The sequence below is a fragment of the Benincasa hispida genome, chromosome 6 (assembly GCF_027475165.1).
Source record: "Benincasa hispida cultivar pf3 chromosome 6, pf3_genome.v1.1, whole genome shotgun sequence".
Taxonomy (NCBI): Eukaryota; Viridiplantae; Streptophyta; class Magnoliopsida; order Cucurbitales; family Cucurbitaceae; genus Benincasa; species Benincasa hispida.
The window spans coordinates 43,260,477-43,331,085 of NC_143483.1; the positions used below are offsets into that span (position 1 = coordinate 43,260,477).

Consider the following 70,609-nt stretch of genomic DNA (forward strand, 5'->3'; position numbering starts at 1 on the left):
CTTAAATGTCATAAATCATGCACACTTTCGATCAAGAGGTCAAATGTTTGAATTTTTTCACTCTCAAATTGTTCTATTAAAAAAAAAATATTATGTGTTATAATGTTTTTATGTGTTATAGCATAATCCCATAGATCGAGTAAAAATGGACCTAAATGATTCAATCATGGGACCTAATTTTCTTTAAATATAGAAACACAATTTAAAAAGTTATACTACTAAGATTTTTCTCCACTTATAAACTAAAAAAAATTACCATAAAAATATCTCTCTAATTGAAAATCTTTATGAAATCATTACTCAAACTTCATTTTTAAGGAAATTAGAACTATATCATATCTTCAGATTTCTTGTTAAATTGAATGTTTGTTATGGTCCGCCCTCCACAATAAATACACGTGGTAAGTTTATCTATAAAATAATGGCCATAATTATATTTTAAAAAATATAGGGACCAAATGGATATATTTAAAAATTATTTTCAAATATAGGAAAATGAACCAAGTTATTTATAAATATAGCAAAATATCACTGTCTATCCGTAATAAACAATAATAGATATTGATAGATATTGGTCTATCACTGTCTATCACATCAATGGTATTATGTTATATTTAAAAAATATTTCTAGCAGTTTTATTATTTAAAACAATTACCCTCTATTTTAACTCTAGTATATACTATTTTAATTAATATATATGAAAATTTTCTTAGATAAAAAAAAAATGTCAAACTATTTACAGAAATAGCAAAAGAAAAAAAAACATTAATAAACACTGATAGATTTCTATGAACATCTATCACATAGTATCAATGATAGTCTTCTATTAGTTTCTATCCGCCTCTATCAAGAGAAAATTAAATTTTGCTATTTTGTGTTAATAGTCCTCGTCGTTGTCGTCTTTTTTTTTTTTTTTTTTTTTTTTTTTTTTTTTTTTTGGAAAGCTTGTAATATATAAACTTTATCCAAAACATACATAATTTGAACTGAATGAAATCTTCTCAAAATAGAAAATTATTTTGATGCTCACCTAGTAATATTTTTCATCTTGAAAATTATTTCTGTTTCTTCCATTTTAAGACCCTTAAATTGAAGCAAAACAATTTTCCCATTTATGAAAATAGACGAGAAAGAAATTGCCCCTTGGAATGGAAGGAAAATTTTGAACAACTATTTTGCTTGTAAAAATGTCCTTTTCTTTTCTTAGCAAACTTTGATATAAAACTTTAACTTTAATGGATATCCCCTTGAACGTAAAATTTTAGCTACATTTTCTTTTTGTCATACTCAAACTTGATTTAGTACCTATATTATTTTTTTTAAAAAAAAAAATCATTTATATCCATTGATTTACCTAAGTTGGTAAAACATTTTTTAGATTTGTATTAATGTATCTAACGTATACAAAATGTTGCTTGTCATTTCAAATTGAAATTCAAATATTAATTCAATGTACATTATTGTTCATTTTGACCCATTCAAAATGGCATTTCCTTTAATGTTATATCTTTTAAATTTTAACTTGACTAATAGTGTGACCTATGTTAGATGCATGCTAAAGTTTAGAGTATGAACTTGCATATTTCAAGACTATCAAAAATATACCTTAATAAATGTTCTCATGTATATATTATATACACACAATGTACCTTAATAAAAGAATTGAGACAATAATAATAAAATAAAATTTAAGAAAAAAATTAAAATGGAACTAACATTAATTATATGTGAGGAGTAGAAATATTATTTACTAAAACCTTTTAGGGGTTGTTTGAGGGCCCTACATCCTATATCATCTTAGTATTTGGAGGCTCATTATCCTATCTCACCGATTTTAATTGTTTGTGGGTCAATTTCGAAATGTGTTTGTATCTCACTGTCATTTTTCTTCCATGTATCGTATATTATCTCAATGCTTGAACATGCTCGATCATACTCGAATAGAGCTCTCCAAACATCATAACTCTCCAGACATCAGAACTCCCCACATCCTATATCGTTCTACTTCAAATTTTTTTTAATATGTGAAAAAAAGTTAATTTATAAGCTTAGTTTATGAACTTTTGAGTTTGTGTCTATAAGATATTTCAACTTTAAGATATCTAATAAATTAAGGTCCTTAAACTTTTAAACTGTTTAATAGTTTTCTAAATTAACAATTTTGTATTTAATATATCATAGACATTGACATATAGTTACAATTTTTTTAAAATTAATCAATCTATTAAATATAAAATCGAATTTTGTATATAATAATAAAGGGATTTTCAAAAATAGAAAAAGAAGGAAAACTATTTACACAAAATAGCAAAATTTAATCATCTTCCTCCTTCTCCGTCTTCCCCCTTCTCCGTATTCTTCTTCTTTTGTTTTGGTCGATCTCGATCTCTCTCTAACCCACACACTTTAATGTCTAGCAGCCATTGCACTCATGCCCAACTGTCGAACCATCGTTGTTTGGGTCTATATTGCAGATCTGATAGTACGTCGTCATAAGTAAACCGATTTCCCTTTATCTACCCTATTCACTCTCTCTCTTCCTCTAACTCTTAGATCTGTGGAGCCCAATCCTCGTCCTGCTATCTTGTCGCCGCTAACGCTAGAGTTCGCCAGATTTTTGGTCGTTAGAGATAAGATTTTGAGCGTTTTGGGTTAATTTTGTTTGATTCTTGAAGACCTGTTAAGTTTTGGTTTCAAAATTGATTTACCCATGAAGTTCGATGCTAGATTTAAGTTTTGTTGCTTTTAGATAGTTGTGATACAGATAGATGCTGGCAGATAGACGTTGATAGAAGTTTATCAGTATTCTTTTTTGTTATTTTTGTACATAGTTTGACATTTTTTCTATTTGTGAAAATTTTCTATAATAATATTCGAAACCTCTAATTCTAAGTTCGATAGGGTCTGGAATTTTTTTTTTTAAAAAAAAAGTGTTGAAAACATATAAATTGGATCTACCAGATATTTTTGGAGTCCATGACTTAATTAAACTCCCCGTTAATCTTCCATTACTTTTTCAAATGTTTTTTAAACGTGACACAATTTTCAAGGTGGATGCGTTTGTTTTGAATCAACACATTATTCTACAAGACAAAAAAAATGAAAAAAAAAAATCATATTTTCCTAAATAGTTTGAAATATACCCCTTTTGCTTAATATTTTTTTAAAAAATTACCTTATTCTTCTAATTAACCCCGCGAATCGGAAAGGCGTGGAATATAACTCTAATTAAACCTATTAAAAAAGTTTCGTGAATTATATAGGCAATAACACAATTTCGAAAAGTAAAGAGACTAAATTGCAAATAAGGTTAAAATTATAACAACTAGTTTTTGCTCTGCTTTAAAACCACCATTATTTTCGATTCGACTTCTCTACAGAATTTTGGCGATAGATGAAAGTTAGTGTGTGAATTTAGATTTAGCGGACGAGAAAGCTTTGCTTCAACCTTTCATTTTGCCTTCCCTTTAATTTAACCCTAAGCCTCTTTCTCCGCCGATAAAATCCCGCCAGAATAATAAATTAATTAGAATCATCCTACTCTGTTTCTGAATTATAGGATCGGCCATGGCGATTTCTTTAACCAAATTCTTCTCTATTCCGCTGATGCTCACAATGTGTTCGACGATTTTCCCCTCTGGAAATTCGAGTGGATTCGATTATCCAGCAGTGTTCAACTTCGGCGATTCGAATTCCGACACCGGCGAGCTCCTCGCCGGCAAGGGGTTCAGTCTCCTGTTGCCTTATGGAGAAACTTACTTCGAGAGTCCTTCGTCTGGAAGGTTCTGCAATGGCCGCCTCATCATTGATTTTCTCAGTAAACTTCCCTCCTTTTCATCAATTTTGGCAATTGGCCTCTTTTCCAAATATAGTAACAATGAGCGCTTATTTACAATTACAGTAAAAAGAGACCGAAATATTTTAGTGTATTTGTATTCATTTTCATTTAAAACAATTATCCTCAATTTTATTATACAAATATACCAGTTTCTTTTCTTCATTTTAAATTGTTTAGTTAAAAAAAAAAAAAAAGTTCAAAAAACATATTTAAATGGACAAATAAACTTTTTAAGATTTTTAAACTAGTTAAGATGTTTTTATTTATATTGTATTTACATTAGTGTGATAATTTGTTGTTAATCTTTTTGTGTTTAGTAAAATTTTTTTATGATATAATTGAATTATTGATGTCAAACCTATGAAAATATCAATAGTAATATCGACATGTTGACAGAAGTTTAATATTCGATTTTTCTTTTGAAAAAACAATATTAAGTTATTAGCTGAAATCATTCCTAAATATTCCAAAGCTATTATTAGAGTAAAAATTTGTTAAATCATTGGATGAAAGTTTAGACTTAAATTAGATGTAGTGGAGAATAACAATGAGTTGATCCAATTTTCATCCAACATTTAAATTTTTTTGTCCTAACATGCATAATGGTTTAAAAACTTTTATGAAATTTAGTTCAAATAGAGTAATAATTATATTCGACAAAACAAATATATCTCAACTAAATAGTATGTATTTGTGATCAAGAGGGTATGTGATTTAATATGTATTTGTGATCAAGAGGGTATGTGATTTAATTCTCCCTTACTCTAATTAGTAATTATACCAGAAAAAAAATCAACTTTTAAAGGATAATTGATATTTCTTAAACAAAAGACAAAAAATAAGATTTATTATTCTTATTATTTATTTGTAATTTAGGCTAAAAAAAAAAATCCTGTTCTTTACTTTAACATTTTGTTCAATTTTTCAAATGTCCAATTTTAATCCATATTATTAATAAATCTTAAGTTTAGATCCTACTATTAGTTTATAATTGGTTTTTTTTTTTTTTATAAAACAAAATATTTACTATATAAAATTTGAAAATATATTCACATACGATTTTTTATATAAAAATCATTATTCTTATTTAACAAATTTTTGATAATCTTTAGCTTTGAGAAACTAAATTTAAAGATTTATTAAAAATATTGGGACCAAACGGATGTTTTAACCTTAAATATTATATGAAATGATTTAAAATGGGTGCAGTGGAAGCAATGGGGATGCCATATTTGAGGGCGTATTTGGACTCAGTGGGAAGGCCGAGCTTTAGAAAAGGGTGCAATTACGCAGCCGGAGGTTCCACTGTTCTGCCGGCAACGGCAGCTTCTATTAGCCCATTTTCCTTTGGGGTTCAGCTCAACCAGTTCCTCCATTTCAAAGCTAGGGTTCTTCAGTTTCGAGCGGAAGGTATAATTGAATCATGATTCATTTGATAATCATTTCGGTTTTTTTTTTTTTAATTTTTGAAATTGAAGTTGATGAACACTTCATTATGCTTATAAATTTTTTGGTTTTTGTTATCCACACCTCTAGTTCTTACCAAGGATTTCAAGAATTAAACCAAGTTTTAAAAATTAAAATCTTGTTTTTGTTTTTGAAATTTGGCTAAAAATTCAAGTCTTTTACTTACAAAATATGTGAGAAGAAATAAGCGTTTAATTTCAAAAACCAAAAACCAAATAGTTTACTAGATGAGACCTTATTTATTCTTGATTATGGTCTCTCTAAATAAAACAAAAACAACTATCATCGTTTGTATTTGATGTCCCAGGTGATAAGAAAATCGACAAGTTCCTGCCAGTAGAAAAATTCTTTAAGGAGGGGGTTTACATGTTTGATATTGGCCAAAATGACCTTGCAGCTGCGTTTTACTCGAAAGCTTCTATGGATCAAGCAATACCCACCATTTTAACTGAGTTTGAGATTGGACTTCAGGTTAATTCACACTCATTCAAACAATTTTACTTTCTTTTTATTATATATATATTTTTTTCGAAATTTTCAAAAATAGAAAAATAAGAAAAATTATTCACACAAAATAATAAAATTTTAATATTTTTTATAGAGAGTGATAAAAATCTGATAGACTCAATATTTTTTTTTTTGTTATTTTTGTAAATAATTTGACATTTTTTTTATTTGTAAAGTTTCTATTTTTTTCCTACCATTATAGTTTTTGGTTTATGTTTATATGCCTAATTTTAAGCTAAATTTAAACATTATTTTTTTTTAAAATTTAGTTTCTTCTCTTTTTTTAATTAAAAAACAAATTAAACAAGGGATATAAAAGTTGAGTTATACTCAAGTTTGCTTACTAATTAATCATATGGTTTTGTATGGTTTGACAAAGAATTATCTATTTTATCTCATGAAAGGCTAGTAATTTTTTTTTAATACAAATTGGAGGTGGAGGATTTGAACACGGACCTCTTGGTCCTCAACACATATAAATACTAGTTGAGCTATGCTTTTGTTGGCTGAAAGACTAGTAATTTAGTACATGCAATCATAGTATAAAACTTTTATTGAAACATCGACATTTCTATCGATATTTTTCAGATTTCCATGAACTTGATTGACATAGTTAGTGGTGAATCGACATTTTCATTATATCGTAAGAAAAATTTTGAAATATAAAAAATAAATAACAAAATATTACTAATACGAATATATTATGAATGATAAAATGTTCATTTATTAATTTTAATTTAAAAAAAAAAACTAAACAAATATTTTTTCTATAAATATCTATGATAAATCAAGATTTTATTGATATTTCCATTGACATTTCAATAAAATTACGACTTGGATATTTTAAACCTTGCATCCAACATATACAATTCTAATGGTTAACATACCAATATTATATTTGACTATTTAGTTTTGTTTTTAATTTATTGAAAGCACATTTTTATTCAATTATACCCTTTTTTGTTGGTCAATTTTAACATTTTATGTAATAATTAGAACTTCATTTAAAAAAACAAAATCAAATACATAAGGTCTAGTTTGGCAATCATTTGGTTTTTTGTTTTTGTTTTTGAAAATTAAGCATATTTCATTCATATTTCTTACCGTTATTTGCATCTTTCATAAGTACAATGATTGAATTCTTAGTCAAATTCAAAAAACAAAAATAGGTTTTTGAAAGCTATTTTTTTTAGTTCTCAAATTTTGACTTGATTTTTTAAACCATTGGTGAAAAGTAGATAACAAATGAATAAATTTGAAGGTGGAAGTAGTATCGATAGACTTCATTTTAAAAAACAAAAACAAAAAACAAAATAATTACCAAACCAGGCCTAAAAGATCAAAGTGAACCATAGAATAAAAACTAACTTGTAAAAAATATGAGTGTGTGTATATATATATAACCCTTTTACCTATTTTCCAGAGACTGTATGACAATGGGGCAAGGAATTTTTGGATCCACAACACTGGCCCCTTAGGCTGCTTGGCTCAAAATATTGCTACATTTGGAACTGACCCATCAAAGCTTGATGAATTTGGCTGCCTCATTTCACACAACCAAGCTGCCAAACTCTTCAATTCACAGCTTCATGCTCTCTCTAAAGAACTACAAACCCAATTTGCCGATGCCACCATCACATACGTCGATATCTACACGATCAAATTTAACCTCATCGCCAATTATTCGCAGTTAGGTCAGTCACACTAATTTAAGATCCGTTTGAAATGACTTTAACAAAAGTGTCATTATTCTCATGACTTAAATGATTGTTTTTTTTTACATCGAGGTAGGTTTTGAACAACCTATTATGACTTGTTGTGGATATGGAGGTCCTCCCCTAAACTACGACAGCCGAATCAGCTGCGGGCTCACGAAGATGTTGAATGGGGCGATGGTGACAGCGAAAGGGTGCGATGATAGCTCGAAGTATGTGAATTGGGATGGAGTTCATTATACAGAAGCTGCAAATGAGTATGTTTCATCACAAATACTCACTGGAAAATATTCAGATCCACCCTTCTCATCAGATCTCAAAATGCCTTTCTTTCTCAAGTACTTCAAGTTTTAGCTAGTAATTTTTTGACTTGCTATTTGATTAGATTGATATAACTTCATTTCTATCACACATCCTTATGATCATAACCTGGTTTGTATTATATATGGTAAGAATAATTCAATTGAGGATTATATTTGAAAAACTATGATCTCACTACTATGATATATGATCAATTTTAAATGACATGTCAAATCTACAGTGGTACATCCATAGTATTAAATTTCTAGAAACATATAGATATTTTCATTAATATTTCATGTTTCCATCGGTTAATATCAACATAAGGGGTGAATCGATATTAATTTCCATTATATTGTAGAAAAATCCACTAGAAACAAAATAACACCGACGTAAATATAATAAATAATATATATGTTAACTTGTTCCAAAATTATAAAATGTTTATTTATTTCTTTAATATATTATTTGAATTTTTTGTTTTTATATATATATTTTAAAATATCTATCAAAATCAACATTTTATCGATATTTTCATAAAATTAAAAAGTCGATATTTCCATCACTGTTGACATTTTAAACCTTGGTTACATCTAAAAAATTATCATTTTCAATAAACATGAGTGGTTTTTAGATTGTTAAATTCATTTTTGTCATATTTAAAATCATTCTAAAACACAATTTTGAATCATAAAATAAAATTAATGTTTAATTTTATATTTTCAAATGCAACTTTGTAGCATCAAAATTGATATTAAATGATGAAAAGTATATTTCGAAATAGTTTTGAAGAATGACAAAAATGATTTTAACTACTTTAAAATCACTCCCAAATATTCTCGAACTATTTCATCAATAACTAGCTAGCTTGATAAATTGTGATGATATGATATAATTTATGTTGATAATGATTCATTTAATATTAACAAATGATTACTAACTCAAATGAAAATATTTTATTTTAAAAAATTAATATTTAATATTTAATAAAAGAAATAAAAGAGTTCATTTACAAAAACAAAGAAGCATTATCAGTAGTGTAAATCGAGAGAGAGAGAATAATAATAATAATAAAATACTTAGATATGCAACCCAGTTTTTTCAACCATGGTATTCGTAGGAGATTTCAAGAGAAATTTATTTCGTGGAACTTGAACTTTGTATTTGTATTAATTTTGTGGAAAGTGGGTATAATCTCTAATACATAATATTTTGATGCTTTCAAAATAAACTATAGTTTTTAAGTTGGTTGATATTCTTGAATGATCGGTTTTTGAGCTTGTTGATCTTCTTGGATGTTCGGTCTTTGGGCTTGTTGATCTTATTGAACGATCGGCCTTTGGGCTTAATGATCTTCTGGGACGACGGGCCTTTGGGTTTGTTGATCTTCTTGGACGACCGACATTTGGGTTTGTTGATCTTCTTGGACGATCGACCTTTGAGCTTGATGATCTCTTGGACGATCGGTCTTTGGGCTTGTTGATCTTCTTGGATGATTAGTATTCGCACGAGGCTTCCGGAGAAACTTGTTTCGTGGGTTTGAACTTGAGTTGATGTTGATGTTGATGTTGATTTGATGCGATGTGGTTCGATCTCTAATACTTGATCCTCTGATTCTCTCTCGGTTCACATACGCTTGATGTATAGAAGCGAGGCGTGTGGATGTTCTCGAGCTTCGAGTCTTGGAAGAATGCTTGTATCTTCAAAGGACTTCAGTCTTCAAGCGTGGTCAAAATGCTTGTATCTTCGAAGGACTTCAGTCTTCAAGCGTGATCAGATTTAGGAGTCAGTCTGATTGTAGAGAATTTCCTTTATCTGGAGCGTACAATTGATGACCCCCACAAATGAGGAAAGCGTCTCTATTTAGAGAGTTCTCAGGTGAGTTTCATGGGCTTAGGCTTGGTTGGTCCATAGACTTGGTCCATGCGCCCAACTAATTGGATTTGGGCTTATTTGACATTTGGATAAAATTAAGTCTATTTTTGGGCTCAATTGAACTTTTAACCCAAATAATAATATCAAATTGGGTCAAATTAATTCTATCTAATTCAACGATAAAACCATGTGGCATTATTGAAATTTATCTTCAACTTCAATTTGAGACACGTGTCACCTCCTAGTTGGTCCCAAATTTGATGATTTGGAATTTCGTCATTAATTAAGTTAGTGAATGACATGATAGTTATTGGTCCAAAATTTCTCATTCAACAAATGTTCTTTTCGAGATTTATGCACATATATGGATGGATGAATCTCGAACAATATAAAGTTAGAATCAAAATCCAAATATATCTTGATGTGTCAATCAAACTATGAATTTAATACATAAGTTTAACTCGAATTTGGGATAAAATTTGGAATATGACCAAATTTAATAGGAGATTTTACTATTTCAATTTGAGATAAAATTTGGGATGTACCCAAAGTTTAATAAAAGATTTGAGATTTTTTTTTTTTTTTTTTATCTAAACTAAGTTTGGACAACTTGAATTTGGAATAAAATTTGGAATATGGCCAAATTTTAATTTGGATTTTACCCCATTTTGATTTGGATTGAGGGTAAAAGCTAAACTTGAATTTGGAATAAAATTTGGAATATGACCAAAATTTGGATTGAGGGTAAAAGTTAAACTTGATTTGAATTTGAGATAAAATTTGGAATATGCCTGATCTTTAATAAGAAATTAATTGAGATTTTTTTTTATCTCCATTTATTTTGATTGAAGATAAGAACTTAAGTTGAATAATTTGACTTTAGAATAAAATTTAGAATATGACCAAATTTTAATTTGGGATAAATGTTGTGAAATGTCAAGATTTCATGATTTTATGATTTGAACAGAACTTGAGACTCCATCCAATTTTCTTTTGTTTTAAAACTGAATCCGAATCTTAATATGAATTGACTCTTTATTGGGCTCTATCTTGAAATCAGGATTTCGATATGCTTGAATTCGCCATGAAATTTGAGAATTGATGATAAAAGGGAAGTTACTTTAAACCATTATTTTGATTTAACAGATTTCATTTGAGTTCAAACCAAATAAAATCTCTACTCAAATTAGAATATCTTCTTTTCCAATTGAATCCCTATTGGCAACTATAAATTGGAAAATTGATAAAAATAACCATTTTCAAGTTTTGATTTTGACTTTTGGATCAATTTTAAAATGTTTGTTTTTTTGACCCCCACAATTTTGAAAATTAATGAAAATTATCCTAATACCCTTCACATTTCAAAACTCACTCAAACCCTCCAAACCCTCCAAACTCTCACTTTTCTTTTCCATTTTCACTCTTCTCCATTTTACTCTTCCCCTTCTACATGTCCTTGTCATTCTCCTTTTCATTAAAGATCATTTGGGATTTTTCAACTAAGGTATGAATTTTCATTTTCTTTCACTCAATGTGTTAGTTTATGTTAGATGTTCTTGTGTGAATATTTGAAATCTATGTTAGGTCTATGTTGAATGTTATTTTTTTCCTAAAAACATTATGTTCGGCATTTTCTAAATAAGTTTGAGCCTAAAATGTGTTTCTGGAAATTGGTCTTACCCGGCCGGGCTTCATACCATTGTGATCGGGTATGTGACCGAGCGGGCAAGTTTGAGGTTGCTTTGGGATAGATTTGGTGAAGAGGGGAAGATTGTGCTCGGTGGTTGACCGATCGGGCCGTATGTGTATTAAGGGTATGGGCGGGAAAGAGAGGAAAAGACGAGGGGGAAGGGGGCACAATCGGGTAGAGTAGGTGGTGCTCGGTCCTGGCCCGGCTAGGTATTGGACCGGGTAGGGGGAGGGCACCGGGTAGAGACGAGGCACGCATAGGAACTAAACGATACGTTGAATTTGCTAAACAATGACACTACACGATCTTTTAGCTACGACGCGTGCTAAATGATGCGATGAAGTGCTATGCGATAGCATTGAACGATCATTTATATGTAGAGCTAAGCGATCATGGCGTGTGAACTAAATGATACGTTGGATTTTCTAAACGATAGCACTACACGATCGTTTAGCTACGACGCGTGCTAAGTGATGCGATGAAGTGCTACGCGATAGCGCTGAGCAATCGTTTAGATGTAGAGCTAAGCGACTATGGTGTGGGAACTAAACGATACGTTGGATTTTCTAAACGATGATACTACACGATTGTTTAGCTACAACGTGCACTAAGAAATGCGATGAAGTGCTATGTGATAACGCTGAGCAATCGTTTAGATGCAGAGCTAAGCGATCGTGTAATGCCATCGTTTAGAAAATCCAACGTATAGTTTAGTACTAAGCAATCATAGCTAAGCGATTGTTTAATACTAGGTGATGGTACTAAGCAATCATAGCTAGGCGATCGTTTAGCTTCAATAAACACTAGACGATAGCTGTGTAGGGGGAGGGGAACCGAGTAGAGGGGGGGCGGGCCATGTAGGGATGTTTCGAGAATTTGGCCCAGCCCGACCTAGCTGGGTATTGGACCAGGTAGGGGTATTCTGTTTTTTCACCCGGCGCCGTACTCAGTCGGGTATGGACTGGGCCATTTATTTATTTATTTATATTTATATATAATTTTTTTGTTTTTTTAAGTATACATTGATGATAATGATATGTTGTCTTCTAATTTATCTATTTCATGAAAAATGTAGGTTATAATAGAACTAGATATGAAGGTTTATCCTAATGACCATTTTCCTGCAGCCCTTTCATGTTGAAATTAAGAAAAAACTATCTCCGACACAATTAGCCATGTTTAGACAAAAATGTTTTGGTCCTCTCCTGAACACAAACATCATCTTCAATGGACCACTAATTCATTATATTTTTCTTCGGAAGGTAGAGGAACCTAGTAGAGATGTTATTAGCGTTAATCTTATGAGGAATAAAGTATTCTTCAGCCAAGTAGAGTTTGACTTTATCACAAGATTAAAACATCAAAATAAAAATGTGAGGGGAGAAAATTCTTTTGTTAGACTTAGAGCTAAGTATCTAAACGATAATGAGGGCATGAAGGCATACGATTGGACTCTATTTTTCCAAGTCTTGAGTTTGAAAACGATTTTGATGCAGTAAAAATTGCATTGTTTTATTTTATTAAGTTTTCTATGATGGGTAGAGAGAGGAAAAGGCAAATGGATTTTGAAAATTTAGTGATCATAGAAGATTGGAATAGATCTTGTAATGAGGATTGGAGCAAGAAAATTTTTGCCAATACAATTAAACGATTCAAATAAGGATTGAAAGATAAAGCACAGGCTTATAAAGGCAATGCAGATGGAAAACAACAGATGTATAGTTTTTGGGTTTCCTCATGCTTTTCAGGTAACTTAATTAGTTTGATTTAATGAATATTCATAAAAGTACACCATTGATATACACTTACATTTCATATAGGTATGGGCATATTAAACAATTTCATCATTATCCGGACGCATTGCAAACAGATTGAATGATAATGCGATACCATGCATTTTGAGATAGCCGTGCTCACATTTTCCTCCATATGGAGTGATTAGAGATGAAGTCTTTGGATTAGATGCAGTATGTTTCTTCTTAATTTTTTTGGGGTTAGAATTATTTTGATGATTATAGCTTCTTAGTTTATTTATTCATGATTACAATTTTTTGTAGGTGAGGATTACATTGGAACTCGTTCCTTTTGAGGAAGAGATTCAGTTTATGAATCGTGTTATGGAGCCACCCATCCTTCCATTTGCACCACCTGCACCACCTACACCACCTGTACAACCAGAACCCACAAATGATGGCGATGTTGTTGGACCTTTGAACATTAAGGAGGTCGATGACAGTGACAATCAACAAAGACATGAAAGGAAGTCCCAGAAGAAACGGAAGAAGTACCCCAAATTGGTTAAGCTAGTCAAATGTCTTGATCATCGCATGGAAAGTTTGGAACGTGACCTAAAAAGCATTAAGAAGTACTTGCGACGATTATCAAAAGTAAGGATATACCATTATGATGCTTCCTGTATGTTATCTTCATAACTAAGCAATACCTAAAAAACATTAATAACTATGCATGCAGGGAAAAGATGTTGATTGCACTAGAGGTGAGAACCATGGAAGTACGAGTGATCATGCTGTGGCCAACGATGGTGATAGGGATGGTCATTCTCTTGGAGTTGTAGGTGTTGTAGGTGGTGATATTGTATCTGTGGCGATTCCAGATGGCGATGTTATAGATGAAGGGTCCGCCATTGATAGACGGAAGGACGAGGTATGACCTCGTTGAGAAGTTAACGACCAAAACTGTTGATGTAATATTGTCATTCAGAAGTTAGGATATTTTTTCATGATCATTGTTGTCTGTTCTTATCGTCTATGTTTTCCTATTTAATATGAAATTTGGAAGTTAGGATATTTCGTCATGATCATGCTATGACATCCTATTGTTGTAATAATCATTTTATTCTTTATTTGATTGAACAACTCTATAATTGACATAGAAGTATAGCCATCATTGTGTAGGTTGATCGAACATCACTATTCTTATAAGTTTACTACAAATTTTATTGTGTAGGTTGTCGATATAAGTTCATAAGACACAGAAAATGTAAATGTAATAGAAGGTTACGGTGGCTGAATGAGAAAAAATTCTTGGAAATTAACTACACCGTGGAAGGATACAAGTATGGGAAGAGGCAAAAATGTATCAGAAGTATGATCCCCTCGTTGACATACCTGAAGATCTTAACATTAAATTTCAAAAGTGGATGGACAACGTAGACCCTGCTGCAATGATTCAGAAGAATGAATATGCTCAAATGGATAAAAAATGGTTTAATATTTTGTTAACACCATCCCAATGGATGAATGACGAGGTATATAACCTTTAATGTAGATTCTCGTGTGTGTATATGTGTCCCTATTTACTTAAACACTCTTATCGTGCAGGTAATAGACACATTGTTTATGTTCATAAAAACGAAATGCAAGCCCAACCAGGCTTGTGTCATCGAAAATTTGCTATAGCTGACATTATAGTTATGGTATATTATCTGACATTGTAGTTATGCTACATATTAGGCCATTGTCTGACATTTTCTGATTTTCTCGTTGCTTTAAAACTTCTTAAGACGTGATCGCCATACTATGGATTGGAGTAAGGCGATAAACGTATTAAAGTACGTTCATGGTAAACACACTGACTACGATATAGCTTGGAGCAACGTCGATGCTGTTTACATGCCTTTCAACCTCTTTAGGATGCACTGGGTGCTTCTTTGTGCGGACTTCCAGGTCAGAGAATTAATTGTGTTCGATTCATTAATCGCATTACATTCGAATGCAGACTTAGAACATGAAATGAGATCAGTGTGCGAAAACTTTCCCGGTCTACTTATTGCTGGTGCGGTAATGGAGTCTCATGATCTTCTAATTGATCGTTGGACTCTACGCCGAGATGCTTTCGTGCCTCAACAACATGAGAGTGGTGACTGTGGTATGTTCACATGTAAATTTTTTGAATATGATGTAATAGAGTCCAAAATGGACACCTTAACACAAAATAGAATGCAATATTTTCGTAGACAATATGTCATTTAGATCTGGGCAAATAGAGCGTTGTTTTAGAACTTTGTAAACTTTTTTGTAATTAATAGTTGAAGTGATGAATGAAAATTTATACTTAAAGTTTATAGTCAGGAGTGGTTTGCATTATACCAATTCCCGGTCGGGAGCATGCAAATTGGCGCCAATTCCCGACTGATGCAAATATGAAAAAATTATACAAATTCCCGACTGGGAGCACTCAAATTGGTGCCAATTCCCAGTCGGGCACATGTAAATATGAAAAAATTATACCAATTCTCGGCCGGTCGCATGCAAATTGGCACCAATTTCTGACCGGATGCATGCAAAAAAGCAATAAGAATATACCAAATTCACAAAAATCTCATCTAAATTCACAAAAATATCATCAAAATTCACAAAAATAGAGTATACCCATGAACAAAGAGAGGTAAGATCAATATTCCGAACCCTGAATGCAGTAATGACATGTGAACAATGGATTTCATAATAATCAAACTTGTGACAAGTGCATGTTCTTGCGTGAATATTGACACGGCCTCCCAAACCACACCGAAGATTAGCTGAACTTCTTGTTTGCTCGCTTTGTCCACCGCATCACGAATTATTTCCATTGCATAGTTCGACAGTCTTGACGTACTGTTTGATGCATCCGTTCGACGTCTGTAATACAAGTCCTATAATCAACCTCTAATATGGTCTAGAAATGAAGTGATCGGTAACTGTCGTGCATCTTTTAACACTCCGTTTATGCACTCGGCAAGATTTGTTGTCATTTGATTGTATCTTCTATTACATTGGTACACCCTAGCCCACTACTCAAGACCAATAACTTCTAGGTATTTGCGTGCACCTGAATACCCTGCAAATTGACTCCAATGGTACTTGAACAGAGACTCACGACTTGCCTTGGCTGTTTTGTTGAAAATGTCCAAAATATCTTTATTCTTAAAGTTAACTAATAAATTAGCTTTCAAATGATGGATGCAGATACCATGAAATGCTTTTTGGAAGACCGTGATAATTGCCTTTGTTATGTTAGGGTGTTTATCTGATACGATAACCAAATCATGAATTTTCCCTATTGCACATCTTAATTACTGAAGGAACACACCGAAGATTCATCAGTTTCTCCATCAGATATACTGAATGCGACTGGGTATATTTGATTATTTCCATCGACTCCAGTCGCAAGCAGGAGTTTACCACTGTATTTACCCCTTAAATGTGTTCCAGCTACAATTAAAACAGAGCGAATGCAGTTCAGAAACCCCCTAATGGAAGCACTAAGAGCCACAAAGACGTGCTTGAAATATTTATCTTCTTGCAGATCATATTTAAAGGCTGAACCAGGATTTTCAATTTGTAAGGCTTCATCAAATTTAGGTAACTTCTTGTATGATTCTTCTGGTGATCCCCAAACAAGCACTAACACTTCTTCCCTTGCCCTCTATGCCTTGTCATAACTTAAACTCACACCATACTAACAAATGGAGAGAAAAGGTATGTGGAAATACTTTCTTATTACTTTCACTTATTGTATTTACATACTTCAAGTTCCTTTTATAGAAGAACTTGTTAGTTTGCTTGACTAACTAACAGCTGGAAAATACAAACAAACTCAAACAGAATTAAACTAAAAAAAAATCTTAACTGTTGTAACAAATAAATTGTTATAACAGAATGTAACAAATAAATTGTTGTAACTAATAAACAGAATGTAACTGTTTTACTGTTGATACTCCCCCTCAAGTTGGACGATGAATGTCAATGATGCCCAACTTGGATACTAGTTTAGACAAAACAGATGTAGGCAATGCTTTAATAAACATGTCTGCGAGTTGTTGACTAGATTGGATAGGGAGAACCTTAAGGAACCCATCAGCTATCTTATCCCGAACAAAATGACAATCAATTTCTATGTGTTTTGTCCTCTCATGAAACATTGGATTAGAGGCAATGGCAATAGCAGCTTGATTGTCAAAGAATACAGTAGTGGGCTTTAGGATCTTAATCTGAAGATCTTTGAGGAGTTGAGAGATCCACATTAATTCAGTAGTAACTGAGGCTAGTGCCCTGTACTCCGCTTCTGCAAAAGATCTAGAAACGGTGGCTTGTTTCTTTGATTTCCATGATATGATAGATGCCCCTAGGAATATGCAGAAACCAGTAATGGATTTTCTAGTATTAGGACATGATCCCCAATCAGCATCCACAAAGGCTTTTAAATGAAAGGAAGTGATAGGGCTGATTAAAATGCCTTGTCTAGGAGACCGTTTTAGGTACCTGAGTAAGTGATGAGCGGCATTGAAGTGAGCTTTAGTGGGGCTGTGGATGAATTGGCTTAGCCGATGAACAGCAAAGCATATGTCTGGCCGAGATATTTGAAGATATATGTCTGCCAATCAGTCTCCTATAACATGTGATGTCATCTGCCTTTAGAAGCTCTCCTTCATTCTTTGATAGTTTCAAATTGGGATCCATAGGAGTTGTAGCTGGTTTAGCTTCAAGAAATCCAGTATCTCGAGTATTTGGAGGCAATATTTTCTTTGGAAAATCATGATCCCTTGTTGAGATCTGGATAATTTTAATCCCAGAAAATCTTTCGCATGGCCTAAATCCTTGAGTTTGAAATGTCCTTTGAGGACTTCTTTAACTGAGCTGATTATTGGAGGGGATGGTCCGGTTAGTAATATGTCATCTACATATACCAACAATGCTACAAAATCATGTCCATGTCCTCGGGTAAAAAGAGAATAATCAGACTTGGATTGATGAAAGCCATGTGAAGATAGAGCAGCTGTATACTTGAGAAACCATTGTCTCGAGGCTTGTTTCAGCCCATATATAGATTTGTTAAGTTTGCAGGCTAGTTTCTCACCTTTCCGTGGTACTTGTAAGGTTTGATAACCCAATGGCAAAGACATATGCACTTCTTCAAACAAATCACCATTTAGGAAGGCAATATTGATGTCCATTTGAGTGAGTGACTAATTGTAGGATGCAGCAAGGGCGAAGAAGACTTTAACAGTGACAATTTTGGCGACAGGTGAGAAAGTATCTGAGAAATCTATTCCTTCTTGTTGATTGTAGCCTTTTGCTATAAGTCTCGCCTCATATTTGTCAACTATTTCATCTTGTTTGTACTTGACTTTGTAAACCCATTTACTGCTGATGATTCTTTGGAAGAGAGACAATAGTCCATGTATTAGTTCGTTCCATGGCTTCTATTTCCTCTGCCATAGCCTTCTTCCAAATCTGGTGATTCACGGCTTGGTGGTAATAGATGGGTTCATAGATGGAAGTGACATTTAGGATGTATGTCTTATGATTTTGGTTGTAAGTATTATATGAGAGGTATTTGTGAAGAGGAAAGGGTGATTTTCTGTGGGATGTGAGATTACAGTGAAAGTCTTTTAGGTAGGAGAGTGGGTAATGTGCTCTCGATGATCTTCTTGGGGCTGTGGGAATGGTTGTTTGGGTGGTATGATTGGTTTCTTCTGAGGTTTCAATATGAGGTTGTGAATCATCAATACCGTGGTTATCCTCACATAAGCGTTCTAAGGTATTAACAACAAGATTTTCAGTAATACCTTTGTTTTCAAAGTGATCAAATAGTGGGCTTGGTATGACGAACTGATCAATAAAATCATGTGAAATGGGCTTGTTGTCTTCTTTGACAGACTGGAATGGGAACCTTTCTTCAAAGAATAAGACATCCCTGGAGATAAAAAATGTCATTTTAGTCATATCATATAGCTTATAGCCCTTTATACTTGATGGATATCCCATGAAGACACATGGTCTTGCTCTTGGATCGAATTTAGACCTGTTGACTATTGGTGTAAAAGCATAGGCAAGGCATCTGAATGTCTTTATGAAGCCATAGTCAACAGTTTTGTTAAACAGAACAGCATAGGGAGTGCTGTTGAATAGTAAAACCATAGGTGTTCGATTGATTAAGTATGCTGCAGTGAGGACGCATTCTCCCCAAAAAGCGAGAGGAACATTGGACTGAAACATTAGGGCTCTTGCAACGTTGAGGAGGTGTTAATATTTCCTTTCAACCACTGAATTCTGTTAAGGAGTATATGCACAGGAGAACTAATGAGTAGTTCCTGTTTTGGCAAAAAATTCTCTGAAATTTAATTCAGGAGCATTATCAGAACGAAAACTTTTGATTTTCTTTGAGAATTGAGTCTCAACAAGTTTGAAGAAACTGGGAATGACTTGTAGAATGTCACTTTTATTTTTCAAGAGATGTAACCACGTGTACCTTGATTTATCATCAACAATGGTGGCAAAGTAAGTGTGACCTGCATGTGTTCAGGTTTTAAAGGGACCCCATATATCACAGTGCACAAGGTCGAAAATATTCTCAGCAACATTATTTAAGGCAGAAAATGAAAGACGTTTCTGTTTAGCTAAAGGACAAATGTGACAGAATTGTTTACAATTTGAGAAATCAGAAATCTCTATAATCTTTGACAATTCTTTTATTCTACTAATAGAGGGGTGTCCCATATGATTATGCCAAGTAGTTGCAGAATCTTTACACAAAAACACAGCAGATTCAATAGGTCAGTCAGTAGATTCAATAGACAAGTCTTTATTCTTTTCATCATTTACTTTGAGTAAGTATAGGTCACTGATTAGTTCAGCCCTCCCAATCGTTCTCGAAACTGACTTGTTCTGAATGATACAATTGGTGTTAGTAAAGGATTTAGAATATCTTCCATCCTTAAGTAAAGCACCCACTAATAGCAGGTTGTATTTGAAATTAGGAATGTATAGAACATCTTTCAATATCAACTGTTTTGCTATTAGGATGTCCCTACATACTCAACCTTCAAATGAGCTTTAGTTGGTAGTATAACTGACATATTTTGAGTGCGTGTAGTTTTTTAAACATAGATTTATCATGGCATATATGAGAAGAGGCTCTAGAATCAATGATCTAACAAGAATCGATGAGTGAAGTAGAAAGACATGTACCTGCTGTGTGGTTAGTATTTGTCTTAGGGATCTCATCAATTTGTTGAGTATTCAAGTGTGTTTGCAGTATATTCAAGAGCTGTGAGTATTGGTCAATATTCAGGCTGGCAAAGAAGGTAGACTGATTGCTCTTAGGAGCTTCTAATGGCTTTTTATTACTAGTTTGCATAGAGTTCTGCGGCCTTTGTTGATGGTCTGAATTGTTATTTGCTAGTCTATGCCCTGGTGGATAACCTTGTAGTCTATAACATTTGTCAGAAATATGACCTCTATATCCACAGTTAGTGCATACTGGCCGAGTATCTTTCTTCTTAGATTTCTCAGATGTAAACCTTTTCTCAACATTAGCCATTAGAGTTATACTTTCAATTGTAGGTGTGGATCCAATGGATTTTTGCCTTTTTTCTTGGATGATAAGAGATAATAACTTGTTTATTGTTGGCAGAGGGTCGATCAATAGAATTTGTCCTCTAATTTGTGCATATGACTCGTTTAAGCTCATAAGGAATGTCATTACAAATTCTGCATTCAAGAATTCTATCATCTTCTTTGACCCTTGACAAGTACATTCATCCGTTGGTCTGTATTCAACAAGTTCTTGCCATATCGTAGTGATTTTTGCGTAATATACTTCCACTGAAAGGTTTCCTTGAGTAGTAGTTACAAGATCCTTTCTCAACTGGTATATATGTGGCCCATTGGACTGACGGTACCTTTCTTTTAATTCATCCCATATCTCTTTGACGCTTCCCCTGTAAACTAAGCTGGCAACAATTTCTTTTGAGACTGAGTTGATAATCCATGCGGTTATCACATCATTATTACATCTCCATGCTGATTGTAAGCTTCCTTCTGATGGTTTTTCAATCGTTCCAGTAATAAAACCAATCTTGTTCTTCCCTGATAATGCAAGTTTCATTGCTCTGCTCCATAAAGAGTAGTTGCTTGATCCTGCAAGTGATGTAGATACTAGATTGGTGGTTGGGATGATTGAATGATGAAGGATGAAGGGATTCATTTGGGTGTTGAGTTCCGAAGAGTTGTCGAATGTTGAACTCACTGATGTCGTTATGATAGGACTGCACGAGGGTAATGGCGTTCGGGTGGGTTTTTAATTTTCTCTCTTGCGAAAATGCTCTGATACCATAACAAATGGAGAGAAAAGGTATGTGGAAATACTTTCTTATTACTTTCACTTATTGTATTTACATACTTCAAGTTCCTTTTATAGAAGAACTTGTTAGTTTGCTTGACTAACTAACAGCTGAAAAATACAAACAAACTCAAACAGAATCTTAACTGTTGTAACAAATAAATTGTTATAACAGAATGTAACAAATAAATTGTTGTAACTAATAAATAGAATGTAACTGTTTTACTGTTGATACATACTCTTGTTTTATATCCTTGACAATGTCTTTCGGTCTAAATGAACGACTAACATCTTCAAATTCGACGAAATTAAATGTCCGAGAACCCAACTAGAAGCTTGTCTATGATCGTTAGTCAATATTTCATTTCTACATGTGTGGATATTGTCATACTTAAAGATCTTAAATATTTCACAATTTTTCAATTTAACTGCTCGAAGTCTCTATTTTCATTCTTCAACTAAGCATATAACTTTGTATAACGTTATGGTCAACTTCTTCACCCTAAACTGAAAGTTACCTTTAATTGCTAACATAGATAACCACATCTTTACATCCTTCTTAGATATAAATGTGTCACCAATTTGTACATCTTCAGAAGAATAAGACTGACCTGGCATGGTGATTGTGCTACTAGAAGGATGTGATAAGTCACGACCTGTTGCATGTGACGAGCCTTCGTAGTCTTTGATTGTTCGTTCTTCTGCATGAGGTGTTTGGTGGGTGTTAATCTTGGGTTCCTCTTCTCATCCTTCTCCCTCCAAGACCAATCATTGAAATATTGACCTTGGTCTACATCATCCCCTAAGTTATGAGTCGCCAAATTACTAGGCGACGAAGTAAGTGATGAGCTAAAATATGTGGGGGGAAATTAACTATCCGACTCCATATTCCACTATATTGGTCTAGATGTTGAAGGGATTTCTTCATTTCATCGGACATATGAATTATTTGAATGAAATCCTTGGTTTGTTGAACACTTTGGAAGTGTGGATACGTAAAGAGGTATTACTGAGACCTCTTCCCATGTAAGCAATGTGTGTAGATCTTCATCATTCCAAATTACAAATGCAGGGGCTTTGGATCTCAATTGAAGTATACATCTTATAACAAGATTATACTCATCTGACATTATACCACTTATCCTATAAACTTTGGTCAGGAATTCATTATAGGTCGTGTCCAACTCAATGGCAAACCCCTGCAACTCTCCTCATCATAATCCTTTTCCCTTTCATTCCAAATGCCACTGAATTAAATCCAAACACGAGGCATTTTCCTAAATTTTATATAAAAAATGTATTAATATAATGCAATTAAATAATAAAAAAAACTAAAAGAAAAACATGATTATGTTTTTTGGCTCGGTGGTCCACCCGGTCGAGTCCACCACCGAGCCAAAAAACAGAATCATGTTCTTTTGTGTGCGTTCGATCGGCCCGGTGAAGCCCGGTCGAGTAACCTGGTGAAGCACGACCGAGATAACTTGGTGAAGCACGACCGAGAATCTAACTTATTCGAACATATATTTTGCTCCTGGTGAAGTCCGACCGGGTAATTTGAACTCTTTTGCTTCCTACCCGATGAATATCCGGTGAAGCCCGGTCGGGTATAAAAAAATAACATATTTTTTTTATAAATTTATAAATAAATATCAAATGCAAGGCATTATTAACAAAAAAAAAAAAAAAAAACACATACAATTAACAAAGAAACCATAACTCAAACTCCAAAAATCAACCTCCAAAAATTTATAAATAAATATCAAATGTAGGGCATTGTCAATTTCCCCAGTAATTAGTGAACTATTGAGAATACATACAAAAATGAAATACATACTTTCTTATGACGGAGTGTACAAAATTACAGCTTCGTGAAATACAAGTTTTGGACTTGGCGAATTTCGTTCTAGAAACGATTTGATGAAGAGAACTTTTTGTGGGGTTGTAAAGAAAAATTTGGTGGAGAATTTTTTAATTTTTGGTGAGAAAAGTTTTTGGTTAATGGTTTTTGGATAAATTAATTTTAGGTGGAGAATATGAATTAATTTGGTAGGTTGGTGGTTGAAATTGAAAGTGGGAATTTAATAAGGGGCATAAACCGCTCCAAAAACCCTTTGAGGCTGAACCGGATTGGACCTTGAGAAAACCGGTCGCTTAGCTCCATCATATAGAACATTATCGTGTCGCTTAGCAAATCATCTATAAGATCGTGTAGTGCCATTGTTTAGAAAATCCAACGTATCGTTTAGTTCCCACACCACGATCGATAGCTCCACATCTAAATGATTGCTCAGCGCTATCGCGTAGCACTTTATCGCATCGTTTAGCGCACGCCGTAGCTAAACGATCGTGTAGTGCTATCATTTAGAAAATCCAACGTATCGTTTAGTTCCCATGCCACGATCGCTTAGCTCTACATCTAATCGATCGCTCAGCACTATCGCGTAACACTTCATCGCATCGCTTAGCACGCGTCATAACTAAACGATCGTGTAGTGCCATCATTTAGCAAATCCAATGTATCGTTTAGTTCCTACGTGCACCCTATCTCTACCCGGTGCCCTCTCCCTATTCGGTCCAATACCCAGTTGGGCCAGGACTGGGCGCCACCTACTCCTACCCAATTTTGCCCTCTTCCTCCTCGTCCTTTCCTCTCTTTCCTGCCCATACTCAGTTGAAATACACATATGGCCCGACCGGTCTACCATCGGGCACAATCGCTTAGCACACATGATAGCTAAATGATCGTGTAGTGCTATCGTTTAGCAAATACAACGTATTGTTTAGTTCCTACGCCAAAGCTAAATGACGCGTAGTGCTATCGTATAGCATTTAAATGCATCGCTTAGCTCCCGTAGGTACACAATCATTTAGCGTTCAACATTACAACGACTAGCGCCCATTGCTATACGATCGTCTAACTTTTTTTCATATCGTGTAACGTCTAGAACTAAATGATCGCTTAGCAACTGAACCTCAAAATGGGAAGCTTTGGTGAATATTTGGTGAAGCCCGACCGAGTATCTTAAAAAAAATTACTATTTTTTCATTTTTTTATATAAATATCAAATACAGAGCATTATAAAAAAAAAAACAATCAACAAAGCAAGCATAAATCAAACTCTAAAAATGTCATTTATTTTTGTCAAATTTTTCAGAAATTATCGAACTATTGAATACATAAAAAATGAAATACATACTTTCTTACGAAGTGTACAAAATTACAACTTTGTAAAATACAAGTTTTAAACTTGATTCAGACTTTTCATTCTGGAGATAATTTGGTGAAGATAACTTTTTGTGGGGTTGTAAATAAATTAAATTTGGTGGAGAATTTTTAGTGTTGAAATGTGAAAAATTTTTTGTCAATTAATTTTGAATAAAATAATTTTTTATGAATAAATTTTTGAGATGGAGAATTTTTTGTGAATTAATTTGGTAAGTTGGTTGTTGAAATTGAAAGTGAGAATTTAATAAGGGGCATAAGAGTAAGTGTACAACTAATATTTTCCATGCTTACATATTTTTATGGGATAAAAAAAAAACTTGTTTTTTAAAAATAGGATAAAAATACAAAATCAAACTCCAAATAAGTCATTTTTGTCGATATTCCCTATAAATTCAGCAACCCGTCCACTTTTTTTTTTTCATTGAAACTCACCAGACTTTCGGCCTATTTCTTCTGCATGGCTGGCCATACTCCCCTTCTATTTATTTTTTTTTTTACACCTCTTCTTTTCTTCCTTCTTTTCTTTTCTTTTTTATCACCTTCTACCCAATCTCTCTTTCCTTATATTGACAGCCAACACCAATAGCAATAGAAGGTAATCCGACGCTTCATCTGTTCAATCTTCAGATGTTCAGAGCACTCAGTCGATCTGGGTGGTGTCCCACGGTGCGCAACGCCTAGGAGCTGCAGCAGTAGGCGGCGAGTAGGCGAATTGTCGGATGGAGGCATAGCACCGGAGCATTAATGGTCGTAGGGAGGCGATGCTGTGGCTGCACATGAAGAAGAAGAGATGTGGAGGGGGGTCGGCTTCAAGAAGAAAAGCTAGGGATTTACTTTCCCGTTTCTTTCTTTTCTATTTTTTTTTTTTTTACCTTTCCTTCTTCTTTCTTTCTTTCTTTTATCTTTTATTAATTTATTCTTCTTCTTTTTTTTTTTAATCTTTTAATCTTTTCTTTTCTTTTCTTTTTCTTCTTTTTTCTCCCCTTTTTTCACATGTTTTTTTCTTTCTTTTTTTCTTTTTAAACTAACTTGACTTTTCAAATGTTTTTTTTCAAAACTAATTTAATTTTTTTTCAAGTTTTTTTCCTGTTTTTTCTCTCTCCTTTTTTCCCTTTTTATCTTTTTTTTTCCTTTCTACTTATTATTTTTTCTTTTAAATTTTCTCCCCTTTTTTTAATTGGAATTTGGTGAAATAAATGAGGTGACAACATCGAACAAAGTTTGAAGATGAGCTATTTTAAGGATAAATTGAAACCAACTATACTAGACTTTAGAGGTGGAGTGCACAGAACTTGAGCGAAACCACACTTGAATTTTGAAGATGAAGCGAAGCCGCACTTGAATTTTGGAGAGGTGGAGTGCATCAAACGTGAGCGAAGTTGCCCTTGAATTTTGGAGATGAAGCGAAGCCACATTTGATTTTTGGGAATGAAGTGAAGCCACACTTGAATTTTGAGGATGAAGCGAAGCCACACTTGAATTTTGAGGATGAAGCGAAGCCACACTTGAATTTTGAGGATGAAGCGAAGCCACACTTGAATTTTGAGGATGAAGCGAAGCCACTCTTGAATTTTGAGGATGAAGCGAATGAAGCGGAGCCGCAATTGAATATTGGGACTGAAGCAAAGCAAAGCTTAGCTACGTTGGTAGTATGGAGACGAAGCGAAGCCGCGCCGATACTATTGAGGCGAAGCAGTGCCAGACTATGAAGATGAAGCGAGCCAAGCCAGACTTTGGCACCACGCCAGACTTTGGAGATCAAGCGAGCCACGCCAGACTTTGGGGATGAAGCGAGCCACGCCGGACTTTGGGGATGAAGCGAGCCACACCAAACTTTGGGATGAAGCAAGCCACGCCAGACTTTGGGGGATGAAGCGAGCCCCATCAGACTTTGGGGATGAAGCAAGCCCCGAAAGACTTTGGGGATGCAGCGAGCCACGCCAGACTTTGGGGATGAAGCGAGCCACGCCAGACTTTGGGATGAAGCGAACCACGCTAGACTTTGGGGATGAAGCGAGCCACGCTAGACTTTGGGGATGAAGCGAGCCACGCCAGACTTTAGAGATGAAGCGGAGCCACACCAGACTTTAGATATGAAGTGAGCCCTGCCAGACTTTGAATATGAAGTAAGCCTCGCCAGACTTTTGAGATGAAGCGAAACCACGTCATGACTTCGTAGATGGAGACATTAAAGATGGAGCCGAGCCATGCACACCGACCATGAACTTGAAGATGGAGCAGAGCCACGCACACCGACCTTGGACTTGAAGATGGAGCGGAGCCATGCACACCGACCTTGAACTTGAAGATGGAGCGGAACCACACATACCGACCTTGAACTTGAAGATGGAAGCAAAACCATGCACAACGTTTTTGAACTTGAAGATGGAAGTAGAGCCATGCACACTGATCTTGAACTTGAAGATGAAAGCAGAGCCATGCACACCGATCTTGAACTTGAAGATGGAAGCGAGCCATGTACGTCGATCTTGAACTCGAAGATGGAGAAGCATCGATGGAGCCTTTGAACTTAAAAATGGAGAAGCATCGATGAGACCTTCGCGCTTGAGTTTGACAAAGCATCGAAAAATTCTCTGCATTTGAGTTCGACAAAACATTGGTGAATGCTCCGCATTTGAGTTCGATGAAGCATCGATGAATCTTTGGCAATAGGCTTGACTTTGCGACTTTGAGCATGAAGATGGCATTGCAAAGCCTTCAAACTTGAGCATGAAGATGGAGCATCGATGAAACCTCTGAACTTGAAGATGGAGAAGCATTGATGGAGCCTCTAAACTTGAAGATGGAGGAGCATCAACGAAGCCTTCGAATTTGTAGATGGGCATCGAAGAAGCCTTTGAACTTGAAGATGGAGAGAAATCGACGAAGCTTATAAACTTGAAGATGGAGGAACATCGACGAAACCTCTGAACTTGAAGATGGAGGGGCATGTAATCTAACCCTTGGACTTGGAGATGGAGAAGAAACAGTGTAATCGTCGATTTTGGAGATGGAGAGGCATCAATGCAACCACTAAAGTTAGAGTTGTAGAAGCAATAGTGCAACCCTCGAACTTGGAGACAGGAAAGCAGTAGCGCAACCATCAAATTCGGAGATGGAGAAGCAGTGGTGCAACCATCAAAGCAACAGTCTGATCCTTGAACTTATAGATGAAGAAACAGCAACACCAACATCTTTGTAGTGGAGGCAGAACTGCAACAACTTTTAGAGAAGGAGTGAAGCTGCAGGGAATAATATTTTTTAAGGGAAGCAGGGAAGTCACACCGAACTTGAACTTCGAAGAGGAAGAAACGAAAGATCCAATTTTGACTTCAAATAGGAAGTGGTGAAGTCTTCGAACTTGACTTCAACGAGGAAGCAAAGTGTCATTCCATGTGTGTGCTTTTAATTTACTATGTTAGCTCGTTAAAGGGATGGATATCTTCAATTTGTCATGTTGCCCCTAATAGGGATGAACATCTTCAATCTGTCGTGTAGTGCCATGTGTAGGGTGATTATGGTACCATTTTTTATGGACTAAATTTAAATTTTTTTAAGTTGCCTACATACCCTTGAAGAAAGAGATCAAGTCATGACGTAGTTCAAATTCTTTTATTGGACTGAACTTGAAGTTTCTTTCAAGTTGCCTACGTACCCTTTACAATGACAGGGATCGAGTCATAATGTAGTTCAATGAAGAGATTTTTTTGGACCGTTCACCTTTTAAGCTCATGCGGGCCAAGAACACAATGCAGTTTAGGCTTTTATTTCATTATGGCTTTGATCATCCTCTTTGTTTGTAGGATTCATCAATATGATGAGTCTTGACTTTATTATCAAGGAACCTTTTGTATTTATATTAACAGACAATTTCCTCTTCATACATAGAGAAACACGACTGTGAATCTTTTCGTTGCTGTTTTCTTCATGAAATGATGTTGCCTTCAAAATTTTTATCCTTCCTTTATGTTGATCACTTGTTGTCTTGAGATGATAAAAAGAAGATGTTGAAGGTCGATCTTTCTTTGAAGTGAAGATACTTAGCCTCTTAAAAGCTGAAGTTCGAATTGCAATAGACATTGAACATTGGTTTCCTTCTTTTATCGTGGCCATACTCAATCTTTGGAAGATTGGAGATCGAGTAGTTGAAGGCTTGATAAGATCCATGATAGAAACTCTTTGCTCGGTTTCTTTTGAATCATTGACTTATTTAATAGTTATATCGTTGTTGTCAAATTTCGCTATGACAGCATGACATCCAATAACTTCTGATACTTCCTCTGAATTATTATTGAGAAAGCTTTTTGGGAGAAATTCTGCCAAAGTTATCGGTCGTCGAAGTTGAGGAAAGTCTTCGTCTTCTTCCTTAGCAGGCTTAGGCTTCCATGTCTCCTTTTTCCCTTTCTTTTTATGAGTCTTCTTCCTTCTTTTATAACTTCGATGGGAGCGCGACTATTTTTAGGTGGAATTTGGCTATCTTCTTTTTCGACGAGTTACAACTATCCACCCTTCATTATCATCTTCAACAAGATCATTTTTGCTTCAAAAATCTGTTGTTGGAATCGAACGACTATAGGCTCAAAAGTCCCAAACTGGATGAAGCTTTCTATTTGATCATGAGACGCAGATGGTGTTGGGACACTTGAAGTCATCGTTACTGCCGCGTGATTTGTTTGAGATATTTCATCATGCTCTAGCTCAATCTTCTTTTAATGAGCCAACTTTAGAATTAGCTCTTTCAACACGAAGCACTTTTCAACCGATTGACTAACGACTCGATGATACTTACAATAGTTAGGATCGTCTACTTTTCTTGCTTGTTCCGATTGCTTGCATTCTGGCAGTTGAATAAGTTGTTTATCTAATAATTGCTCCAACATGACGGCAACATCAAAGTCCGGGAATGGATAAATATTCTCATGTATTTCTTTAAGAGTTGGGTGATGCTTCTGGCTGCCATCATGCTTTCTTTTAGACTTTGTTTCTTTTCCTTTCGAGGAAAGTTTCAGCAGGGTCATCTAAACGACCATATATTCTCTTGTGGCACTATCCACAATATTTTCAGTGCCCTTGGCTTCATTCTTGTATTTTATTCCTTCAGGACTAGTACATCTTTAGTTCCCCTATTGGCGATGCTTAGCTCCATATCATGAGCATGTGTTGCCAACTCTTCAAATGTACGAGGCTTTATCCCTTGTAGAATGTAGAAAAGTTCCTAGTGCATGCCTTGGGTGCACATCTCCACTGCCGATAATTCAGTGATTATATCTTTGCAATCTAGACTCAGAGCTCCCCATCAGTTGATGTAGTCGATGACCGACTTTTCTTTCCATTATTTTGTGTACATCAGCTTCATCATGCTAACGATGCACCTTGTGCCGTAGAAGCGGCTGAGGAGCTCTCTTTCCAACTGTTTCCAGCTGTCAATCGCTTCCGACTCTAGATCAGTATACCAATCGAAAAAATTTCCTTTCAAGATACGGATGAACTGCTTGACTAGCTGGTCTCTTCTGGTTCTTGCATTTTTGCAGGTTTCAATGAAGTGAGCAACATGTTGTTTCAGATTGCTCTTTCCATCGAATTGCTGGAACTTTGGAGGTTAATAACCAACTGACATTCTCAGGTTGTCGATTCTCTTAGTGTATGGCTTGGAGTATATAAAGAAAGATTGCGATGGTCCTCCATACTGAGCCCTTATGGAGTTTGTAATCATATCCTGCAGCTATTAAACTGATAGGGCGGCGACAGAGGTAGATTGTTGCTGCTGGTCTTCCTGCAAGATAGTCTTTCCTTTGTCATTGACTTTTGTTGTTGGAGATTGACTGGACTCAGCAATATCTTGAGTCTGTATCTGATCTCTTAAAGCAGCGATTTCATGATCTTGCTCATCTACAACCTTCATTAAAAGATTTATCTTCCTTTCCATCTCTGCCATGGCTGACTTAATCGTAACATCAGCCATCATGACAAACACTACGTCAAGGTATGATTCTTCCTTTGATTGGTGAGAAGTAAAGGCAAAATTGTCAAATAAAGGATTTTCTCTTATGATGATCTCGCCTTTATAAGATTCCATCATCTGCTTTTAAATTTTCTCCACGAAGACAAAACCTTGCTCTTACTCCAGCATGCTCTTCTTTGAATGGTTTCTTGTGACAAATCCTGTGTAGGTGTTGCTTGCAGCAGTTACTTTGGATGCAGCTTTCTTTGGTGCCATTAGTTTACTTGAATGTTGAGAGAGATAAGAGGTAGAGAGGTCCCACCGGGCGTGCCAATTTGTTCGCACGAGATTTCAAGTGAAATTTATTTCATGGAACTTGAACTTTGTATTTGTATTAATTTTGTAGAAAGTGAGTACAATCTCTAATATATAATATTTTGATGCTTTCAAAATAAACTATAGTCTTTAAGCTGGTCGATCTTTTTGAATGATTGGTCTTTGGGCTTGTTGATCTTCTTGGATGATCGCTCTTTGGGCTTGTTGATCTTCTTGGATGATCGACCTTTGGGCTTCTTGATCTTCCGGATGATCGACCTTTGGACTTTGATGATCGATTGGGCTTGTTGATCTTCTTGGACGATCGACCTTTGGGCTTGTTGATTGTCTTGGATGATCAGCCTTTGGGCTTGATGATCTTCTTAGACGATCGACCTTTGGGCTTGTTGATCTTCTTGGATGATTAGTGCTCGCACGAGGCTTCTGGGGAAACTTGTTTCGTGGAGTTGAACTTGAGTTGGTGTTGATGTTGATGTTGATTTGATGTGATGTAGTTCGATCTTTAGTACTTGATCCTCTAATTCTCTTTCGGTTGAATACATACACTTGATGTATAGAAGCGGGGCGTGTGGATGTTCTCAAGCTTTGAGTCTTAGAAGAATGCTTGTATCTTCAAAGGACTTCAATCTTGTGGTTAGAATGCTTGTATCTTCAAGAGTGGTCAGATTCAGGAGTCAAAGAGTCTTCTGATTGTAGAAAATTCCCTTTAAGCTCTCTAGAGCGTAGAATTGTTGACCCCCACAAATGAGGAAAGCCTCTCTATTTTTAGAGTTCTCAGGTGGGCTTCATGGGCTTAGGCTTGATTGGTCCATGGACTTGGCCCCTGCACCCAACAAATTGGATTTGGGCCTTATTTGATATTTGGGTCAAATTAGGCCTATTTTTGGGCTTAATTGGACTTTTAACCCAAATAATAATATCAAATTGAGTCAAATTAATCTTATTTGATTCAACAATCATTATAAAACCACGTGACATCATTGAAATTTGTCTTTAACTTCAATTGGAGACACGTGTCACCTCCTAGTTGGTCCCAAATTTGATGATTTGAAATTTCGTCATTAATTTAGTGAATGACGTGGCAGTTTGTGATTGGTCCAAAATTTCTCGTTCAACACATGGTTTAGGATAAAAATTGAATAATCCTTCTTATGGTGGGTAGGAATTCTCAAACTAGTGGTGAGTTTCTACCAATTAATTCTATTGTCCTTACATACATTTTAGTAAACATCATCAATGTCTTATTTTTTTATTTGCTTAAAGTAAAAGATGCCTAGTGTTAAATAAGAGATTGGGTAAAAAACAACTGGCTTTGAGGGTATTGCCCCATGCACTAGTATTCAACCATGAAAATGGTTTAATGACCATGTAAATATTTTGTAAATAATAAACACGTCAACTTATTTTAAAATTTTAAAATATTTATTTACTAATTTTAAATTTTTTTAAATTTTGAATTTTTATTATCGTCACATGTCCGAGAGGATGCGGAGTGGCCGATGTCCTAAAAAATGTTTATTCTTAAAAGAAAATAAAAAGAAGTCGCTACCAATGATTTTTATGGTGTGATTGGACACCGAAATAAAATAAACAAAATTTAGATAAAATTCAATAAAAATAGTCTGTGAGAACTAGAGTTGAGTTCGAGAGTCGTTTGTGTATGAGGAAGCTGTTGGCACTCCACAACAACCATTTAAAAAACGGTGGCCAAATTTTAAATCTTGAATCGAAAATTATTTTTTTGAAGAAATTCATTTAGATTTTTTTTTTTAAAAAAACAAATGCCTTATTTTATTCCTCATTACTCCAATATTTTGAATAATAATCCTGTGGATAAATTCTATCGGTTAGGCTATATTACAATTGAGGAAAAATTCCTCACTTCAAGAATACGAGAAATTGTTACTATTTCTCAAAATCCATCATAAAAATAGCCTTTAATAAAGGATTTTTATAAAAAATATAATTAAATTCATTTTCTCTTGGGATCAAATCTTGGACTCCCAAAGATGTGATCTCTCACCTCAGGAATTATAAGAAATCAGAATCCTGAATTTTCTACAGTCTATCGTAGGATTTTTTGAAAGGAAAACAGTCTTGAAAACAAATTATTAGCAAACATTGATTATGAAACCTTTTGAAATTATATATTAATTTTTTAATTTTGAGAACACAAAAAGTGTAATTCTAAAGAAAATTTTTGTTACGAAATCGATAATTAAAAAACACAAAAAAGGGACGTAGAGATAGAGAAGATCGATACACAAATATACATGGTTCACTAACAGTGTATTAGCTACGTCCACGGGTAGAGGGAGAATAGATGTACCAAATGCAACATAAATCAATATTGTCAGACGTACCCAGACTTCTCCCTCATGCCTCAAAGTGTCCCACAAAGGGGACCACTAACAATTAAAAACATTCAGCAAGTCCAAATAATGTTAGAACTTGCCTTGTGGAATCGGTTTGGTGAACATATTAGTAGGGTTATCAGCAATACCAATTTTCATCACTTTAACTCTCTGCTCACCTCTTAAGAAGTGATATCTTACATCTATGTGCTTAGTTCTCTCATGATGAACTTGATCCTTGGCTTGGCATATTGCACTCAAACTATCACAATATACAATAGCTTGGTCATGATGCAAACCAAGATCACCAACTAACCCTCTCAGCCATCTTTAGCAGCTTCTGTCAAGGTCATGTACTCTGCTTCAGTAGTAGACAAAGTAATTGTAGGCTATAAGATTGCCTTCCAACTAACAACAGAACCACCCAGCGCGACCCCCATACTTGGTTGTTCGAAGCGCCAACAAACAGATTCAAGGCATTTCAACAATTTTTAAGTGATTTAAAAAAAGTTCTATGAAAGATTTTAAAACTTAGAGAAATTTAAATTAGAAATCAAGTTAGACTTCATATGTCAACGAATTGGTGAAGATCCTTGAGTGGAAACATGGATCAGACCTAAATCCCAAATTTTACGGAACCAAAAATTTTATAAAAAAAATATAGAATAATATGTATTTAATGACAAAATACAACATGTTGAAAAACAACTAAGAAAAAAAATAAGTAGATGGAAACTAACCCTTGAAGAACCCTTCTTCACGTATTTCCTTTCTCTGGATTTGTCACAAACAAACTCGATCCAAATAGTCACCATCACGAAAAGAATCTTGTATATTCTTTAATGGGATGAGAATCACTAAGGAGGGCTCTTAGGTTTTTGGAAGAGAGCAAGTGATTGAGAGGAAAAACTGTTTTTCCAAAGAAAAACTTTTGACTCTTTTTGGAAATGTGTGAGTCTAATGAGCACTACTTCTACACATGCACTAATTAGAGAGAAATAGGGGGAAGAGAGTTACAACTCTCTCTCAAAACCATTTTCAAAATAAATTAAAATAATTTAATATATAAATATATGATAACTACCTTATCATATAATATATATTAAACTATATGTTATATCTAATATAACACATGACCTATAGTCTTCATTCTCTCAATAATGTATGATATTTAATATAAATCCTATTGATATTAAACTTAATTATATGAATCCAATTCACATAATTAATATTTGAATCAAATGTAAATATTTATTTTCTCTAAAATAATGTATCAAATACATTATAGTAATTATATCACATATAATTAATTCCCTTAATTAATTTGAACAATTCAATAATCAAAAAATGATTCTCATTTAATCCTTGTTGAGCTACAGAGGGGATCTCATGGACCTGTAGTTTGAAGCTTCAATGGTACTTGAATAATTAATTAAACTCTTTAATTAAATTATTCAACATCCATTAATTATTGGGCACTCTACTAAAGATCGACAACTACATCCATTAACATCCATTAATGCTACTAAATTTTAAATAAAACATCTCATATTTTATTAAATAAATAAAATATTTGTACAATATAATTACAAACTACATAACCCTACCAGATTTAGGGCACCAACCCAATAATCTCCCACTTTTCCTAAAGCTAGTGGAGTATACAATATACAAGCTATACTAATAAACTAGGGCATAAAACGCACCCAGTACAAAATCTCCCACTTGCTCTAGACTAAATGTGGCTTGTCCCATAGACTCATACTCTACTAGTGACTTTCAAACACCTTAGCTGTAAGGGCCTTTATAAATAGATCAGCAACATTGTGCTTCGAAGCTATCTGCATGACAATCATGTCTCCTCAATTCACAATATCTAGAATGAAATGATACTTCTGCTCTATGTGCTTCCCACGTTTGTGACTCCGACGCTCTCGGGAAGTAGCCACAACACCACTATTATCACAATAAAGGGTGATGGGCTTTGACATGTCTGGAATCGCTTCTTGATTAGTCAGAAATTTCCTGAGCCACACAACTTCCTTAGCAGCTTCACAAGCCGCTACGTACTCAGCCTCCATGGTGGAGTCAGCAATGCACCACTACTTGGTGCTCCTCCAAGCTACTACTTCTCCATTAAGAGTAAACACTGATCTTGATGTGGATTTTCTAGAATCCTTATTAGTATGGAAATCAGAGTTCGTGTATCCTATAAGGATCAAATTCTTAGAATTATACACGAACATGTAGTCCCTTGTTCTCCGTAGATACTTGAGGATGTTCTTAACGACAGTCTAGTGATTAAATCCCTGATTATACTGATATCTACTGACTATCCCCACTGCATAGCAGATGTCAGATCTGGTACATAAAATCGCATACATCAGACCGCCAACAACCGATGCATAGGGGATCCATCTCTTATCTTCAATTTTTCGAGGTGTCGTATGACACTAATCCTTAGACAAAATAAATCCATGCCTAAAAGGCAATAAACATCTCTTAGAAATTTGCATCGAAAAGTGGGAGATTGTTGGGGTTGAAAGCATTTTGTCAATATACGATGCCTGAGACAGGGCTAATGTTTTATTCTTTCGATCTTTATAGATCTGAATACCCAGACCAAACTACGCCTCTTCCAAATATTTCATTTGGAATTGGGTCACTAGCCAATTCATAATTTCAGTTAATAGACCTATATCATTCCCAATTAGTAGCATATCGCCTACATATAACACTAGAAAAGCTACTGAACTGTTAATGATTCTCTTGTAAACACAAAGCTCATAAACATTTTGATCAAAGCCATAAGATTTGATCGCAGTATCAAGTCTTATATTCCAAGATTGAGAAGCTTGCTTCAATCCATAAATGGATTGATTTAAGTTTGCAAACCTTTTGCTCTTGACCTTAGGTTAAGAATCCCTTAGGTTGCTCCATATAAATGGTCTCCTCAAGATTTCCATGCAGAAAGGCAGTTTTGACATCCATTTGCAAGATCTCATCATCATAATATGAGGCAATAAACAAGAGAATCCGAATAGACTTTAATATGGCAACAAGTGAGAAAGTTTCCTTATAGTCAACTCCCTCAACTTGGGTATAACCCTTTGCTAGAAGTTTAGCTTTAAAGGTTTTATCTGTTGGGATTGGTGTCCTAATTCTCCAAAAGTCTTGTTGTTTTGTAAAGATACACATTGTTTGATTAATGAAATAATTGTTATTTAATTCTGGCATTTACTCATATCCAATAAACAAAGCTCTTTGGTTATCTTATGTGAATTTAAGCATGTATATGTGAAATATAAGTGGATCATGCCTTAAGTGATAACCTAAATAGGTCTATAGTATAAGGATTAAGGTGGGATACCTGATCCTGGTGACACTATGGATATAGTCCACTTTGTAGAGGTTTGCAAGTGTTGTAAACTACTACAGATGGTAGATCCTGACCATTCATATAGAGACGTGCGAGCGGAGGTGTCCTATACAAAGAGTTTGTATAAGACCTGAACCACGAGATGACTAGACTTTATATATAACGCCATTGTTACTAGAGACTTACATCTTACCAAAACGACCATAGGTGACACGAACTCAATCCTGAGTGTTTTGGGAACTTCTGACTTTGAAAGCGATCCTTTGATTAGTATGGGTGAGAGTGGTCAGATTGCCAACTCAACATGCTTATCTTTTTGGGGACTTGTCTGATCTGAGAGCTGGGAACTCAATCCACAAGTTGGAATTCAATTTTTTTCCGAAGCAGGGATAAGTAGAGAGATTGCTCCATTAAGGGCTGATTCCAGGGCTTGAACATAGTGGCTACAACCTTTCTTTAGAAAAGAGGACTCAGTCATAGTAGAACTACGACTTATGTTCATTAGGGGGATCAGTGGTACTTAAGAAGTTAAATTTAACTATAGAGGCATAACAGTTATTGGCCGAGCTGTAGTTACGAGCGATCCGTGAAGGGTTTTCGCACTTCTGATTGGTTAAGATGGACATATAATATATTTATGGTTAGGAGAGTTCAGCTGTCAATCTTTAGTGGAGGGCCTGACAGTTAACAGATGGTGGATCCCATGACTAAAGAGTTTAGTCAGTTATTCACGTACCGTTGGAACTTCGAGTTATAGGTCCATAAGGTCCCTTTGGTAGCTCAATGGATTCAGTTGAGGATCAGTTCTTGGTGTTGATTTGAAATGTTCAAATTGACAAAAGGTTTTTTTTATTATATATGATATGATCGGTTTTGTGTATGAGATACATCTAGTGGGGGATTAATGTAAATGAAATTTACATTAAGTACCATGGAATAGAAAAAGAACTATGGTTTATTTGTTTCATGAAATGAAATATTAAAACTATAGGTTATAAATATAGTATGATAAGTTGGTTATCATTTATATTTATAATAATATTAATTATTGGATAATTAAATATTTTTCTCTAATAACCAATTGTGTGGGAGGTTATTGGTGGTTCATAGTAACCATGAGATAAAAAAAAATATTTTCCTAATTTTAATAAGGTTGAAAAAATTGTTTTTGAGTTTTCTCTCTCGAAAAAAGAATCTCACAGAGCTTGTCAAGTAAATACAGATTTACTAAACGATAGGTTTACAAGAGGTAAATGATCGTGTAGTGTCTATAAGCGATAGACACGCTTCTAAGCAATGAGCTAAACGATTGCTTAGCTTTTGCTAGACGATCGTTTAGCTTTTGCTAGATGATCGCTTAGCTTTTACTAAACGATTGGGATCAACCTATACAATAGGTTTCAGCCATCTCCCACTTGCCCAATCATGTACACGTTTGTTGTTTCCTCCTTCGTCTGCCTCATACTAAGTTCACACAGAGCCCACCCTCTAGATTCTCACACCAAGAATACCAAGGTACCCTTCTTGGTGATGTCATACTCAACTCGACACCGTCGAGGTTCTGCGGAGGCCATTCGTGTTCTTGCTGGGGTGTTCATGACCGAGGCGATCGTTGAGGATGAGTGCGTGGTGTTTATGCTGTGTAGCAGTTGTGTTCTTCGAGTTTTCGAGGTTGCTTTGTTCGAGCATTCGTGAGCAAGGAGCGTAGAGATGAGTCTACAAACGTTCGTAGTTTTCTCCTTGATTTCTTGTTGTAATCATGCTTTAATTTCTATAATGAATGAATAACCATTTGTTTTGTCTACGATCGTAATTGTATTGTTCATACATGATTGTAATTTGGAATGATCTATTCCAATGCTCATGGAAATCCTCGTGTTCGATTTCCTTCATTATCCCATCAGGTTGATCTACAAGATCCCAAACAAAATTGAAGTACATAGATTCTATTTCTAGATCCATAGCTTTGATCCACTCATCTTTGTCAACATTCTCCATTGCCTTCTTGTAAGAAAATGGATCCTCAACATCTCCATTAGCTACCATAGCTAGGATTTCTGTTAAACCCATGTAACGGACAGGGGGGTTTGCAATCCTCCCACTACATCGAGGTTCCCTTAACACTTGAGGTGGACATGACCTACTAGATGAACCAACTTCAACAACTCTTGTTGAGGTGTTTGGTTCTTTAACAACTCTTGTTGAAGATTCAGTAGTTTCCTTGGAAAGATCATTCAACCCATTCTTACTGCGGGGCTTATGCTCCCTAATGTGGTCCTTCTCTAGAAATCTAGCGTTTTTCAACACAAACATTTTATTTTCTTTAGGATCATAAAAGTAACCACCTTTCGTTCCTTTAGGGTAGCCTACAAATAGGAAAAATTTTGAACGAGGTTCCAGTTTTTTAAGATTTTCCTCTAGCACATATGCTAGGCAACCCCAGATCCTGAATGGCATAAACTACCTTTACGACCATTCCATAATTCCAAATGTGTTATGGTAACACTCTTGGATGGAATAGAGTTCAAAATATATGCTGCAGTCTGTACTATATAACCTCAAAACGAGTCTGGTAGGGATGGATAACTCATCATAGACCGAACCATGTCCAACAGGGTTCAATTTCTCCTTTTCGATGCACTATTTTGTTGAGGTGTTTCAAGTGTAGAGAGTTGGGATACAATTCCATGTTCTATCAAATAGTTATGGAATGTAAGATCCAAAAACTCTCCATCTCGATCAGATTGAAATGTTTTAATCATTTTTTAAAGCATTTTCAACTTCAACCTTAAACTCTTTGCTTTTCAAAATCTTCAGACTTCTGTTGCATAGACATACTATATCTTGAATAATCATCAGTAAAAGCGATGAAATATTCAAACCTTCCTCTTGCTTTAACATTCATCAGATCACAGAAGTCTGAATATACAAGATCTAAGGGTTCTTTGGCTCTATGACCTTTTCCAGTAAAAGATCTTTTAGTCATTTTGCCTTTAAGACATGACTCACACACTAGTAAAGAATTTTCTTCTAACTCGCTTAGAAGCCATTCTCGGCCAATCTCCCAATCCTATTGAGATTGATGTAGCCTAAGCTTAGGTGCCAAAAACGAGCATTTTCTTTAGGAGAAATTTTAAGTATTTTATTTTGGGTTACCACAGTTTTAAACATTTCAGTGTTAAGGAGCACTTTAGTTGCTAACGCTCTTAGCACATACTCAAAGTAGTACTCCGTTCTTGTAAATAAATACTTTATTCACTTGAAAGTTAAGAAAGTAATGTTATTTAAGAAGACATTTTACAGAAATCAGGTTCCTTTTGAAACCTGGAACCACATATACATTATCTAATAAAATATAAAATTTCTGTAAGCAGAGTCTGAGCCCTCCCACTGCCATAGCTGAGACGACGTGCCCAGTTCCAACATGCATTGTCATCTCCTCGGCTTTTAGTTGCTGCAAGGAACTAATTCCCTGAAATGAAAAACAAACATGTTTAGTGGCGCTTGAATCAATTATCCAGGTAGAATCATCATATTTAACTTACTTGGCCTTCTTCTTTTCTGCCAAGTATTTGGGACAGTTCCTCTTCCAATGTCTCTCGTGGTTGCAATGGAAACCGATTTTCTTTGCAGCCTTGGCCTTCTTGCGCTTCTGAGCAGAAGTTGGTGGGTTAGCTTTTCCCTCTTCCACCTTTCTTCTTCTTCCATTTTTGGTATCGAAAGAAGAAGGCACAAACTTAGTTCCAGAGGACGATTCTCTCCCTTTTTTCCCTTGCTTTTCATCAAGGATTGAAAATTCTGAAGCTCATTGAGCAAGATGATCAGGTTAAAGTCAGGTAAAGATTCTAAAATGGAGCTAACCTAACTGGCTTTATCAATGACAGACCCTTTCATCTCCTCTATGTTAAAGTGGACCATCATGTTGAGAACATGTTCTCTAACAGATTCCCCTACTTGCATACAAGCATTGAAGATGTTCTTAAGAGCGAGTAGTGATCATGGGCTCATGCTTCAGTGCTCGTATACGTTCGGGCATTCTCGTTTGCTCGTGTCTAGTGCTCGTATGCCTCTCAAACATTTCGAGTGGTATTTAGAGTAGGAATAAGAAGACAATTCTCCATAAGGACAAAATGAAAGTCATCGATGATTAAAATCGTGTTGATTGTATATTTTCAGGTTGTATAATTTTTGCCCGTTAGTTTGTCGACAGCGAGCAAATTAAGTGTTATAAAAGTAATAGTTAATAAATCGCTAAAACCATACAAATTATTTATATCAATAATCTTTGCATTAACCCATTTGGAAAAAAAAATCAAATTTAGCAAAGTAATCTAATGCACCCTAAGTGACATCTATTTTGCAATGATGTTTCAGTGAGATAGGACAAAAGCCACCATAGGGTGATCAGGTACCCCTTCATTGAAATGAGACTATCTCAACGAATAGACAGAATAACTCCTTGTTACTGACTATCAGTCACCATTGTTTGGTCCAAAAATTGTTAAACTCGCTTAACATTTCTTGTAAGTGTAACCCTTCATTGTAGATTTTAGAGTTCCACCCCAATGATCCAACCGTAGGGAAAAATTGATTGGGGGCAAAAACTAAAGTAATCCTATCCATTACTGGAGTTAGAGGCAAAGAATCATGCAAATGTCATCCGTAGGGGGACACAAGCAAAGGTGCCTCGAGATCGAGCATGAAATTTTAGTACCAACTAATGAGAGAGACCGTAAGATATGTTGACATACATTTCACTCCCACTTACTATAAACACTCTCTCCATTCACATTGTTATTGATCTCTACAAATACCATTCATAGGGGGACACAAGCAAAGGTGTCTCGAGGTCGAGTATAGATCTCACGATGTGTTATACCTAGGGTTAACTTAGGAAAATCCAACTACTGATTTTTAACTAAGTATTTTGTTTAATTTGCCCAAAAGTAACACTTACTTTAGATGCTTAAACAACTTTGAGTAATGTTTATTAAACACTTTAATAAATCTCAATCAATCATTGCTTGTTTATAACAAATCTATTTAATTCACCTTTCCAGGTAAGTTCGCAGGTAGGGGTGTTACGTTTCCGTCAACTTAAATACCCAGCCTAGACAGAACGAACCTTAGACAAAAGGTTCTTTATTGATACATTTGTTACAAATTTAATCTTTTAATTAAGAATCAATTTAATCCTATTAAATTGATTAAAAGATTAAACTTAATTTCTAATCTTATTAGAAAAGTAAACTTAGGTCTATGTGAATCATATTTTAAAACTATTTAAAAAAATTATTTTAAAACTATTTAAAAAAATTATTTTAAACTAAGGTTTGCATACAATTATGAATTATTGATTTTAATTTCTAAATTTATTAAACGATTATAAAATAAATGAAACAAATTAAAACCACTCAATTGCATCGAATGACATACTTTATAAAAATATAACATTTATAAAATTATCTAAAGTAGTGTTATGCATCATGCATTTCTCATTTCATTACTAAACATACATAACACTTATATATTTAAATAACAAAATAGTTAATAACATACATTGTATCCATACATCCAAACTATATATTATAACTCTTATAATATAAATGATGCATGACTATGTTATTAATGCATGCAAGCATATAGTATAATTCTCATATTATATCATGCATGAGCATGCTATAAAACAAAATCATGCAACTATATATTATAACATTTATAATATACATGATGCATGAATTAAAACGCATAACCTATGGTGAGATTTTCAGTTTATGACATACATTATGACATATAATAAAAAATATAAATCATACATCAAATTCATAATTATTTTAAAAAATTATTGGACTGGGATTGAACACCTAAACAATTAATTAAATTAATATAACACTTATATTAATTAAATTAATTAAAAAAAACTAACTATTACAAAAAAAAATTAGTCAACTGGTTCGAAACAAATGAGTCAGCAATTTGGTCACTCTCATCCATACAAATCAAAGGACCGCTCTCATAGACAGGAGTTCACTACTATTCAGGATTTAGGTCATGTCACCTATGGTCATCCTGGTGAAATGTAAGTCTCTACTATGAATGGTGTTATATTATGAGACTAGTCATTTCGTGGTTCGGTCTTATACAAATTCCTTTGTATATAATATCCTCGCTCACATGTCTCCACATAAATGATCAGGATCAGATCATTTGTAGCACTTTACAACAGTTGTAACATCTACAAAGTGGGTCGTACTCGTAGTGTCATCAGGATAAGGTATCCAACCTTATCCATCTACTACAGACCATTTAGGTTATCACTCAAACATGATCCACCTGTATGTCTCTATATATATGTTTAAGTTACAGAAGATAAACTTGGATGATAGTTTATTGATTTATGAGTTTAATTTTACTAAATGTCAAATAAAACTTTTTATATTTTATTAAATAAATAAAATATTTGTACAATATAATTACAAACTATAAGACCCTACGAGATTTAGGGCACCAACCCCAACAATATGAATATTATACAAGCAAAACATAATTAAAAAAACATCATAATAAATTAAGCAAACATGAAAAAAGCATATCATGATTTTCATAAAAAATATTGGAAATCAATCTCGAATTCTCAAAAATTCGACCTCCTACCTCAAGATTCTAGAAAATCAGACTCCTAAATATTTATAGAATCCATCGTCGGAAATTTAAAAAAAAAAATCCTTGAAACAAATATTTAAGAAAAATATCTAAACTCATTTAATAAAACTCAAAAGGAGTTAATTTCAAAGATTTGAAAATAAATAAAAAAGTATTGAAAATGCTAGAGAAATTTTACTAAAAAAACAACATTAATTTAAATGTGCAAAGCTACATTGCCAAGATATATAATTTAACAATGTATTTAAAGTAATAAACGAACAAACAATGATATCTACAAAGATATTAAAAATTTAATAATTGATATTGGTGGTCGATATTGGGCTCCTAAATACTCGATTTTCTCACCTTAAGATTCTTGAAGATCGGACTCTCAAATATTTCTAGAATCCATCGTCGGATATTTTTTTAAAAAGAAAATTAATTTAAAATATTAATAATTTAAACAACTTGTCACACTTCTCCCCTGATTACCCTCCTAATCCGAGAAGAGATGTGAAGACAGCAGTTGCCAACCCTCTTATGACAACTACTACCCAACATATTCCTGTAGACCTGTGTCCCTCGCACCTGTTACACCTGTTTAATAGTTCATAATTTACTTTAACACACAATCTCAACAACAACATAAAGCATACAGATTACTATTAACCAAAAATATTAACTTCAACACGAATAACAATTCTAGAAAACTAGTATACTACAACCACTATTCAACACAAGTCTACCCTGTTCCCCATGACATGAACATAAAGACTAGATTAATAAAATATGATGAGCCACCTAAGTTTCATTTTTCCTCGGGTCTAAGAAGTGACTGACTGACAGTTCTTTGGATTATTTCCTTAAAGGATTGTAGGCCTCCCTTATATGCGTCTGCCCTGTAAGGATAATAATAGTTTTTGGCTAACGTCTTAGCTTCCTCTCAAGCTTATCTTATTATTCAAAATAACACATACTGAACTTCAACCTAGTTCGATGCATCGTTTCCTTCCTTTACTATGCGATGTATCCTTAGTATATTATATTTAACACATAACCACATTTAACCAAATTTTTACCTTGTGACTAACTAGGGTGTGTGGTAGCTCACACAAGATACCTTTATGCGTCAAAATGTGTTGGCTTTGCTTATGCGACAATGGCTTGTCCACACTTAACATTTGCTGATCAGTTGTTTGCTTATGCGTGGATTGCAGTTACCTACTTGTTCATCCAATCAAATTTTCATATTTTCACTTTCAGATTGAATGACTTAAATTCCAAGTATAATCTCATGAAACTTCCTTCTAAAAACTTACCTTAGAATTCCAGCTTCTGATTCTTTTCCTTCAAACTTGGAATTCACCAATTCTTCAACTCGTCTACGTGGCCTTAGATTCTTGAATACTTGAATAGATTCTTCAACCTTCAACTCAATTCCATGGAAATATTCTTCTTGCAACCTTGAATTAGCTTCCTCACAGCTCAAGCTTCAAATCAGTGGCACTCTCCTCCTTTAGCACGCTCAAAATACCCCAACCGAGCTCTTCAACTTCAAACTCCCTTTTATACTAAGGCCATGCTCATGGACTTCCTTAAATTGAAAACTAGCATACCTAACTCATTTTTAGTGCCTCTAAGCACAAGCGTAGCTCACTAATTAAGTGTTTAAGTTGAAGGCTTAAGTCTCTTACCAACGCCCAAGTTTGCTTCATACCATGGGTAATGTTGTATCCCTATTTGCTCACTCATCACCATTTAACACATACGCTAGTTTTACCCTTAGACACTCGTGCTTAAGCCTACTGCTGATAAACGCATCCTTACCTCTAACACGTTCACTTAGGAAAACCCAAATGCCCGCGTACTATCCATCCTAGGTCTTCATTGACCTCTAAAGGCCCTTGACGAATACCTCCAGTTACACTTAGTCAATTTTCCACTCTTAGGTTCTTCAGCCCACAAATGCCCATGCGTTCCTCACTTGTCTTAGCTTTCCAAAATTTGTCTAAGTGTTGGCTACCCTTTGCTACCCGAGAGCATATATTCCTAACACTTAGAAGATTTTCCTCCTCTTAAACATTACAAACGCATCATTCATTAAAATTTACTTAGCTTATTTTTGCATTTATGTTAATACACCTCTTTAACACATAATTAAAAGAACTTAAACTTAATTAACTAGTAAAACAAGTTCATGGGTTTACGCAACTATTGACAAAAATATATTAAATTGATCATAAAAAATGAAGAAAAAAATATAATATTTAAATATGCATATTAAAAAAATGGGAAAATGTTAAAGAAACAATAATTAATGTTATAAGAAAAAGAATTAAATTAAAACGCTGATATAAACATAAAACAAAGATAAATATATAAAGAATAAGTTTAAGAATAAGCTAACAAAGGAAAGAGATAATAATATTGACCAAATTGAATTTTTTTAACTAAGTTATTTTTTTCAACTATTTTGTTTTACTCCCTTCTTCTCTCCCACTCTAAACACTCTAATTTTTTTCATCACTCTCTTATTTTGTTACTAAAAAGAAACTCACAGGGAAAAGAAAAGAGACGTAAAAACAAACAATGAGTAAAAGAAAAAGATAGACAATAAGATGTGAAGCAATATATGTAAATAAATAAAAGAGAAACTCATAAGACCATAAGAAATAAATGTAATAGAAAGGAAAAATGAAGAAATAAGAGCCAGAAGTAGAACAATAACCAAACATCAAACCGTTTAGTTTTTTTTTCCCTTTTTAGGGAGCTTGAAGAAAAAAAGAAAAACAAGAAAAAAAAAAGGTTGAAATCCAAAATATTAAACTCTCTTTTTATTTGAAGTATGGATCCTTGGGACCAAAACCCTACCAATACATCTCCAACTAAGTTAGAGCTTTTCTTATGTGTTGGATTCTTGACATTGTTTGTATATATATATATATATATATTTGTGTGGAACTCTCTCTTGATATATGAAAGGATGGAGGCTCTAGGGTTTCTAAAGAAGAGAAGATTTGGGGTAGTTGTTAGGTTTCTTTTTGGAAGAGAAAAGGAGGATTTTGGGGTTATTGTGGGTGGAAGCTCTCTAGGGTTTCTAGAGAAGAAAGAAAGTCTTTTTTTTTTTTTTTTTTTTTGAAGAGAAAAGAAGAGGTCTCTATGAAATTGTGGCATGGGTTTTTTAGGAGAAAGTTGGGTATATAAAACCAAAAAAGCTTACTCCAACTCAAGGTGAGATTCATCTAGATTAGAAAGAGAATGCTTATTAATTGGAACCCCAAATTAACATCACAACTTACTTAATCTTTGCTTCTAGGTGACTAACTACCTAATGATCACAAATTAATGCTAATCGAAAGAAATCAATCAAACTAACACGACTAATTTGTTCAAATATTCCCATGAAAGAAAGATTGAAGAATAACCGCAAGATGAAATCTCTATTATATTAGAAAATCTCAGCAAAATACAAGTCCAAGTCTCAAGAATCCTAAAGAAATGGAAATAAACTAAAAGACCTAAGCTAAGTTCTTACCTTTTAACCCTTAATTATCTTCAAAATCAAGTTCTTCAAGTTCAATCTTGACCAAAAGTGGAATAAACTAACGTTTTAGTGGAGAGGTGAAGATTACAAGTGAAGAAAATGGAAAAACGATGTGGTATCCCTCAAAATCGGCCAAAATGATGATATAAAGCAGTATTGCAGTGTCGCAACCCTGCGCAAGAGTGTTGGAACGTTGGGCGAAGAGTTGCCCTAGTGTTGCAGCACAACATTGTGGCGCTGCCACAACACTTGTTTACGCACGCGCTGTAAACGACGTCCCTTAGAATCCAAAGCATTGCAGTGTTGCATGTAACATTGCAACATTGCCCTGTTTTGTCCAAAAAGCATCGCTTTTGTCTTCAAACATTGCACAATGCTTCTTTTGAGCATAACAACACCACACCTAGGGACAGAATGTAATTTCTTCGGCCTTTTCCCACCCTTAATGCATTTTAGCTCCAAACTTGACCATCTTGACATCTTTTTTGCACCGAACGCCCTGCTCTACCTCCTAATATGGGCATAATTTTGACCTTCGTTTCTATGGTTACTTCTTGAACGAGGAGGTCCTCTCTATACACCGGTGCTCCTTCTTTTATTTCATCAATGTTATTGTTAACTTGTACCGTTCACCTTCTTTGGCTCTACCCATAATTAGCTAGTAATCGGTCTTTAATAACGAGATCTACCTATATAGTAATAGTATTTAATTATGAAGATTAGTTGGGTAGCTGACCCTCTTAGTCCGTTCTTGGAAGAATAAGGCCATAATTCTTATGTTAAATAGGATTACCTTTGTTTAATGGATAAGCATTTGCTACCAATTCATATCTAAAATTTAAAATTGAGATGATTGAATTTGCACCAATAAAAACCATAAATTTGATCCACAATAAAAGGATATGGTAAATGTTTTTTTCTTAATTTATTTTAGGTAGCGAACGAAGTTCTACCATTCATTCTTTATCCTATTCACTAGTACTTATCACTAATACGGGAAAAGTTTTGTACTTACTTTTGTCCCAATATGGTCTAAACGAGTCACACATATACCCTAGTACATGTTCCTCGATGCTGATGGCATCTTCGAAAGGCAGGTGATTTGGTGACATTTCTGATTAACTGTCTTGTGTTTCTAATAAGTTGTTTAATAGTTGGCATGTTGAATAATATACATGATGAGTTCGTTTAGATCAATCCTACCCAGATGATTATGAATTACTTTTATACTCGATATTAATAATTAATAAGATTAATAGTAATAGTAATAGTAATAAAAAATATTATATTAACCCCCGGTAAAAAGATAAAATCTCAAATTTTGAAATTTTTGCGTAAATCCTTCCTATTTCTTATTCAATTGCTACAAGATCAACAATTCTATGAGCTTGGACTTCTGTTGCTGACATAAAAATATCCCTTTACATGTCTATAGATACGACCCATAAGGGTTCTACTATTCTTTGTACATAAATCCTTGTGATGGTTTCGCGCAGCTTCAGTAGTTCTTCCGTTTCCAGGATAAATTCTCCCGTTTGTGCCTCATAAAAAGAATTAGCAGCTTGATGGGTCATTACCCTGATGATTTAATAAATGGTTTTCTCTATCTCACATTATGATCATGATGAGTCAAAGACAATAATTAAAGAGAAGGGATCCAACAACCACCCATCCTTTCTTTTTAGTAATTTTAAAATACTATGATGGTTCCGTTGCTGTTTTATTTCGTTTGTTATTCAGAAATCCCAATTTTTTTCCTTAAAAAAATAAATATTTCGTAGTCTTTCATAAGAGAAATATTGTTAAGAGTCTTCCCTCATGAAAACAAAAATGTTTGTGACGTTGAAAGAGGTTTTCGATAAATCAGCTACAATCGGAAATGCCTTTTATCTCATACTACTCTTTCGATACGTAACCTAATGGTTTAGGGGGGAAAAAAAAAGAAAACAATTCTTGTATCGAATTCAAAGTGCCATGCTATTATTACTTAATATTCATATTTTATATGATAGAAGCATAGTTTTCTGTTTTTTCTTAAAAAAAAAAAAAAAAAAAACTCATTGGTGCCGAGCGTGAGGGAATGCTAGACATTGGTAATTTCTCCTCCAACCAAAATAAAAGATCCCATTGAAGCGGCTAATCCCATACAGATTGTCTATACATCTGGTTACACAAATTGCAAAGTATCATAAATAGCTACTCCGAGTATTGCCAATCCATCCGGAGAGTTTATAAATAAATACAGATCTTTGGTATCAACCTCTATACTGAGATATACCATAATACCAATAAGTTGATTTGAGATCTTGCTATGAACTTCTTGCCTAAAAAAAGTAATCTTTCTTGATAAAATTGATTGATTAGGATAAAATTGTATCCCTTAAGAATGGTACGGGCACTTTTTGATGCATATGGTTCAAAAAAAAAAAACCAATATTTAGATATTAGCCTTCTTTAGAGGACTCTTTCTAACTTCTAATGAAGGGGCTTTTTGATACCTTCCATTTTTCAAAATGGATAAGTTCTGTCCTTTGGCCCGCAGTCGCTTATCTATATTGTAAATTTTAAGAAATAAAAAACCAATTCATTAAATTTTCAATTTATCGAACTAACTTTTCATTGATGTATTGTTTCATCAAGATCAAATTTAACTTGTGATGCCATTTTCTTGTTCCCAAATGGTCTTCTTCAATTCTTTTAGATTTATGCTTTACTCCGAGTCAAGATTTACCTGATTCAAATTTGCACATAAAGGATAAATGCCCCAATAACATGTCTATTTGCTACGACTTCTTTTAACCAAATATTCAATCATTGTATTCATTATATTACTCAATTGATTAAAAGTTTTCTATCAATGCTATTTATAAATCGAATATGATACAAGTAGTAATAATTGAATAGATAGATTCCAAATTGAGTTTTTTCTAAGCGGGACTTGGATACTTCATTTTATTAGTACAATTGAGAAAACCATAAATTATTTTAACTGATAATATTAATCTGGATACCCCCAAAAATAGATCTAATTGCACTTCATGTTTTAAATTTTTTATGATTAAATCAATCTATCTTGAGCAAAAGAGAATATATCTCGACCTAATATATTTGATAAGTCACACTATATGTCAAGATGCAACTTCCTCTCTGGGACTTCGAAAAGGTACTTTTGGAACACCAATAGGTTTTAAAGCAAAGAAAAATGAATCAACTACTACAACTAATTTTGATGTGGAAGCGTAACAACGGGGTTATTGTCTTAATAAGATCGACCTTTATCAGATTTTATCTTTTAGCATATTTTATACATAGATTTAGTAAGTTCCTTAAAAAGGAAAACAAAATGAATAAATGAAACTTCTTCCAAATAGGTTTTTGAGTGATGTATACACATTCACTTGTATAAAATAGGTTCAATTCCCATCAACCATTTCCTATTGGTACATATCGAGTAATGCTTCTTTTTGTTCTTATGAATAGAATAGACCTGTTACATTATTACTAAAAGTATAGACCATAATCATTTCGCCAAGATAATCCCCTTAAAGGGAGAGGTCCATAGCATAGTTTTCTTTTCAGTGCATCAAAGTTACATAGTGTCTATTTTTCGTTGATAAAGGGGTATTTCCATGAGTTTGCCTTGGTATCGTGTTCATACTGTTATATTGAATGATCCCGGTTGTTTGCTTTCTGTTCATATAATGTATACAACTCTAGTTACTGGTTGGGCCGATTCAATGGCCTTATATGAATTAGCCGTTTTTTATCCCTCTCATCCTGTTTTGATCCATGTTCGTTATACCCTTCATGACTCATTGAGGAATAACCAATTCGGGGGGGGGGGGGGGGGGGGGGGGGGGGGGGGGGGGGGGGGGGTGGGGGGGTAGAGTATCACTGGAGGGCCCATAACGAATCCTGGTATTTGGAGTTACGAATGTGTGGCTAGGAGCACATATTGTGTTTTATGGATTGTGCTTCTTAGCAGCTATCTGACAATTGGGTGTATTGAAATCTAGAAATATTTTGTGATGGATGTACAATAAAACCTTCTTTGGATTTTCTGAAGATTTTCGGAATTCATTTATTTTTCTCAGGGTTGGGTTGCTTTGGTTTTGGTGCATTTCATGTAACCGAATTGTATGGTCCGGGAATATGGGTATCTGATCCTTATGGATTAATCGAAAGGGTACAAGTTGTAAATCCTATGTGGGATGTCGAAGTGTTTGATCCTTTTGTTCTGGGCAAAATAGCTTCGCATCATATTGCAGTAGGTATATGGGGCATATTAGCAGGCCCCTTCTATCTTAATGTTTATCTGCACCAATGTCTATACAAAGGTTTACATATAGGAAATATTGAAACCGTCTTTTTGAGTAATATCATTGCTGTATTTTTTGCAGCTTTTGTTGTTAATAGAATTATGTGGTATGGTTCAGCAACTACCTTGATTGAATTATTTGGGCCCACTCATTTCCAGCAAAAAATATATTGAAGAGTTAGTGTCGGGTTAGCCGAAAATCATTGTTTATCAGAAGCTTGGTCTAAAGCTCCTGAAAAAATTAGCGTTTTATGACTATATTAGTAATAATCTCGCAAAAGGTGGATTATTCAGAGCGGGTTCCATGGACAACAAGGATGGAATGACCGTTGGGTCGTTAGGACACCCTGTTTTTAGAGATAAAGAAGAGCACGAACATTTTGTAAACCGTATGCCGACCTTTTCTGAAACATTTCCAGTTGTTTTGGTAGTTAGATACAGAATTATTAGAGCCGATGTTCCTTTTCGAAGAGCTAGATTGAATGATAGTGTTGTACAGGTCGGTGTGACTATTAAGTTTTATGGTGGTGAACTCAATGAAGTCAATTATAGTGATACTGCTACTATGAAAAAATATGCTAGACGTGTTTAATTGGGTGAAATTTTCTAATTAGATCGTGCTACTTTAAAATGCATGTGGTTTTTCGTAACAGTCCAAGGGGTTGGTTTACTTTTGGGCATGCCTCATTTGCTTTGCTCTTTTTCTTCGTACACATTTGGCATGGTGCTAGAACCTTGTTCAGAGATGTCTTTGCTGTGATTGACCCAGATTTGGACGCTCAAGTAGATTTGGGGCATTCCAAAAACTTGGAAATCCAACTACAAAAAGAGGCTAGTCTGATACAAAATATATCTATTCCTTTTTTCCTTTATTTTTTGATTTGACATACATAGAGTAGTAGATAAATCTTGATTCAGATTGATTTGACTTTTCATTTCTTTGACTCTTGTCTTGGTCTTTTTTTTATCTGTAAAAAAATCCAACTAAATAGTTATGGAAGCTAATATTGTAAACCGAAATCAAACCTATGGAAGCATTGGTTTATACATTCCTCTTAGTCTCGACTCTAGAATAATTTTTTTCGCAAACCACCTAAATTTCCAACTAAAAAAGGCGAAATGACTTCTCATTATCTTAGAGTAATAAGCCTCACAATATTGTAAGGCTCATTACTTTAACTTGTCCCCGTGTTCCTCGAACGAATCTCTTAGTTCTTGAGAGGGTTGCTCAAAAGTAGTATATAAGGCATGCCCAGTAAGACTTACAAGTAAACCAGATATAGAGATGGCAACTAGAGTTGCTGTTTCCATTATTATATAATTTCAAAACCAAAATGGATCTATGATAAGATCATTTATTTTTTTAAAAAAATGGTATACAAAGTCAACATATCTTGAAAAAGATTATTTATGGCTACACAAATCGTTGACGATAGTTCTAGATCTGGGCCAAGAAAAACTATTATAGAGGATTTATTGAAACCATTAAATTTAGAATATGGTAAAATGGCTGCTGGGTGGGGAACTACACGTTTAATGGGTGTTACAATGGGACTATTTGCGACATTCCTATGTATTATTTTGGAGATTTATAATTCTTCCATTTTACTAGACGGAATTTCAAGCAATTAGATTCAATTCACAAGGACCCCAAAATAACTTTTCAATAAAAGCAGAAGTCTAAAGTATGTAAGTTTCCACTTTTAGTTTGCTCTTTTTTGGTAGTTCAATCCTTTTTTTTTTTTTTTTTTTTTTTGTATTTTAAGAATATGAGTGTGTGACTTGTTAGAATTGATCCTATGGATAAGACAAAGAAGAAGTCGGTCATCTTGATCAAGATGATGTTATCTCGTTGGATATTTAGTCTAGGCTAGTATTTGGAGCACATAATATATGAAATAGATTCCAAAATATTAAAACAAATATTAGAACTATGATTCTTACTTATTAGATGTCGTGGCTGGGCTCCAAAAAAGATTTAGAAATGATAAAACAAAAAAAATATTCTTTCATTTGTACTTATTTTGGCTAAAGGATAAACGTTCTTTATCTTTTTTCATTATATTCATTCATTGAATAAGCATTGAATAAGTGATAATCCAAGGGTTCTTATTCAGGGGAATTTTAAACTTTTTTGGAAGGTTTTTTTTTTTTTTTTTGACTCATCGTGGTTCTAGTCTGAATATAGTGTAAACCCTGAACCCTTCTTTCTCTACTTAAATATGTTTATTGGTGTGTTTCTATGAAAAATGGGTTAGCTTATGAATAATGTCAAATTATAGGGAAATGGGTGAAGAATAAGGAAGTAAAGAAGGAAAAAAGTATTAAAGCATGGCTCTCGGGTGAGTTTCAGTGAGCTTAGAAAAAGGGAAAATTTGGCTAAGTGTTGCCATGGAGTTTCCTTAAGTGTTGCCATGGAGATGAGATCAACATGCGTTGGTCTTGCTCTTCGAGGTTAGGTGAGCTTTTGTGGAGGCTAGGTGTGGCCGAGTGTGTATGTGCTAGGTGTTGAAGTTGTTCACACTATAGTGGTCGAGATGGGTGCATGTGACCCCATGCGTTGACAAGGCATGCAGCAGCCAAGGGCACAGGTTAGTGAGCATGAGGTAAAGAATATACTAAGCGTTAGCAAGGTAAGGAAGCAAGTCAAGTAGGGCTGTCTAGGCATTGGCACAAGGCTAGGTGAATGATCCTAGCGCATGCGTTCAAGAGTGAGTGATGGTCAAGAGCTTGTGTGTTGATGGCAGCGCGCGATGACAAGGAGCCTTAAAGGTTAGCATACGTTGAGGGCATGCGGCAAGGCAAAGCCTTGGGAGTTAGCATGATGAAGCGTTGGCTTGAGCACTAGCTAGGCGTTGTGCAATGACTAAAGTTTGACATGTGATGATGAGCGGTTGCGTTGATCAGCCCTTGTGAGGTCAAAAGCTAGGTGATGCGATGGTGTTGAAGGCCAAGAGGCCAAGGCATCAACCTTAAGCAAAGATGTTGAATGAGGCATGAGATGGCACAAGGGTTGGTCCTAAAGCATGCGTTATTGAGGATGGCATGCGTATGGGGCTGTTATGCGTTGAAGCTAGTAGAAGTTAAGGCTTGTGTTGAAGAAAAATGAAGGTAATCAGCCTTAAGCATCGGTTTAAGGAGCCAGCTCTCCTGATTTAGTGAGTTAAACCCACTTAGAGCTTGATGTGGCAGCTTATAAGGGATGCATGGCTGGCAGATTCAAGTATGAAAAGTGAAGGCTGACTTTAAGAACCTGTTTTGAGCAACTACTCAAGCAATTGAAGAGATTCTAAAGCCATATGAAATCTGAAGGAGTCTAGTTGGGTGTAGGGCTGCTGGAAGAAGAATCCAACAGGAACAAGCTGAGAATTTGAAGAAATTGCAAGAAGGTCGAGCTCTCGGGTAATCTAGAGCCAGTGCTGAAGTTTTCAAATTTTTGGCCAAACCACGAAGAATTCTAAGCTCAAAATTTAAGTTAAGCATCTTAAGACATTTTTTAACAAGTTTGGAGAAGGAAATTTCCTAAGAAAAGCTCTGGAAAATGAGTTATTTAGTGAGTAATTTGAATATAGAATTCTTTGAACAAGTAGGCCGCTGTTTGAGTTGAACAAGTTAGCAGCTCAAGGTTGGACGCGTGCGTTCAGGTTGAAGCAAGCCTCAACATGCGTTGGGGATGTGCATGGGGCTGTGTTGGCGACCATAAGTGTCGTGGACGCCCAAGGGAAAGCCTAGGCGTTAATGTGCAACAAAAGGAACGCCTAAAACAAGGCAAAGCCGAAGTGGGGCATGCATTGGTACTATGTGTTACCGCCTAGCCAAGCTTGAAAACTAGGAATTTTTCTTAGTGTTCAACACCTAGAAGGTAGGCATTGGGAGGTGAGGTCATTTAATAAGAAGATCATGAGTTTATTTATGAAAGTTAAGTCTTTAAAGGGAGACCTTTTCTAGTAGCTAAAGCATATTGTTGTGTCCATAGGATTGACACCAATAGGGGAAGCTTATCATCCACTAAGGAGTTGCCAAAAGCCGTGAGTGACTAAGTGTTTATGATGTTTTTAGAAATCCATGGTTCAAATGAAAGATTAATCTCGTGCTAGTTATTTTACAAAGAGTTTTCCAAGCAAAGGTATGAACTTATGATTCCAACGCATGCTAGTTAAAGAAGTCATGAAGTATGATGCAGTTGATGCTTACTAACATGTTTTAGTTAGAAACTATTTCAAGAACTTGAGGCATGCTTTGGTGGTTATGTTTAGAGCTTGAATGTTGAACTTAGCTCATGTTATTATAATTTAATCATACATGATTCAGTAAAAGAGATTTTGATACATCAAGCCCGATATTGAAGGACTTAGAGAAGGTATCTGAGTAGTAGTACCTAAGGTATGACGATATTTAGTTATAACCATGTGCACATATGTAGTTTGACGTCGAGGGATCGAGAAAAAGGGTTCTCTCTCGACTAAGGCTAGATGTTGAGGGTTAGAGCAAAAGGGTTCACTCTCAACTAAGAATCAATTTAAGCTATATGACCAGACATGTTATGATAAAAGTTTTTCATGTATAGCTTCTTGGAAAGATTTTATATTTTAGTATACAGTTTTCTAGTACAATTTCAAGCATGAGAACTATGTTTTATTAAGTCACTCATTGGGCTAGTAGCTTACCCTGTTTTACATGTTTTCTTTCCCCAGGTAGAGGTCAACTTCTCATAATATAATTTTGTCGCTGCTCCACAACTCAAAGATAAGGACTCTAGTTTTCGAACTGCTTAGGTGGTTGTCTGTAAATATTTGTACACATGTTTTGTGCATATAGGGACTAGGATAACTAGATGGGGCCCACAGGGTGTTATGTTATGTATACTCTGTATATGTTATTTTTGTGTGAGACCCTTTTGGTTGTGGTTGTTGGTTATTGAATGTTATATACATGTTTGTTGTTATGAGGGTTTCTAGACAGTATAAGCAGGATGGTAGGTAGTAAGTGCCAACAAAAGGGTTGGTAACTACTGCAGTCATATCTACTTCCAGGTTAAGAGGGTAATTTGGGAGGGGGTGTGACAAGTTGGTATCAAGCCCAAGGTTTTGAGAGAAAGAGAGAGAATACATAGTTTAGGTCCCTAAAGTGAGTCCCTGACATATGTACTTATTAATTAGCTAAAATACCGAGAAGAAGTGGTAGGCTGAGCAAATAGATAGTAGAGGGGGATTCTGACCCTAATGCTAGAGATCCTGAAGTTAGAAGGGATCTAGACTTCAGTAGGAGAAGAGATAAAGGTCCAGTGATTCCTGAAACGACCTCAGAGAGTAAGTTGAGTACATCGCAGATGAGAACAAATCCTCATCTAGAGGATAGGGTATTTGATAGGATCGCTTAGAGGTTGGCAACGGGTGTGGGTTCGGTTCAGGTAGACCTAGAGAAGAAGTAGGCATCGAGAGGCTAAAAGCCTTAAGTGCAACAACGTTTGATGGTGCCACAGATCCGATAGATGTTGAGGTCTGGATAGACCTAATCGAGAAGTGTTTCAGTGTGATGAGATGCCCAGATGACCGTAAGGTTGGGTTAGCGATGTTCCTAGATGAGTTATGCTTAATTTCCTAATTCATTCTGGGGAAACGCAATACAGACTGCAGTATATATTTTGAACATGGTTCCCTTGAAAAGTTTTTCTGAAACATTGTACGAGTTATGAAGAGGGTGCAAAGGCAGTTTACATCACTTTAGAATTTGAGGATGTTTAACACATGTACTGGTACAAAATCTGAAGAAACTAGAACGCCGTTCAAAAGTATATCTATTTTAGGATACCCTAAAGGGACAAAACGTGGTCTATTTTGTGATCCTCAAGAGGATAAAGTATTTGTATCGATAAATGAAACATTCTTAGTGGAGAACCACATCAGAAATCATTAACCTCGCAGTAAGCTAGTATTGAGTGAAATAACCAAAGAAACTACTAATAGATCAACAAATGTGGTTTATTAGGCTGGTTCTTCAACAATAGTTGTTGATGAAACCGGTTCATCACATCCTTCTCAAGAGTTGAGAGTACCTCGACGTAGTGGGAGGGTTGGTCAACAGCCTGACCATTAGATAGGTTTGACAGAAACTCAAGTCGTCATACTTGATGATGCCTTGGATGATCCATTGACCTTTAAATAGGCAATGGAAGATATGAATCGAGACCAATGAATAAAAGTCATGGACCTTGAAATGGAGTCTATGTACTTCAATTCATTCTGAGAACTTGTAGATCTACCAGATGGGGTAAAACCTATTGATTGCAAAAGAATCTAGAAGAGAAAATGAGACTAAGCTGATAAGGTACAGACCTACAAAGCTAGACTCATGGCAAAAGGGTTTACCCACAGAGAGGGGGTGAACTATGTAAAAACCTTCTCTCCAACTGTCATGATTAAGTCAATTAAAATACTCTTATCCATTGGTGAATTTTTATGATTATGATGTTGGTATTGGTGTCCTAATTCTCCCAGAGTCTCGTAGTTTGTAATATATACACATTGTTATGAATAAAATAAGAGTTATTTTATCTGGCATTTACTCATATCCAATAAACAAAGCTCCATGGTTATCGTATGTAAACTTAAGCATGTATATGAGATATATAAGTGGATCATGCCTTAAGTGATAACCTAAATGGGTCTGTAGTATAAGGATTAAGGAGGGATTCCTGATCCTTGTGACACTACGGATACATCCCGCTTTGTAGAGGTTTGCAAGTGTTGTGAACTACTACAGATGGTAGATCCTGACCATTCACGTAGAGACATGCAAGTGGGGGTGTCCTATACAAAGAGTTTGTATAAGATCGGACCATGAGATGACTAGTTTCTATATATAACGTCATTGATACTGAAGACTTACATCTCAACTAAACAACCATAGGTGACACGGCCTCAATCCTGAGTGTTTTAGGAACTCCTGCCTTTGAAGGTGGTCCTTTTATTAATATGGGTGAGAGTGGCCGGATTGCCAACTCAACATGCCTACCTTTTTGGGGACTTGTCTGATTAGGGAGCTGGGAACTCAGTTACACAAGATAGAATTCACTCTTTCCCTAAAGCAGGGGTAAATATATAGATTGCTACCATAAGGGCAGATTACGGGGCTTGAACATAGTGGCCACAGCTTCTCTTTGCAAGAGAGGACTCAGTCATAGTAAGACTATGACTTATGTTGATTAGAGGGATCAGTGGTACTTAAGAAGTTAGATGTAACACAATTATTGGCCAAGCTATAGTTACGAGTGATTTGTGAAGGGTTATCACACTGTCGGGTTAAGATGGACACATAATATATCTGTAGTAAGAAAAGTTTAGTTTTTCGATCTTTAGTGGATTGCTTGGCAATTAATGGATGGTGGATCCCGTGACTTAAGAGTTTAGTCAGTTATTCACGTACTGTTGGAGCTTCGAGCTACAGGTCTATAAGGTCCCCTTGGTAGCTCAATGGATTCAAGTTGAGGATCAGTTCCTGGTGTTGATTTGAAATGTTCAAATTGACATGAGGTAATTTGATTATATATGTTATGATCGGTGTGATGTATGAGATACATCTAGTGGAGGATTAATGTAAATGAGATTTACATTAAAGACCATGAAATAGCAAAAGAGCTATGGTTTATATGTTTCATGAGATGAAATATTAAAACTATAGATTATAAATATACTATGGTAAGTTGGTTATCATATATATTTATAATAATATTAATTAATGGATAATTATCTCTTTTTATCAAATAACGAATTGAGTGGGAGGTTATTGGTGGTTTCATGGTAACCGTGAGATAAAAGGAAAATTTTTTTCCTAAATTTAATAGTTGAAAGAGTTTCTATTCTCGAAAATTACTCACAGGGGCTATTAAGTAAATTAGATTTGCTAAACGACAGCTGAAGAGAGACTAGACGATCGTAGAGTGTTTCTATACGATAGATCATTCAGCTGGCCGATTAGTTAAACGATCGTGCAGCTTCTGCTAAACGATTGTATAGCATTTGTTAAACTATTAGACATCATCTATATGATAGACTTTGACATCTTCCACTTGCTCAAGCGTTTACACAATTATTTCTCAGGTCTCTTCCTCTAACCAAGTCCACATAGAGCCCACACTTCTGGATTCTCACACCGAGAATACCAAGTAGTCATTGTGGTGGTGTTGTACTCAACTCGACATGATGGAGGTTCTATGGAGGTCGTTCGTTGTGTTCGCTGTGTTCATGATCTTGAAAATTGTTGTGTTCGTGGTTGCTGTGATCGTGTAGCGTAGCGGTTGTGGTGTACGAGCGTTTGTGGGTTGCCGTGTTGCTGTGAACGAGTGTTCGTGATCAAGGGTGTTGAAGATGAGTCTTCAAAGGTATGTTAATTCTTCCCTTTATCATTTAGTAAAGCATGCTATAATTTCGTTTTTATGCATAGCCTGTATGTTTCTGTTTCTTGATTGTAATCATTAATGTTTATACACGAATGAAATTTGGAACGATCATTCCGCTGCTCATGGAAATTCTCATGTCTAATTTCCTTCAATTGGTATCAGAACCAGGTTGTTCTGATATTCCAAATTTCACTTCTGGTTTGAACTTCTTTTACAGTCGTGGTGGATTTGTTTGCATTGCATTTAATGGTTAAATACGTTTGTGGATGGCGTTGATGGATGTTTATGGGTTTAATTGCCTCCGTTTAAAGCTTTCTTTAAATTACAAAGTGTTAATTTGTAAGAGCCCCTGTGTTTTTGGGCATAATTAACGTGTTATCGAGTCTGTAATTCAAAGTGTTTGAGTTAGTGGAGTCGTTCGTGATGAAGTTTCGAAGCATGGAGATGCAGTTCTTAGTGAAGAAGAAGACCAAGAGTTGTTCGTGTCGTGTAGCCTCAGGTAAACGATCGTTGGGATTTGCCTAAACAATCGTGTAGCATTTACTAACGATGGGGTAAATCGTTTACTCTATCGCGTAGCATTGGTTGCCCGATCGCGTAGACGCTAGAGGTAAATGATCGTAGTGGGAGCATTTGATGCTTATCGTTTAGAAAAAAACACGTGCTAAACGATCGTGTAGTTAGCATGCTCATTGCATAGTCACTGACTACATGATCACGCGGTATTCGATACGAAGGCACTCGCTCGGCGATCGTTTAGACGATCGTGCTTCATCGCATCGTAGTCATTTAGACGATCGTATAAGGCTTTCATTGCAGAGCGCGCTGCACGTTCGCATACCTCATGCTTCATCGCATGGTAAACAGTACACGATCATTGCTAAACGATCGTTTAGCTCTGGAAGCGTAGGTAAACGATTGAGCAAAACATTTGTTCTTTCGTGTAGACAATCGTGGAGATGTTTGGTACATGATCAGTGGAGAAGCATTGCTTCGCCCGAACAGTTCAAGACCTGATTTGCCTGTTTGAACCGGAGACTTCTTGTTTTTGTAATAGTTAGCCTTTTTGTTTTGAGCATTTGAGGCAATTTTTCCCGGTTCATCAACATTTGTTATTATAGATGAGATGTATGTGGTTTATATGCCAAAGTGTTTGACATATAGATTAAAACCCACCTTAGGTTGTGCACTTATTCATGTATCATGTATTATAAGTGTTATAATATATCATGATGAAATTACATTAAAGCATGCGCATACATCATGAAAATATAAGAGTTATATTTGGGCATGCAGTGAGCATATTCATGCATCATCTTTATATTATAAGTGTTATAGTATAAGGGTGAATGGAAGCATGTTTTGCTTGGTTCGTTGCTTGTTTGTATAAGTTTTATATAAAAAGGTAGCAATGGATGAACAATGCATGAAGCATACCACTTAGGTTGTTTATAAGCATTATAAATGTCTCTTATGTGTTTGCTTTGCATTGTGGTTGATTTTGGTTGTTTCCATTTATAAGCGTTATAAAGGAAATTAGAATTAAAATTGATAAGAAAGAGTTGCATGTGGACTTAGAGTGAACTCATGTTTTAAAAGGGTTTTAAAATTGGACTGAGATAGACCTAAGTTCAAAGGTTCTAATGGGATTAGTAACCTAGTTTAATCTTTTTGAATCGGCTTAATAGGATTAAATTGATTGGCATAAAAGATTAAAATTGTATTAAATCTATCTATAAGGGACCTTTTATCTAAGGTGGGTTCTATCTAGGCTAGGGTACTTAAGTTGACAGAAACGAAACACCCGTACCTGGGAACCTGCCTGGAAAGGTGAATTAGATAGATTTTCTACAAGCATGCGATAGTTGGTCAAAGACTCCATTAAAGAGTTTATGGATGATGTTCAAAAGTTGTTTAATTATCCAAGGCAAAAGTTACTCTTGGGAAACCTAAAAAGTGACTTAGTTAAAATTCTTAGCCGTGTTTTTTCTAAGTAAACTAAATCCTAGGTTATAGAACACTCAGTGGGAAGAAAAGAGTATCTGATATGACTATGATTCCACTCACGTTTGTCCCTGGATGTTCGCACCGTGAGATTCATGCTTGGCCTTGTGGTGCCCTGGGAGCATCCCCCTTCGAATGGTGTTTGCATGAGTCAATATCAGGGTGGACAGAGAGAGTGTTTATAATAAGTGAGTGAAGGGTGTGTGTCAACACGTCCTATGGTCTTTGTCATTAGTTCATACCGTGAGATCATTCTATACTCCCTCGTGGCGCCCTAGGAACGTCCCCCTGCAGATGGATTTTGTGAAGTTGGTCAAGATCAAGGTGAACTCCAGAAATGGATAGGGTCACTTTAAGTTTTCCCTAATCAGAGTTTTTCCCTTCGAATTGGTTGCTTGGGTCAAATCTCTAGGGCCTAAAATGGCGGGTCACACTTGCGGAAGGTTGTTAAGTAAGTTAATGATCTCTTGACCAAATCAATGATGGCTAGTTGTTATAGGAGCAAGAGTTGTTATGGTATTAATGACTAGTTGATACTTTCTCAATTCAGAAGAGGGATAATTGGCCTCCCTTCGGCGGCTTTTGTCCTAAACCTTTGAAGCGTCATTGCGAAACTAGATGTCACACGGGGTTCATGTTAGTTTTGCTAAACCTTATTGGATGTTGTATGTTTTTTCAATGGGTATATGCTTAAAACCTAGCGTAGGTCAATGTGTTTTTGTTTTCAGCAACTTGTTAGTATTTTCGTTTAATGCCTCTAGTTTGACCAATTACATATAGTAGAAAGAGTCTTGTAAAACGTATTTCATGGTAAAAAACCTCGAATTTGTCATGGTTGAGGAATGTCCTCAAGTCCCGACCCTTGATGCACCTCGAAGTGTTCGTAATGCATATAATGTTGGGATTGGTGTCTTAATTCTCCCGGAGTCTCGTTGTTTGTAATGATACACATTGTTTTATGAATAAAATAACTATTATTTTATTTTGGCATTTACTCATATCCAATAAACAAAGCTCCATGGTTATCTTATGTAAACTTAAGCATGTATATGTGATATACAAGTGGATCATGACTTAAGTGATAACCTAAATAGGTTTGTAGTATAAGGATTAAGGTGGGATACTTGATCCTGGTGACAATACGGATACAACCCGCTTTGTAAAGGTTTGCAAATGTTGTAAACTACTACAGATGGTAGATCCTGACCATTCATGTAGAGACGTGCGAGCGGGGGTGTCCTATACAAAGAGTTTGTATAAGACTGAACCACGAGATGACTAGACTCTATATATGACGCCGTTGATACTAGAGACTTACATCTCACCTAAACGACCATAGGTGACATGACCTCAATCCTGAGTGTTTTGGGAATTCCTGCCTTTGAGAGCGGTCCTTTGATTAGTATGGGTAAGAGTGGCCAGATTTCCAACTCAATAAGCCTACCTTTTTGAGGATTTATCTGATTTGGGAGCTGGGAACTCAATACACAAGATAGAATTCACTCATTTCTTGAAGTAGGGATAAGTAGAGAGATTGTTCTCTTAAGGATTGATTCTAGGGCTTGAACATAGTGGCCACAGCCTCTCTTTGGAAGAGAGGACCCGGTCATAGTAGGACTATGACTTATGTTCATTAGAGGGATCAGTGGTACTTAAGGAGTTAAATGTAACTACAAGGGCATAACAGTTATTGGCCGAGCTGTACTTACGAGCAATCTATGAAGGGTTGTCGCACTGTTAATTGGTTAAGATGGACACATAATATATCTATGGTAAAGAGAGTTCAGTTGTCGGTCTTTAGTGGAGTGTCTAGTAATTAACAGATGATGGATCTGGTGACTAAAGAGTTTAGTTAGTTATTTACGTACCGTTGGAGCTTCGAGCTATAGGTTCATAAGGTCCCCTTGGTAGCTCAATGGATTCAGTTGAGGATCAGTTCTTGGTGTTGATTTGAAATGTTCAAATTAACAAGAGGTTATTTGATTATATATGATATGATCGGTATGATGTATGAGATACATCTAGTGGAGGATTATATAAATGAGATTTACATTAAGTACCATGGAATAGATAAAGGACTATGGTTTATATGTTTCATGAGATGAAATATTAAAACTATAGGTTATAAATATAGTATGATAAGTTGGTTATCATTTATATTTATAATAATATTAATTATTGGATAATTAACTCTTTTTCTCTAATAACCAATTGAGTGGGAGGTTATTGGTGGTTTCATGGTAATCGTGAGATAAAAAGAAAATTGTTTTCCTAATTTTAGTAAGTTTTGAAAAAGAGATTTTGTGAAATTTAGATTTCCTCTCTCGAAATAATCTCACGAAAGTTGTCAAGTAAATAGGATTTACTAAGCGACAGCTTGGATAAGGTAAACGATCGTGTTGTGTTTGTAGGCGACAAACATTTAGCTAAGCGATGAGCTAAATGATCGCATAGCTTTTGCTAGACGATCTCTTAGCTTTTCCTATACGATTGGGCATCGACCTATGCGATAGGTTCAACCATCTCCCACTTGCTCAATCGTTTACATGATTGTGTTTCCTCCGTCTTCTGCCTAAAACTAAGTCCACACAGAGCCCACCCTCTGGATTCTCACATCGAGAATACCAAGGTAGCCTTCTTGGTGGTGTCATACTTTCGATACCGTCAAGGTTCTGTGGAGGCCATTCATGTTGCTAGGGTGTTCGTGACCAAGGCGATCGCTGAGTTTTAGTGCGCGGTGTTCATGCAGTGCAACGGTCATGTTGGACGAACATTCGTGGTTGCTATGTTGCTGTGTTCGAGCATTTGTGATCAAGGATATTGGCGATGAGTCTACAAATGTGTGTAGCGTTTCTCCTTGATCATTTGTATTATCATGCTGTAATTTCTATAATTAATGCAGAACCGTATGTTTCTGTTTGACTATAATTGTAAAGTTCATATATGATTGTAATTTGGAATGATCTTTTCGCTGCTCATAGAAATCCTCGTGCACGATTTCCTTCATATGAGGTGTGGATGAAGGCTAATTCATTGGCCCAACTTCACATTTTGGCTAGCATATTTGATGTTTTATCCTAAAGGGTTGAGAACATGGTCATTGCACGCGAGATCATAGACTCGTTGTAAGATTTGTTTAAACGTCAGTTCTTACTTTTCAAGCACAAAGGAATAGATGACAAAACCAGTAGTGTCAGCTCCAAAGGTAAACTCCAGGAAGAGGAAGCAATTGTTGCTGACTCTATTGAGGTTCATAGAAGAGAAATGTTCTCTGACATGCAACTTGGAGCTTATTTAGGTTCTGATACAGATCCCACTACTCTCCAAAGAGGGGGATGTCTGAAGACAGTAAATCTGATTTATTAGTCTTGAAGACGTGTTTGGTAGAGAATGATGATTCTGCTTGGATCCTTGATTCATGTACTACTAATCACATTAGTTCCTCTTACCAAGGATTCAGTTCCTGGCAAACGTTGCCACAGGGAGATATGACTCTTCGAGTCAGTACTAGTGAGGTTGTTTCTATTGTTGTTGTAGGCAGACTAAAGTTATTTTTGGAAAAGAAACGTTATTTGTTACTGGATAATGTTTTCGTAGTTCCTTATATTAAAAGGAATCTCGATTTCTTGTCTCATTGAACAAGGGTATACCGTCTCCTTTTCTGAGAATAAAGTGTTTATTTTCATGAATTGAATGAAGATTGGTTTTGATTCAATGGAAAGTAACTTATATGTACTAAGGCCGTTAGTCACAAAAGCCTTGTTTAACACTGAAATGTTCAGTACGGCAACAACAGCAAAAAGATCAAAGGTTTTTCTTAAGGAAAACGCCCATCTTTGGCATCTAAGGTTAGGTCACATCAACCTCAATAGGATTGAGTAGTTGGTGAAAAGTGGACTTCTGAAGAGTTTAGAAGAAAACTCCTTGCCGATGTGTGAATCATGCCTCGAAGGCAAGATGACCAAATGACCTTTTACTGGAAAAGGTTACAGAGCCAATGAATCCTTGGAGCTTGTACATTCTGACTCTGTGGTCCGATGAATATTAGGGCTCGAGATGGGCATGAATATTTCATCTCTTTCATAGATGGTTATCCAAGGTTTGGGTATCTCTTCCTAATGCAACGTGAGTCTGAAGCCCTTGACAAGTTCAAGGAGTATGAGGCTGAAGTTGAAAACTTGTTAGATAAGAAGACAAATACTACGATCTGATCGTGGTGGAGAGTATATGGACCTCCAATTCCAGAACTATATAATAAAACATGGGATTGCATCCCAACTCTCGGCCCTAGGTACACCTCAGCAGAATGGTGTATCAGAAAGGAGAAATAGGACCTTGTTGGACATGGTACGGTCTATGATGAGTTATACTCATCTTCTAGACTCGTTTTAGGGTTTTATAGTGGAGACTACATGTTATATTCTGAACAACGTTCCCTCGAAAAGTGTTTCTGAAACACCTTTTGAGATGTGGAGAGGTCGTAAAGGTAGTTTACGCCACTTCAGAATTTGGGGGTGTCCAGCCCATGTGCTTGTGACTAACCTGAAGAAGTTGGAACCGCGTTCGAAAGTTTACTTCTTTGTAGGCTACCCCAAGGATACGAGGGGTGGATACTTCTATGATCCAAATCTATTGGGATCTTTTGAATATTGCTCATGAGCAATTTCAACCATTTCTTTTATATTTCCAATATCATTCTCTTCATACCTACATTCGGGGGATTTTCCATGCAAGGATGAACTAGGAAGTTCTTCACCATGCCAAATTCAAATCTTATAACTTTCATCAATTCCATTAAAATATAAATGATCTCTAATATCATTGTTATTATGTCTTTGACAATTTCCACATTCAAACAAAGACAACGTATAGTAGTATTATTTGTATTTGAAAATCCGAATTTGATAAAGTTTTCCACACCCAACTCAAACTCTTTAGATAATCTATTCTTTATCATCCATGATTCATCCATACTTATAATAAGCTAATCTTGGAACTACAAAAAAAAATATTACAATATTTCAAATTAGATAACTCATATAACTTATAAAATTTGTATGGAATTGACATTTATAGAGAACTTAAGAACTTGAACTCTCAAAAACTTCAAATGTGTGCTAATATTGTAATGAATTAATGATTTACTAAATTCAAAATCCTAAAAATTAAATGGTGTAAAGAGCAACTATAACCACTTTTGTATTATGCTAAAGTAGAGACTGATTATTTCAAATGGGATCAAATGCTTTCAAATTCTAAATGATGTGCTAATTTATGGTTGAAGGACTCTTTTCTTTGTACATTGTTTTCAATATAACGGCCAAATATGTGAGAAGATAATAAGATACATCTTGGATGCGTGTATTTGAATTCTTCTATTCTTATTGATAAGAAAATTTTTTAGTTTGTTTTTTTTATTTAAGTTTTCCTGAATGAAGACTCTGATTTATAATGTCTAATTTGTAATCAAAGAATGGTAATTACAAAAATGAACAGATAAACTTGAAACAGGGCTCATGGTGGAATATGTGATGAAATAATGGTGTAGAATGCAATGGTGGAATATGCATTGTGCATGCAAGTTTTCTTAGCAAGATCCAAGTATAAACCTACTAAGTTGCCTGGTAAGTCTAGGGTCGAACACAAGGACTATGGAAACAGTATGCGAAGGTAATTTCAGATCTCTTTGCAGTAACAAATAAAACAATGCGTTGGTTGGTATGTTGTTTCAGGTATAAAGTCTATGCTGCGGATTTAAAAAAAGAGTTAATAATATGAAAGTACAATGAGTATGCAAGGGAACGGGTTGATAAGGGATTTAGCTAACACTTCCTAAGATTGTGTTCATGTCATGCGATCATGCGACATACATACAACAACAAGTCATATCTCAATGCAAATGCTATAGCTTCTAGTTTTAGAACGCATGCGATGTATGCGATGATGTCTATAGGACTTATGTCTAAGCCTCTATTCTTGTCTATGCGATGATTAATGACACACACATACACAAGGCGACTGCATACTACCATATCCTATTTCTAGGGTGCATGTGATTCATGTTAGCAAACAGAGCTTATCTCTAAGTCTCTATCTCTTACTTATCTTGCTTTCTCAAGTCTAGATTCTAACCTAGCTCTCTCAAGTCTTAGGTTATTTCTTTAGACTCTCTCTTGAGTAGCTCTAAAGGTGTGATGGATGCAAAATAAGACAAGATGATCGCATGTAATGAAGATCTTAGGTCATGCTAGCTAAGTACTTCTCAACCCATTCGGATGTTTAGTTACTCATGCATAATATAAAGAGAGTGAGCAAATATAGAGATGCAAATTTCATTTTATAAATGAAATCAAGATACAGGATGACAATGGAAAGTAAAGATGGGGAGCATGGTAGCAATTTCTTGCTTCCCAAGGCTTTTACACTGTTTTCCTCTACTCTGCCCCAAAGAATATTCTTGCTCTCGCAAGAGTCGACCCTCTTTCTGTTCTCAACGCTCCACGGTAGTCTCTCGAGCTGACCAGGACGATCTTCCAATGTCTTCTCTCTTCTCTCGCCTCCGCCTTCTAAGTATATGAAAACTATGAACAAAGGCTAACTATCTTCTATATGGTGAACTCTCTATATGGCTGAGCTGGAAGAAAAAACGAACCGAAATCCTTTAATGAAGGCGGCCTTCGGTATTTATAAAGCTTTAGGGTGAAGAGCTTTTCCTCTCAAATGATTGCACTGATGGGATGTCATTAATTCTCTATCTGATGTGCCGAATAATTGTCACTGAAAAGTTGAGTGTACTTGCTACAGTGTATTGTTAACGACTTGTCAACTTAATTCGAAATTGGCTGTTATCAGCTTTATATCCCATCGTGATTTATTAAGCTTTCACCTTGATGCATCAGCTCTATGTGGTCACCTTCTTGAGTAGATTTTCGCGAACGCAAATGATCGCATAGCCTTGCGGTCGCAATCTCTTAATGCGCTCAGACGCTAATTTCCTTGGATCACAATTCTGCCTTGTGCCAATGCATTATACACATATAATAAAGTAGTTATTATATATATTTTTTTATTTTATTAATTTAATTGAAATTAATTAAAGGAAAGGAGTTACAACTCTCTCCTCTCATTCTCTCAATTATTATACATGAGATTCAAGTTGGTTGAATATGATTCTACTTCCTAATTGGCTCAAGAGAGAATAGTTCTCTCCAAGAGAAAAGTTCTCTGTAGAAACTTCCTCTCTTCATCTCCATCTCTTTACCATCTTCTAAAGATTGAAGCAAAGCCCACAACTCTTGCTTGAATCTTTTATCCCAAAAGAATACAGAGGGTTCTCGAGTAGTAGTGTCCGTTCTTGAAGAAGAAGATCTACGTGGAGAAGGAGTTCCGTTCATGACTTATACGAGGGAGTTATTGAAGAAAGGGTTCTTCAAAGGTAAGGGTTTCTGAAACCCTAGGTATTTGTTTTAAAGCATGTTGTAATTTAAAGTAAATGCATATCTTGTCGTTGTTTTACTGTAAAACTTCATATTCAATAAAAATGTAATTTGGGACAATCTTTGCTTCCACTCAAAGGATTTTTTCCAAAAATTTCCTCCAATTGGTATCAGAGCCAGGTTGTAGGTTTCTGATTCCAAATTCTATTCGTTTTATTGAATCGATTTACAGTAATAGTGGGTTTTATATTCTACATTCTGGTTCATGCAATGAATGGTTGTGGATGGATTTGTTGATGGATGTTTCAGGATAGAATGCTCTGTTTAAGGCTTTCTTTAATTTACAAATTTGGTTTGTAAAGGCCCCTACATTTTTGGGCATTAATTGTTGTAATCAAGTCTGTAATTTGAAGTTTTTGAGTCGCTCGTGATGTTCCGGAGGCTTCAAAGAAGGGTTGTAGAGTGTTGTTTCGATGGAGAAGACGAACATAGGTTCCAAATCGTGTAGCTATAGCTAAACGATCAGGTAGTTCATGTTATGCGATCAGGTAGCTTTTGCTATACAATTGTGTAACATTTGCTAAACGATCGCATAGCTAATGCTATGTGATCGTGTAGAGTTTGCTACACGATCATGTTGCGTTTGCTACACAATCGTATAGTAGCTTGCTGAACGATCGCACTCTTCGCACTGTAGATATATTTCTGTGTCCACGGATATAATCAATCAACAGTAAGTCGACCTTTCACGAATTGTCCATAGTTACAGTTGGATCAAATTACTGTTTTACCCCTGTAATTACATCTAAATTCTTAAGTACCACTGATCCTACTAATGAACAATCAGTTTATAGTCCAACTATAAACTAAATCCCTCTCTGGCTATTGAAAGGGTGGTGCCTCATTGTTCAAAACCCGGAATCAACCCTTAAGGGAGAAATTCATCTACTTACCCTAAAGACGAGAAGGAGTGAGTTGCATCTTGTGTAGCTATGTTCTCAGCTTCTTACTCGAACAAATCCCCAAAATGGTATGCATATTGAGTCGGCGAAACTGACCACTCTCACCCATACAAATCAAAGGGTTGCCCTTATAGACCGGAGTTCATAATTCACTCAAGATTGAGGTCGAGTTACCTATGGTCATCCTATGAAATGTAGACTCTTCAATTAACGGTGTTATAAAGAGAGACTAATCATTTCGTTGTCCGGTATTATACAAACTCTTTGTATAGGATACCCCCACTTGTATATCTCCACATGAACGATTTGGATCACATCGTTTATAACACTTACAACTCTTGTAACATTTACAAAGTAGGTCGTATCCATAGTGTTATCAGGATAAGGCACCCAATCTTATCCATATACTACATACGATTTAGGTTGTTACTTAAATGTGATCTACCTATATGTCTACCACACACATGTTCAAGTTACATAAAGGAACCTCGTGTATTAGTTTATTGGATTATGTTAATGCAATCTAATTTGTGAATAAAATAACA

The 70,609-nt window shown here is 35.2% G+C and overlaps 2 protein-coding genes across 2 annotated transcripts; one reads left to right on the top strand and one right to left on the bottom strand.

Moving 5' to 3' along the window:
• Positions 1–3,335: 3,335 nt before the first annotated feature.
• LOC150035675 (GDSL esterase/lipase At1g54790-like) lies at positions 3,336–8,053 on the top strand. Its single transcript, XM_090314520.1, has 5 exons — positions 3,336–3,818; positions 5,049–5,249; positions 5,614–5,777; positions 7,237–7,507; positions 7,605–8,053. Exons 1-5 carry the CDS (start codon positions 3,569–3,571, stop codon positions 7,880–7,882), a joined length of 1,164 nt encoding a protein of 387 aa, XP_090170646.1. The 5' UTR covers positions 3,336–3,568; the 3' UTR covers positions 7,883–8,053.
• A 10,482-nt stretch (positions 8,054–18,535) lies between these two features.
• On the bottom strand, positions 18,536–19,315 carry LOC150035676 (uncharacterized). Its single transcript, XM_090314394.1, has one exon. It carries the CDS (start codon positions 19,313–19,315, stop codon positions 18,536–18,538), a length of 780 nt encoding a protein of 259 aa, XP_090170520.1.
• Between the last annotated feature and the right edge of the window lie 51,294 nt (positions 19,316–70,609).

Coding starts and splice junctions, on each gene's coding strand:
- LOC150035675 (XM_090314520.1), top strand. CDS start 3,569: ATGGCGATTTCTTTAACCAAATTCTTCTCTATTCCGCTGATGCTCACA. Junction 3,819..5,048: donor CCTCATCATTGATTTTCTCA/GTAAACTTCCCT, acceptor AAATGGGTGCAG/TGGAAGCAATGGGGATGCCA. Junction 5,250..5,613: donor TCTTCAGTTTCGAGCGGAAG/GTATAATTGAAT, acceptor TTGATGTCCCAG/GTGATAAGAAAATCGACAAG.
- LOC150035676 (XM_090314394.1), bottom strand. CDS start 19,315: ATGGTTTTACTATTCAACAGCACTCCCTATGCTGTTCTGTTTAACAAA.